This window comes from Metopolophium dirhodum, chromosome 1, assembly GCF_019925205.1.
Source record: "Metopolophium dirhodum isolate CAU chromosome 1, ASM1992520v1, whole genome shotgun sequence".
In the NCBI taxonomy this organism is placed as follows: Eukaryota; Metazoa; Arthropoda; class Insecta; order Hemiptera; family Aphididae; genus Metopolophium; species Metopolophium dirhodum.
Window position 1 is genome coordinate 144129132 of NC_083560.1, and position 72089 is coordinate 144201220.

A 72089-nucleotide genomic window follows, 5' to 3' on the forward strand; every position below is an offset into this window, starting at 1 on the left:
CTAATGCTTTTGTTTGCTTGATCCATTTTTTGCTATGAAATTGAGTACCGTTGTCAGTCAACAATTGTTCTATATGTCCAACGTTTGGAATATAGTCATTAGTAATTTTTTGTAGGATTGTTTCCGCTGTCGCTTTTTTGATAGGGTACAATCGTATATACTTAGAAAAGACATCTAGTATCGCCAGTATGTATCGAGCGCCTCTCTGTCCCCTAGGCAGAGGTCCCATGAGGTCGAGGGATACCACTTGCAGAGGTTTCTCGGGTAAGATGCTGCGCATCGGTCCCCTGGCTGTCTGGTTGTCACATTTGGCTTTTTGACAAATGTCACAGGCTTTGACTATTTTTTTGATGGTGCGGTACATGTTGATCAGCTTGTAATGTGTTTTTTAACATCTGGTAAACTTTAGATGTACACATGTGACCACATCTCTCGTGAGTTTCTTTCACGATAGCTTGGTGCATGACACTTGGGATCATGACCATGTATCGTCCATGTTCATTTTTTGTGAATAATAAATCTTTAAATATGAAAAAATTTAGATTTTTTCCACTAGCTATTTGTTGAAAAATCTTTTGTAATCTGCTGTCCCCTCGTTGGAGTTCTTGGAGATGGTCGAATTGACTCATTAGTTCATCACTGTAGTCCATTATAGTTAATTTGTTGATGGTGATCTGAACTTGGTCTTTGCCCAGCTGTTCACTTGGTGATTGGGGATACCTGGTGAGTGTGTCAGCTCCCACGTTCTCCCTTCCCGGAATGTGTTGAATGTTCAAGTGGTATTCTTGTAATTTAAGTGTCCACCTGGTCAACCTTTAATTGAGCAATTGACAACTGTTGAGAAAGGTGAGGGCTTGGTGGTCCGTAAGTAAATTTGTCTTATGCCCTAATATATAATTTCTAAACTTTTTGCAGGCGAAAATATGGCCAGTAGTTCCAATTCTGTGGTCCCATAATTTCTTTCTGCTGTATTGAGGGTGCGGCTGATGAAACTTTAAGTTTGGTGTTGCGCATCTTCTGTTATTTGAAATAGTTCGGCTCCCAGGTGTGTGCTGGATGCATCCGTACTGATGTAGAACTCTCTTGAAAAATCAGGATATTGTATGATGATGTCTTCAAGAAATTGTAGTTTTATTTCATCAAATGCTTGTTGCTGTGGGACGTCCCATTTCCACGAGACACCCTTTTTGGTCAAAGCACTGAGGACTGTTGTGTTCTTGGACAGGTCTCTGATGTATTTCCTATAGAAATTAATGAATCCGAGAAACGATTGAACTTGTTTTTTGTTCTGCGGAGGCTGAAAGTTTTGTATGGTCCGTACTTTTTCTGGATCCATAGTGACTCCCTTTTCTGATATCACATGACCTAGAAAAATTAATTTTTTTCTCAGGAAATGTGACTTTTTTATGTTGACTTTCACATTATATGTTGCAAATTTTTGAAATATAGCTTCTAAGTGTTTCAAATGTTCATTAAAACTGGTAGAAGTTATATGTAGGTCGTCCACGTATATTGCCACGAACTGTAATATTTCGGGGCCCAAAACGCGATCGAGCATTTTTTGGAATTTTTGAAATTTTTTAAATAGACATTTTTTTAAAAAAATTATTGAAAATAAAAAAAATTAATATTTTCTAATATAAATAAGAAATGGAAATGGAAAACTTTGAAGATGCTTTAAATAAAATGAACAATGGATATACATTTATAAAATTTAATGATTTGGAACAAGGAAAACCATACAAAGTAAATAAGTTCATAATGATTAATACAAAGTTTGGAAAAAAAATTAAATGTTGTATTAAACGATGAATATATGTTAAATTTACCAGATAGATATAAAAATGAATTTACAGAAAACAAAATAACATGGTATAATACAAGTTCGGAAACAAGATTGAATCTTATTTATAATTGTGAAAAAATTTTAAAGAATGGGAAAACAAGACATGATTTTGATTTTAAATAAAAAAATAAATTTACTTTTATAAATGGTATTTATAAAAGTTAAAAAGGGTTGTATTCATTTAAACAAACCTATTCACAATGATATGGTGATTATTTTTTAGGTCTCTATTCAATAGTTTTGAAAGGCAACAATTTTATTAATATTGAATCAAACTGTTGTATAACAATTAAACAGAATATAATACAAATAAAAACAGGTAGATATAGTATTGAACAATTGAACAAAGAAATAGAACCACTTATTATATCATTTTCTGATGAAACTAATAGAATTACAATTAAATCTCCTTGTTATTATAAATTAGATGAAAAATTAAAAAAATATTTAGGTTTTAATGGTAATATAGATTTTTCAATGACAAGTGAGAAAAAAATGTACTATCCTATTGATGGTGAAGATTATATAAATATTGAAAAAGAATGTGAATTTAGATTAGGTCGAAATGGTCAAATCCCACTAGGTACAATATTTATAGGTATTTATTCAATAGGCGAAATTGAAAATTTATTTAATTCAATCGGAACTAAATTTGTGGAAAATTTTCCTGAAATAAATATTGAAATAAATAAAAATTTATTAAAAATAACTGCTTCAATTGGTCTGTGCTTTGATGAATATTTATCAAATTGTTTAGGCTTTAATTTTATAAAACGTCTGATCCCTATTAATAAAACATGGCCTAAAGGGAAAGAAATAGAATTAGGTGTTGAGTATACACCACCAGATATTGTTTATAAGGTAATAGGAGTAAAAACTCCAACATTTTACACTCAAGGTTTCTTAAAAGAAATAAATGGCATTATTTCTAATGAAAATAGTAAAACAGAATTAAAAGGAAATTGAACATTTAAATAGTTTATTCAATTCGATTATGAAGTTTGAAAATAATGCTGATTACATTAAAATAACAACAAAAGATTATTTTTCATTTGATAAAGATTTAAATTTAAGTTTAGGAGTGATTGATACAATACATACACATTATGGAGAAAATTAATCATTAAATAATAACAACAAAATACTAGAAGTACATTGTAATATAATTGAAGAATCTATTACACATGATATTGATGAGCTATCACATTATGATGAAGTTTTATTTTTATTTCAATATAATTCTAATAGTGCTTTGATTAAACCTCATAAAATGATAATATATAGACCAGTGAGTAAAAATCGGTTTAAAATTATAAAAATTTATATTTTAGATTTGAAAGGTAATATTGTTAATTTTGATGAAGAATTTATTGGTGTTCTTGATCTAATCAAAAAATAAATATAAAAAGTTTTTTTCAAGATAAAATATCTTGAAAAAATTAAAGTAAGGAACAATTTTTTATAAAATTTCATCAACTATTCCTCTTTCAATATCAAACGTATACACTGAACTAGAAATTAAACAAATATAACAAATTGTGTTATCAGGTAAATTTTTACTGAAATCTACGTTTAAAATTACTGTACAGTTGGAGATCGCAATTTGACTTTGGTGTCTACTCATGTTAACAACAAAAAATGGTCTCTTTCTAAACATTTGTTTATCTAAATACATTAATGGATTTTCTTCATGTGATTTATAATAGGTTTTTTTATTACTCATATGATCTTCATATGATTGACAACATTTTTTATCATTAAAATCAAGATTTTGCAATTCATTAGGATATTTTTTTCCATTTACTTCAAAAGAATAATTTACAACATCACAATCATCAAAAAAACAAGCATTACTTTCTTGATTGTCTAATCTTTTTGTTTGAAAAAAAACAACACCAAACAATGGATGTTTATTATTTCGATAGTTATTTGTTAAATCGAATCTTATCTTTTTTCCAGTAAGATTTCTTACTTCAATACATTGCCATTTTTTAAAAGCTAAAATACATGGATTCTTAATTATTTCATTGTAACGTTCCCCAGTCAATAGGATTGAAAGATGATGGAATAAATGTAAATCTCGAGTGTTTAATATAATATGTTTGATTTTATTTAACTTTTTCAACTGTGATAGATTATGTAAAAATTACTCTAAGTCCAAATATACGGATGAAACTAGCGAGATGTGACAATAGTTCTGATGACTGCTCCTAAGCTCGTTGGTTGTTCGTCTGATGAACGCTTGTCCCTGAGCTCTCCTCGATGGGTCTGTCCCTGTCCCTACTTATTTCTGGATAACCGTATATGGTCATCTGTGTCCTCGGCACGCGCTCGCGCCCGGTAGGAAGTTGAACATATATATATGCTATTATTGTACACGCGCGGTGCTTTATTCCATAATACTCACGATTTTATATGGACATTTTATGCGAGTTATTTATATAAGTAGTCATATATAGATTGACGCATGCCGTTCATGGTCGCGCGCTCGTTATTCGTTTGTACTACTACACACGCAGCGCATACGCTATTACTATTACTATTAATGTTACGCGGCGCGTACTATAATATACGATATAATATGCCGTTCGATGCACACGCGTGTATATTTCTCGTACACTTTATTATTTATTTCTACTCATAACAACAACCAAACGTGGCGTTTCCGATATCTACGAATGCGGAAAACAAAACTGAACACACTCAAACCTCCAAAAAGGAACTCAAAACAACACAAAATCGGATTTTTTTAAAAAAACTGGTAAATATAATTGGCTAAAATACGTACGAGAGTCCACGGTATCCGCTGCTAGCGGCCGCGGCCGGCCTATCGCGTTTTTCCCTTATCGCGTTCCGATAACGTACTAATGTACAATGCACAACTCACAAAAACCAATTAAGAACGGTGTCAATTCAACAGTCAATTCAACAACTAATTCAAAAATAAATAATGGTACCAATTTAAACGCTTCACAAAGAAATCGTATACAGAGCGATTCAAATAATGTTTTTTACTCAAACTCATCAAATGTTGACACCGATTTTACAACAGTCCAGCACAAATCTAAACGAAATCTCTCTACTAACTCAAATGATAAAACGGAAACAATCAAAAAAAAATAAACCTATTTTCGCATCTTCAAATAAATACGCCGTACTTGCCAATGAAAATGATGAAATCGAAAATTCCGATGAAATTCTCATTGATATCGACTCGGACACCGAAGCCGAACAAAAAGTCAAACCTCCTCCACCCATCTTTATAAGTGGACTTTTGGATTTTCCTGCACTTCGTTCACGATTAACAGAATTAATCGGTGCTGACAGTTTCTTTGTTAAATCAAATGTGAACAACTTAAAAATTCAAACCAACAACGCCGACTCATACAGAGCAACCATCCACTTTCTAAAAGAAAGTAAGGCCGAATATCACACATATCAAGCTCAAGATGAAAAACCTTTCCGAGTAGTGATTCGAAACATCCACCCATCAACTCCATCAGCGGAAATAGGCATAGCAATAAATGAAATTGGTCTTTTCACAGTCCGTAACGTATCCAACGTCTTAAATAAAACCACTAAAAATAAAAAATTCAATAAAAATTCAATATAACTCGACCCCAATTGTCGTAAAATTCAATATAACTCGACCTCAATTGTCGTAAAAATTCACATAAACGAAAGGACTTACTACACGGCCTATAAAATTCAATAAAACACGACTTCAATAATTGTCGTAATAATTCACAAAAACATAAGGACTTACTTCACGGCCTTCAAATAAATTCCCCCAATATGGACAACTATGTTCCAAAATAATTCACAAAACGTAAGGACTTACTACACGGCCTTAATAAATTCCCCCAATATGGACAACAATGTTCCAAAATAATTCACAAAACGTAAGAACTTACTACACGGCCTTAATAAAATTCTCAAATAAATTCACAAAACGTAAGGACTTACTACACAGCCTTAATAAATTCCCCCAATATGGACAACAATGTTCCAAAATAATTCACAAAACGTAAGGACTTACTACACGGCCTTAATAAAATTCTCAAATAAATTCACAAAACGTAAGGACTTACTACACAGCCTTAATAAATTCCCCCAATATGGACAACAATGTCCTAAAATAATTCACAAAACGTAAGGACTTACTTCCCGGCCTTCATAAAATATTGTTTCAAAATAAATTCCTAATTTTTTTTATATATTTTTTTTTATAATAGATTGTGGCTATATTCAACAATAAGGACTTAACTGCCTTTCAATAATTAAAATATCAAATAATAATTCTCAAAATTATTATAAATAATAAGCACGGTTTAATTCAATTAATTGTTACGTAAAATCTGGATTTTTGTTCAACCTAAATAATTTTAATTTATTTATTAATCAATCGTAAAAGTTTTATTTAAATTTCTAAAATAATTAATTCAATTTTATATTTATTTCAATAACTTATTTTTATTTAAAATAACTATTAATTTATTTAATTACGCGATGTATTTTTTTTTAAAAATTATTATTTATTTACGTAATATTAGTTCAAGTTCTGAATATTTATTTATTTATTTTATTTAAAACTATTATTAATTTATTTATTTAAAATGATTGAATTTAAAAATAATTTATTATTTTATTTTAGTTAATTGACTGAAAATGTATTTTAGTTTATTTTAAAAAATTATTTAACTATAGCAATGATGTTTCAATAATAATATTTTATTTTATTTAAATGTTTTAAAAATTTATTTTAGTTTAATTCCGAATTATTTAATTATATTAATAATAATATAATATTAATACTTTATTTAAAGGATTGCAAAATGTATTAAAAAATAAAAAAAATAAAAGTATTATTTTATTTAAATAATATTTATTTTAGCTTATTTTAAAAATTTATTTAACTATATTAATTATATTATTGTTGTATATGCATGCACGTGTATGTATGTATGTATGCATGTATGTATGTATGTATGTATGTACTATGTATAAATATGTATGTATGTAATATGTATATATATGTATGTATGTAATACATATATAGGGATAAATGTGTTGACTCGGGGTAAGACGAGTGTGTGACCGATTCGGTTCTCACGATGGTCTACGTGACCGAAAGGGCTGGGTCAGCACATTCTTATAGGCCTGGACGGACCGTTGCGGTGGGCTTCGCCCGGCGGACGGCAGTCGTGTAAGGTCGAAACAGGGAGTAACACCCGTGTTACTGGTCAGAGCATCTTTTATAGTTTATTACAGAGCCTCATATAGTTTTAATCAGAACCTCTCTCAGTGTCAGTATTTATATAGATTCATTACCTAAATTATATATACATTAATTATTTTGTGTTCAATTGAAATATTTAGTATTAATATCAATTTATAAAAGCATTATATACATTATTACAACAAGTGTCTAATTTAATAAATTGGTAATCTTAGTATACGTAATCTACGTGTTACTTATTTAACACCAATACCTACAGTTTAACGTCATTCGACGGTGGATCACACTTCATTATAATAATATTTTATTTGGTTTAAATAACTGTAAAATTTATTTAAAAAAAAATAAAAAATAAAAGTATTATCTTATTTAAATGTAATTTATTTTAGCTTATTTTAAAAAAAATGTATAATTATATTAATTATATTATAATATTATTTAATTTAATTTAAATGACTGTAAAATGTTTTTAATTAAAAGTAAAATTAAAAATTTAAAGTATTATTTTAATTTTTATTAAATTGCTCTAAGTTTTATTCTAATATTATATTTATTTAATTTATTCAAATGTTTGTAAATTTTATTTTATTTAATTATTTATCGAATTATTAAATTATTAAACTATTATTTGTTTTAAAATATTCGAACTACTATTTAATTTAATTCAGTTTGATTCTAAATTATTATTTAATTTAAGTTACAAGGTTGAACAATTTATAATATGTTTTTTTTTTTTTTAATTAAATCGAAAATTCATGTTCCACAATCTTAATTAACACAACTATATTTTTTTTATAATATACTATGGTCATACGCTATACCATAGGAGACGAACAATAACGGAACTTAACTAGATACTTACAACAACGCAGCTGGTATGATTGTTGACTGTCTCGCTGGCAATTCCATTTCTTCGATGTACTGACTGGTAGTAGTTACTTGTACAGGGTCCTTTCTCGGAGTTGTTGGCAGGTGTACAGTCTCCCAACGGTGATTCAATGAAGAATTTGCCTCCTTGAATGGACTTAGATTGCAGAAAAAATTTCAAAAATTTTCGAAAATTCGAAAAAAAATTTCAAAATTATTTTTTCCTGTTCTCTAAGTATCTATTGAGATACCCTGTCCACAGCGCCAATTGTAACGTTCCCCAGTCAATAGGATTGAAAGATGATGGAATAAATGTAAATCTCGAGTGTTTAATATAATATGTTTGATTTTATTTAACTTTTTCAACTGTGATAGATTATGTAAAAATTACTCTAAGTCCAAATATACGGATGAAACTAGCGAGATGTGACAATAGTTCTGATGACTGCTCCTAAGCTCGTTGGTTGTTCGTCTGATGAACGCTTGTCCCTGAGCTCTCCTCGATGGGTCTGTCCCTGTCCCTACTTATTTCTGGATAACCGTATATGGTCATCTGTGTCCTCGGCACGCGCTCGCGCCCGGTAGGAAGTTGAACATATATATATGCTATTATTGTACACGCGCGGTGCTTTATTCCATAATACTCACGATTTTATATGGACATTTTATGCGAGTTATTTATATAAGTAGTCATATATAGATTGACGCATGCCGTTCATGGTCGCGCGCTCGTTATTCGTTTGTACTACTACACACGCAGCGCATACGCTATTACTATTACTATTAATGTTACGCGGCGCGTACTATAATATACGATATAATATGCCGTTCGATGCACACGCGTGTATATTTCTCGTACACTTTATTATTTATTTCTACTCATAACAACAACCAAACGTGGCGTTTCCGATATCTACGAATGCAGAAAACAAAACTGAACACACTCAAACCTCCAAAAAGGAACTCAAAACAACACAAAATCGGATTTTTTTAAAAAAACTGGTAAATATAATTGGCTAAAATACGTACGAGAGTCCACGGTATCCGCTGCTAGCGGCCGCGGCCGGCCTATCGCGTTTTTCCCTTATCGCGTTCCGATAACGTACTAATGTACAATGCACAACTCACAAAAACCAATTAAGAACGGTGTCAATTCAACAGTCAATTCAACAACTAATTCAAAAATAAATAATGGTACCAATTTAAACGCTTCACAAAGAAATCGTATACAGAGCGATTCAAATAATGTTTTTTACTCAAACTCATCAAATGTTGACACCGATTTTACAACAGTCCAGCACAAATCTAAACGAAATCTCTCTACTAACTCAAATGATAAAACGGAAACAATCAAAAAAAATAAACCTATTTTCGCATCTTCAAATAAATACGCCGTACTTGCCAATGAAAATGATGAAATCGAAAATTCCGATGAAATTCTCATTGATATCGACTCGGACACCGAAGCCGAACAAAAAGTCAAACCTCCTCCACCCATCTTTATAAGTGGACTTTTGGATTTTCCTGCACTTCGTTCACGATTAACAGAATTAATCGGTGCTGACAGTTTCTTTGTTAAATCAAATGTGAACAACTTAAAAATTCAAACCAACAACGCCGACTCATACAGAGCAACCATCCACTTTCTAAAAGAAAGTAAGGCCGAATATCACACATATCAAGCTCAAGATGAAAAACCTTTCCGAGTAGTGATTCGAAACATCCACCCATCAACTCCATCAGCGGAAATAGGCATAGCAATAAATGAAATTGGTCTTTTCACAGTCCGTAACGTATCCAACGTCTTAAATAAAACCACTAAAAATAAATTGCCAATTTTCTTTATTGACTTGGAACCTGCGGAAATAAACAAAGAAATTTTCAATATCACCTCTTTATTAAACACAAAAATAAAAATTGAAGAGCCATACAAAAGACGTATCATTATACAATGTACAAACTGCCAGGCGTACGGTCACTCCAAATCATACTGTGCCCATCATCCAAGATGCGTCAAATGTGCTGCTAATCACTCTACTTCCACCTGCACAAAACCCAAAGACGAACCACCAGCCTGCGCCCTCTGTGGAGGTAATCACACAGCCAACTACCGAGGCTGCCAAGTCCACAAAAACCTCCAAAATTTCCAACACGGTAAAAATACTCCAAATAAAAAATATAATTTAAGAAATGATGTTAAATATAATTCTATTGTAAAAAGGGGGAGGACTCCGGTGTTAAAACCAACCTTAACCCTCCCAACATAAATGACACCTCATCTTTTCCAAAGCTGTCCTCACAGTCTCACCATCCTAACACACCTAAACATACTTTCCCAAATGATACGGAAAATCAATCCGAATCTAACTTAGCTACACAACTTTCATCTTTCATTTCCGAATTTAAATTAATAATAAATCCGCTCATATCGCTACTTACAACTGTAATAAATAAACTTATAATCAATGTCAACTAAAAAACCAAATTTAAACATACTGAAATCATTGCTATGGAATGCAAATGGCTTAAAACAACATGAAACTGAATTACTGCATTTACTATTGGAAAAACAAATAGACATAGCACTCATAACAGAAACCCACTGCAAACCAAATACCAAACTCTTCTTCCCAGGTTTTAAAATTTTCAGAACCGATCACCCTGATAAAACAGCCCACGCTGGGACTGCTATTATAATATCTTCTAAAATTCAACATCAACTACTTCCAAGCGTTCAGCTTCCCACCATCCAATCGACAACTATTCAGATAACATTAAACCACGTTCCTACCAAAATCTCTTCAGTTTACCTTCCTCCTCACCCGGCGATATCCTCAAGACAACTAAATCAATTTTTAAAATCCCTTGGTCAACAATTCTTAGCGGGTGGCGATTTTAACATATACAGGAACTCTAGATTTGTGGAGATTATTAACTCATGTAGATACTACCAATCCGAAATTTTATACAGATGATGATGTTAATATTTATAAAAATATATTAATTGAAACTAATTCTATATATCAAAACAATGATCAAAACAATGATCCTTCAACGAAAAGAGCTAAATCAAGTCGTGGTGAAAAATATAATGATATGATTAAAAACATTTGGAGAGAAATGAATGGAATTAAAACGAATAAAAATAATGAAGAAACTACGGATAGTAAAAAGAAAGAAACTACTGATAATAAAAAAAATAATAAAAAATTAATAAAAAGAAAGAAAATAATGAAGATAATGAAATATTAGCTGATGATAATCAAATAGGGGAGGGTTTAAAGAAATACACAGAAAATCGTATTGAATATCGTTATATTAGTAATGTAAACCAAGTTATAGATAATTTACAGTTTATTTCTGCACAGGAAAGAGCTGGAAATAATAATTTTAAAAACGAAAAAATTGGTATTCTTCATTTGTTTAAAATAATTATGGAAAACCATATTGATACTCCTGAAGGTATTGAATATTTACTAAAATATGTAACTTGTTTACCAAAGGAAGTGAAAAATATATCAAAAGAAAAAATAATTAAAAATATACAATATATATCAATTGAAGAAAGTAAAGGGAATAATATTTATCATAATGTAAAACTTGATATTCTTAATATTTGTATTAGAGAAATGGAAAAATTAATTGATATACCTATTCATGGTGCAGATTATTTATCATCATATGTTTCATGTTTACCAAAGAAAATTATTACAGGTTCAGGAATTGTTAATTTTCTTTTGAATTGTTCAAGTTTACCTCAAATACATTGGCCTGGTTATAATTATTTAGGACCGGGAACAAAGTTAGAAAAAAATAAAAAACCTAAAAACAAATTAGATGAAGCTGCGAGAGAACATGATTATTTTTATAAAGATAATAAAGATACTAAGACAAGACATATTGCTGATAAAATTTTAGAACAAAAAGCAATGGAAAGATTTTATGATCCTCATAGTTCTATAGGTGAAAAAACTGCAGCCATTTTTACAGCAAATGTAATGAATGTTAAAAGACGATTTGGAATGAATTTAATTTAATTTTTTTTTTTTGTATTATAAAATGAATCTAAATTTAAATAAAAATCAATTAAAGAAAATATTGGAAGCTCATAATAGTAAGAAAGATGTATCAATTCTAATTGAAAATAATCAAATTGATAGTGGAAAACATAAATATATTCTTGAGCCAGAACAAATAAGAAAATTAAAAAACGCTAAAAAAAATAATACCAGATCAAGATTAGAACTTAAACATGTTCAAATTAAAAAAGGTGGATTTTTACCAATAGCTATTGCTGTGATTGAAGGTGTAAGTGCTTTGGCTGCAGGTGCAAATGCAGTTTATACTGCAATAACTGATGCTAAACATAAAAAAAAATTGGAACAAGAAACAATTCGACATAATAAAGAGATGGAAAAAATTAGATCACAAGGTTCTGGTTTAAAAAAAAAAAAAAAAAATATTGAAAAAAAAAATTAAAAAAATGAATAAATTTGAAATAAAAACATTTAGAAATAATATTGAAAAATTTGAAGGTATTTATACACGGTTTTGGATTAAAGAAAATAATATAAAAATTGATCCATTGAGTAATATAGATATAAATTATTTTGGAAATAAAATAAAAAATTATAGAGGGTGTTTTATGTTAAATGAATTACCTACAACACCATGGAAAATGAATGTGGAGTATTTAATTTAAATGATTCTACTCAAAATGGTTCTCATTGGGTTGCATGGAAAAAAATAAACAATACATTTAAAATATATTTTGATCCATTTGGTCATATAGTTGGTGAGCCACCAAATGAACTTTTAAAATATTTGGGTAAAGATAATCTTTTTTGTACTGTTTCCCAATTTCAATATTATAATGATCCACCTATATGTGGTAATTTATGTTTAGAATTTATTGAAAATTATAAAAAATTTATTTAAATATCATATTTTTTTAATAGAAATATTTCTATTAAAAAATAACAACTCGTTTAATATGTTTTAAATTATATTTATTTCTAAATAGCATAACAATATATATTTAACAACGAGTCAACGAGAAGTTTTTTTTTACGTTAACGAGTCGTTGTTATGTTAACGAGTCGTTGTTTTTTACGTTGACGTTAACGAGTCGTTGTTTTTTTTAAGTTAACGTTGACATTGTTTTTTTACGTTAACGTAAACGTTGATGTTAACGAGTTGTTGATGTACTCATATGTATGTTTTAATAATTCGATGTTAAAAAAATATATTTCTATTATAATAAATAATGGAAATTAGACATAATCAAAATCTAACATATTTAAATATCGTTAATGAAATTGAAAATGAACTACAACAACCTATGAATGATCCTGTGGAAGACCGTGATGATGATAAATATTTTTATTATGGAAATGAATGTTGTTATGAAAATGCTATAAGATATGTTCAATATAAAAAAAAAAATCAATTATTAAGACTACAAAACCATGTAATAAATAAAGGTTGTTTCGTAAATATTATAAAATTTATGCATTGCAAAACACTTAATGAACAATTAAAAAAATTTAAACGACTAGAAAGAATTAAAAAACATAAATAATAATTATTTTTTAAACATCGAAAATGTAAATCGAATATAATACTTACGAATTATTATATATTTATATATTATAGTACCTATACAGTGTTGTATAATAATAATAATAATAATATATATATCAACGTTAGACTGATTATTTTTAACATCCTGTTGTAGAATGTTATCTGCTGACTACTATACAGTGTGAAGTATACAGCGTGGTATAATTATACTAGTTTAATTTTATTTAAATAGTGTTACATACTAGTATACATTACATATCTAAGCATTGTGGCGCGGTGGTTAAAGCGTGTGGTTTGAGAGCAACCGCATTGGGTTCAAATCTGCCTGACAATTTTTGTAGCGCTGCATTAATTGTTATGTGATTTGTTCCTACTGTGTTTGTTCTCGTAGTGGGATTTGAAATTAGGTGGGGGGCATTATAAAGCCGGCAATTGTAGCGCTTCGGGCGATTGGTGATTTACATGCGAATGTAAGTTGTCACGTGGTGCGGCCTACGTTGTCACCTTGATTTGTATCTACCTCAGGGCTGATTTCACCAAATATGCTTTAATCGTGGTTACAGTAATCATGATTAAAAGTTAATCGTGATTTATTCTCAATTGGATTTCACCACGTTAATCACGGTTCCACTAAACACGATTACGGTAACCTCGATTAACCGTATTAATCGTGATTAACGTTACTAGTATCTATAGTCATGGTCGTCAGCTGTGTCGTCTGATAAGATAACAACAGTTTGTTGATCGTTTTTCGTGTTTCAATTTCAAAATTTTTATCTGTACACTGTAGTACTGTATAGACGTATAGTGTACTGTATTTATCATCAAATTTAAACTATGGACAGTCAAAATTTAAAGAGGAAACGAGAGCGTACTTTTGAGTACGCGGAGAAGTCAATTCTCTTGGACTTAGTAACTGAGCACTTCAATATTATTGAATGCAAGAAGACGGATGGGGTGAGTGTGAAATTAAAAAACGCTGAATGGCAAAAAATTGCTGAGAAATTCACCGCGACATCATCAACTTACCCAAGAGACTCCCATAGAAAATGCTTTGGGAAAATCTTAAGCGGAAGGCGAAGGCGGCATCAGCTATGCAAGCAGATAATAATTACGGCACAGGTAATACATACACATTTCATAAATCATGTGATTTGACATTTTTACTAATTGATATTCTATTCTTTTTTTAGGAGGAGGAAAAGCGAGGAAAGTAGTAGCTGATCCAATAGTAGACATGGTTGTGGGGCTTATTCGGCCACATGTCGAACCCTTTCATAATATATATGACGACAATTATGAAGAGGGTATGAGCAACATCACCACTGGTATGTCTATTTATTATATAGTTATAATTATAACATTATTTGATTCATAAAAATATTAAGAAATTAATATTAAATAATAAAAAAAAAATGATCCTTTTTAAAATAAAATACATAGTAACAGAAATAGAACCAAAATATTTTTAAAACTATATCTAACTAAATAAACAATAGGGTTGTTTATCTGTTAAATAAAAAATATTTGTGTATAACATAAATGTATTTTTTTAAATATAAAGCTTTTTTGTACTATAGCTTAAAACACTAGATTATGATATTATATGATATGTTTATTTTTAATAATATCTTAATGACAAATTTACTTAACTTTTTATATATTACAGATAAAACAGATACTAATGAGTTTGAAGAAATTATTGTAAAAGATGTGTTATGCCCTGAGGTCAGTAACATTAATTAATTAATAATCCCATCATATCAAAAGCTTATACTTAAGTATACCTCATAACTTCTTGTGTTATTATAGGATATCAACAATGATTTAGAAGATGAGGACATTTCATTGCAAAATAATTGGTCTCAATACAATCCTGCCATGATGAAGACTCAGATATCCGCTGCTCTTCGCCAGCCTCCAAAAGCATCCCTACCAATACCCTCCACTTCAAAAATGTCAACTAATATAACTAATGCTAATATGTCAAAGGACATTCAGCCCATAACTGTATTAACTCCCCCAAAAAATGTAGATGGCAAAAAAGGAGTGTCACGAAGAAGACCAACTCTGAACACCACATTAGCTTCAGAAACATTTTTGGAAGCCAAAAAATTATCTCTTGATGCAATGAGTAGGGATGCTGGAGAAGAGCACAAAGTGCAGATGAAAATCTTAAAATTAAAGTTACTACAAGAGGGAGAAAAATTAAAACAAGAAAAAATGAAGACTGAAATACTGAAACTCCAGATCCAGCGTGAGACTGGAACAGAATGGGTATTTGACAGAAATAATGAGACTGATAACATAGACTGATAATTTATTGTTATATTTATTATTATTATTATTATTATTATTATTATTATTATGTTTTAATTCAAGTTTTTATTATTTTATTATTATTATGATTTAATTCAAGTTTTTATAATATTATGTTTTTATATACCACAGAAAATTTATTTTTATGTTATACATTTCAATTTTTTGTTTTTATATTATGTTTAATAAAATATATTATACCTCAAAACAAGGATACCAGAGATCATATTTTATATTATTATAATTTTTTTTTTTTGTTTGGAACACAGAAAAATAAAATAGAATATGGTTTAACAATATAACATTTATTTTTAAAACATGTTGTAGGTGAGTAAACATATTGCTTAACACTAATCATTTTGTTGATGTGTGATTAATCTGAAACAAAAAACAAGAAAAAGGTTAGATAATAAATTGGTACTCTAAAATAAACCTAGATTATATTCAACAAACATCTAATAATATCAACAAAAATAAATATAAAAGTTGTGACTGGAAAAATCTCAATAAAAAATTATGATATTAATGATTCTATTTTTTTTTTTTTTTTTATACTAATTGAAACATTTTAATTAACTATATAAAAAAACATTAAGGATAATTCTTCATATTATGAAGGTTCCTTGTCGAATACAATATATTAAAATTTTTGAAATTAAAAAATAATAAATAAATAAATCATTTATTTTACATTTTGTAAATGTATTGACAAAAAATGTAAAAATGTTTGCCCATCTATTTTTAAGACATATATGTACATATAGTTAAATATTTAGCTCTGTATATTGACAATAGTCTAAAATGAAATGTACATATTAATAATTTAATTCAAATAATTGAAGATATAGATACAAGTACCTACATACTTGTAATTGTAAAACAAATGTAGGTATACTTTTGAAAATAGAAATTATAGGTGTACACATTTCTATGATTTTCTGGTAGTGTAATAATATAACCTTGCACTACCACATTTCAAATACAGTAATGCAATTGTTACAATTGTACCACTGTGATCATGAGACATGAATCATATGATCTACTTGTGAATTATGATTAAAGATTTTTTAAAACCAATAATTTGATAGAACAGTTTATATTAGTATAAAGTGCAACTGTATGTACTATGTAACTATACCATAGGCTTATACTACAAGACTCTACTATAATAACTATTATTTTTATGCTGTTCACTAATACATGATAAATGTAGGTAATGCATTTTTTTAAATCCTATTATTTTTTATTAATACAAATATTTTTTGTTAATTTATTATGTATTATGCAATCATACAATAATTAAGTAAAATTTTTTTATCACACACAATAGTATTATTATAATTTTGAATTATTAACTGCAATATTGAATACCCTCATAGGTACTTGTTAATTGGAAATAAATAATAATAAACAAATACCTATCTAACATTTCACTAAAAAGCATTCCTATTCTACTTGTTTTAAGCTCAATAGTCAATACTTATTTAACTAAACACAGCCAATGGCTGGGGAGTGTCCAACTATTGCAATGTAATTTTTTTCTCTTATACATTTTTAAACTATAGTTGGAAAATAAATAAAATATCGAAAAAAAAAAAGAAAAAATTGAATAAAGGCTAACAAAAAAATTAAAAATAAATTTGATGGTACTAAAATGAATTTACTTACAAATTCAAAGCTCTATATATTATGTACTTATATTTATTATGAATATTATTCTGATTGTGCAATCAACTTATTAATATTATTGTATTTAATCATAATTTACCTCTCAAAGTGACCATCTATTAACGCCTGTCGCCCACTGTTTTGCTGTGTTACTCTTCGATTAATGGGGTTTGGCGCATATTCAATGTCTATGTTATCCTGGGCAAGTATTTCTTCCCAAGGAGCAGGGAGTATCATATTAAAGCCTCTGAGGACTTCTTCTCCAGCTATTCGGGCAATATTATGCAAACTAATGTTGCAGTGATGATAGGGAAAACACGCATCAGTTTTACTCGTAAATCTAAAGCCATTACTGGAAAACGTCTTTTCCAAACACCGAAAAATCTTTCAACAACATTTCTCGTCCTTATCTGTGACTCATTATACAAGTTTTCCGCTGGTGTATGGCATTCTTGTAGTGGTATCATCATGTAATTTGCAGAGGCATAGCCACTATCTCCTACCAGTACTGCGTCCCCATAAACTCCTTGCTCAAATAAAGCTCTTCTTTTTGACTCTCGAAATATTCTGGAGTCGTGAGTGCTTCCATCATATCTTGCAACAACATCAATTATTTCCAAATTAGCATTGCATATCGCTTGAACGTTTAACGAAAAATATCCTTTGCGGTTCCGGAAACGCTCAGCGGATTCTCCACCTGCAATTCAGAAAGAAAGACCACTAATGTAAAATGTAACTATAATTGTAAAAATAAAAATAAATTAATTACATTTATATTGTTAGAAAATTGTGTCTACGGGTGTAATAACTTGTACCTAGTAATAAGAAAAACAGGTTTAAGTATTAATTATTTTTGTAAATACCTGGTGATTGCCACAACTTCACATGGGTACAGTCAATAGCACCGATGACTCTTGGGAACTTGGCTCTTCTGTAAAAATTTAACTGGTTCCGTCTTATTTCCTCTGGTGTTCCACGAAATTTAATATATTGACTACGCAAGGACGCAATAGTACAACTAACTTTATGCACTATCCGATTTACTGTTGAAGAACTAAAGCCACACAGATCCCCTGCAGTGGTTTGAAAGCATCCAGTGGCATAAAATCGTAGAGTGCATAATAACTGGTTAATCGGGCATATACAGTTATTTCTGTCGGAAAAAAAACTGTTATAGGTACTTTGAAAAGTTTTTGTTATAATAAGCTCCAACTACACCGACTGACCTGTCTGTTTCATACTCGAGATGATGTTCTATTTTTGCCAGAATTGACAAAACTGTAGGTTTTGTCAGTCTGTACCTTGTAATGAAATCCCGATCATCCAGACTATCGAAGTCTTCGGCTCTTTCCCGTATCCATCTTGGACGGCGAACAGCGAAAATTATAAAATCGTCTTCGTCGTCTTCATCGTTTTCAAAACAAATTTGAAACACACGTTTACGAGCTCGGTGCATTTTGTAAAAATATAAATATATTTGAAACCAAAAAACAATTGAAGTTTAAACAAAATATAAAATCCTCATACAAAACAGAAAATATTTTAATAATTGATAACATTATCAATATTTTCGAAAACTAACCGCGATTAAGGACGATAATCGGCCGAAATTGGGCGGTTAGTTCTTAATCGTGATTAAGCAGCGGTTACGCTTAACCGGGTTTGGTGAAATCCGTAATCTCTGGTTATCAATGTTAATCGTGATTAAGGTGAGTTAACCGCGATTAACTGCGTTGGTGAAATCGGCCCTCAGTCTTGTTCCAAGGCTGACGTATATAATGAGGTGGCTCTGACCTTTAAATTCTACAAATAAATACATGTCTAATCCACCGCGCCACAATGCTTAGGTAAAAATAAAAGTATCTCTGTTGTACAGACAACCAGTTAAAAAAAAAATAAAATAAAAAAATAAGAAAAGTGAGAGGTGGCCACCGTTCTGGATGTCTGTACAACGCAGATATTTTGCAAATTTTTTGCATTTTTTTAAGAGTTAAATATTACAAGTCCTATATTTCATTTATTATTTGGTATTTTCAAGTCGGATCAACACAGATATGTTTTATATGCTTATCTACACTACATATTAAAAGTTTACCCCCCCCCCCCCCCCCCCCCCGGCTTCATATTGTTCATTTAAGTATAACTCCGGGAATATTCATGTTAGAATGTTTATTTTTACGTCAAACATTTTTAATTTTAATTCTTTATAAGTCCCCCTCAAAGTAACATAGTGTAAAATCGTTTTCAAAGATTTTTGGATTTTAATAACACGTCCCCTATTTGGGTGAGCGTTAAATATTGAACATTTTTTTTAATAGAACAATTCTATTAAAAATTTAATTAATAATATTATTATATTCTAAGCATTTTGTGATCGGAATCTGTACCTCCCATGCTAAGACAACATATTTTAATATTTCCTAAATCTTGAACAACACAAATATCATAGAGATATTTGAAAAAATAAGTACCAGTTGTATTTATTAAATCATTAGCTATTTTACAAATTTCAAGCCATGTTGGCGAATCTAGTATTTTAGAAGCATATGGATTTCCATTTCCAGAAATATTGTGTCCATGATCGACAATTAAAATATTTCCTTTAATTGGAATTGTATTTAGATTATATTTCATTATTTTAATATTATTATTATTAGTATTATAGTATTCATATTTACAAAACTTAACAAAGATTTCATTATATAATATTGATTTTTCTATTTCATTTAGCATTTCGATTTCTTGTGCCTTATTAAAATCTTTGATAGTTGTATCCATTCTTTTATTATAAATTTCATTTCCTTTAACTAAGGTACCTATTCAATTTCTTTTTAATACATTTTTTTTCATTTAGATTTTTATTTTAAATAGAACAATTCTATTAAAAAATATTTTTAAGAAATATTGCATTTGGAATTGAATTAATTAATTTAATAAGTTTTGCGGAAAATATTTTTAATATTTTTGCATTTCATAAGTTTTGTGAAAAAATATTTTTATTATTATTGCATTTCAATTTTCTGATCTTTTTGCACATTGCTTTCTTTGTGATCTTTTATTGATATAATATGAAAATTGAAAACTGTCCCAGGACATACATTTATATACTACTACAAGATTTTGAAGTATATAACCTAAACAGCTCAAGATATCGAGAGAGGTTTTAGATTAATAAAAATGTTTGCGATTAACCACGGTGTACCGATGGATGATTTATTCAACTATTATGAAAGGTAATGTTATTAAACAAATATATTTGGTTAAGGTCTACAATTAGTCAACAGTTTATTTTTTATTTATCTTAATCATGTAAGAATTTATTAGTTATTATTTTATCTATCTAGGTATTGGTTGCACCGTGTAGGTGCTCAGATTATGTCAGTGTATGGCCTTCCAAAGAGAACAAACAACAATCTTGAGAGCTTCCATAACCAATTAAGGTTGAAATTCTCTGTGACACATCCTAATTTATGGATATTCTTAGGTAAATATATCAATATTTATTAATTATAGTCAGTAGAAGTTATAATTGACGTATAAGGGGACGAGGGGGAGTGAAAATGGTGTGCAAAAAGTTTAAAAAAATTGAGTTTACAAATAGAGAACCTACCTTTAAGATTTGCCCAATTTTGAAATAGTATTAACAAATAGGTATTATCTACATCTATATTAATTATAGGTATGTCTATGACAAATAATCATATTTTATAGCTCATTCATATATTATTCACCCATTTTTATCGTTAACCATGTCTTTTAATCTATGTACAATGCACAAGCATAATAACTGTCTCATTTGTAATTGTTAAAGCACTTTCAAAATAACAAGTTATAAAGTTGACAACAGTTAATAAACAGATCGCTAACACAAACAATAAATATTAAACATAGACATTGTGATTTGTACTAATTTAGTATTTACAATCACTATGACTGTGTAATGACAACCTAAACTTAAAACCGCAATTAATAATAGGTTATATTTAGCAACCGACTCCAATTTAAGACAAGAATTTGAATGTAGTTAGTGTTTAGTTCATTTTTTGGTTTATACTGTTAAAGATCAAATTTGCTTGAATGTTTTGTGTATTAATATAACACATTGTTTTATGAATTTAAAATAGTTAGTTTAAAAATATATTAATTATTTTTGACACAGTTTGATATAAACTAAATTTAATTTTAAAGTAAAAATTGTATTAAACTTTTTTTTTACTATACAACTACTAATATTGTTTTTTTTTTATTTTTATGGTTTAAACTTAATTTTGTATTTACCATATTATGTTATTTTGAAAAGCAATAGAATTTTTTTTACTTTTAGCAAACCAAAGTACTAACTAGATCAAATTTCTTACCAGAAACCACTTTCAAAGTTGTAAAACATAGCATTTTTCACGCCTCAACAGGTGATAACAGACATTAAATACATATTATTGTAAGATTCGTATATTTATCACCACGCAAAAGTAAATTTAAACCATTAAAATAGAACTGTTTGGTAAATATTAACATTAAAAACTACACACGTATCCTAAGTCCTAAGTTATTACAATGTTCTACAATTTATTTATTAATTAATAATTTCTTTCACTTAAAATAAATATATATTTTTTTTTTATTAATAGGTAATTTGAGTAATTTGTTTAAAAATTACCATATAATTTTTAACCAGCTCAGTAATAACCTTCAACCAACCAGAAGTTTAAAGATGAAGTATCTATTGCAATCAAAAAGGATCAAAAATGCCACAAACCAGTATAATGCTGGTGTTATAAGTATTTGGCAATTTATGCAAATGGTATCTTATTCTACTTCAAGATACCTGAATCAACAAGTAAATTGGGTGAATGAAGTAGATTTAGATCCAGAACCGGAAGCAGGAACGGCCCAAGAAGAACAAAATATAACAGAAGAACCACCACAACCTGTAACAGCAGAGTCGCAAGAGTCTGTTTGTATGGTTTGCATGTTTAACACGGCAGCAAATAGTCAACAGTATGTTATTGTACCTTGTGGTCATGCATGGATATGTAACACATACATTGACAATCTCCAAACACCAACCACGATGTAGGATGGAAGATGTGTCGTTCCAGAGATTATTTATAGAAAAATAAAATATTAGATTCAACCCATGTACCCAGATAGCAAAATTATAATATTATGACTTTGTAATATTAATTTCTCCATAATAAAATAATATTACATTTATAATGAAATGAGGATATATTTTTATTATTATTATTAGATAATTTAAATAATATTTTAAATATAAGGTAATAATAATATATTTTTTATATTTGAATAATATTATTATATTAATAAGAATATAATAACGTTATTTTTTAAATATTATTTTTATAATATTATTTTATTATTTTTATTAGGTATACACATATAATATCTTAATTACGTATTATTAAAAAACAATATTATAATATTATTTTAGGTGGTAAATGTGCCGACTTAAGGTTTATGTAAATACTAGACTGGAGTAAATTCCCCAGTTGCCACCCCCCAAATAACGCCACTGAGTACACACTACAGTCTACAGTCAGTGCGCATACACGGTGCATAGTGTAGTGGATCTGGACAAAGTTTAATTTTGTTTATTTTATTAAAACGCCTAAAAAAAATCACCGAACAATAAACATAACTTTATCGTGTGATTTTGAATTTTTTCTGTTTACACTTTTACTATACTATATTTCAAATAAGAATAAACCGCTTTTGCGCAATGCGACTGAGGGCTGGCGGCAGTCCCGAACCCAATTTCTCCCACTCTTGCGCTCGATTGTGCACGACAGTCACCGATCATAACAGTCCGACAAGTATACACCAATTTCAAATAAATTGACAATTGTACGTTAATGGTTAGCGCACGATAATATCTTAAATTGTTGGTTAGCGTGAGAGTAAACACGTATAATATTAAGTTGTGCTAATTGGAATTGGCTGTATATTGTTCACTACTCTATGCGGCGGTAGGTAGCGCGCACGTCGCAAACCGCTGGTTCTTGGTGGTGTACTGGTGTATGCGCGACGCCGAACGTAAACCTGTCGCGACGGCGGTATATTCTACCGCTATAGTGTAATTTACAGGTTATGTCACAAACTCACAAATCTCGATTCACAGTACTTGCGTTTGTACTTATTCATTGTTCTCAAGACGACTTAACAGTTGGAATTTGGTTTTAACAGTGTTCATACTTCACATACCTAAATACCTACGTACCACGCGTAGCCAATACCTATTCGAACACCACATATTTGTACTGTCGTCGTTATCGTTTGAAGTGTAGGTAAGTTTATTTCATGTTAAATAAGTGTTGTATTTACTATTTTATGGACTGCTGCAGTTACTACAGTTCTAAAGGTTTACTGTCACCATGTAAACACACCTTTATGCTTTTATGCTTCCATTATGCTTTGTCATTTTTATTGTTACAAAGACCTAATCTTAGAATACCATATAAGCAGTGGCGCCAGAATTTATATTTACCTATGACAATTGTCATAGGTAATTTTAGTAGGTAGGGGGTCACTTTTGTCATTCTATAGCTATTTTATGAAAATTTGTTCAATAGACAACATACAAACTATACTTGGTGTATGGTAAAGTAATTATAAGAAATAGGTAAGTGTCAAAATTTTATGTGGAGATGTCTTATGTCATAGGTGAAATTTTGGACTTCGGCGCCACTGCATATAAGGTATTGTTACTTAAGTACTTTACATAGGTACCTATTTAGTTTATTAATTATTTGTATTATAAAATTAATCGTCAAGACGGCAATATACAATAGGATTTATTTACTGTTTAAATTAGTTTTAGTTATTTCATATTTACATAGAAACCTATAGGTATTTGGTGCAAATAGACAATTATTAAACTTTTAATATACCTACCTATTTAAATTATAATTATAAATTTTAAACCCTAAATTTAACATTTTATTGATTGGATAGTAACTATCAGGCAGTCTTCTAAAAAATATTTTTCTAATAGTTTTTAAATAAAGATATAAATACTATTAACCGAGTATTTTAAATACAAGAAAACAAGTACTTTATGAGTACTGGCAACAATTTTTAACTACTAGATATTATATTATGCTCATGTAGGTACCTATCATAGTTTTGGTAGTTTTGTTACTATATTTCACTCCTATGCTGCACTGTAACTGGGAAAGACAGTTAGAACTAAACTACAAAAATATCAAAAATAATGTTTTGGTTTTATATTGTTAATAATATCATATTTTATAAGGAACTGTGTCTATAAATACTCTAAGTCATAAGGAATTTATGGCATTTAGTTGGGTAAATCATCAAGACTAATTGTTTTATATGGTTATATTATCAGTCTTAAATTGTATTTAGAAAAAAAACAATATTATAATGATAGAGGTAGGTACTCGAATGATTTACAAGACCGCCTGTAGTTTATTTTTTAGGTACTCTAGAATTTTATTCCTATACTTGTGTAGATTAATTTATCAATTCATTAAATTTTTTTTAAGATACCCACCTCAGCTTATAAAAAAAATAATCTTCTATAATAGGTTACCAACGTGAAAGTTAATATTTTAATATTAAGTATTTTCTATATAATAGTTTTAGTAGGTAATTAAATATATCTAGTAATTATCTTTCATGGCATACATTTAGGTAAAGAAGAAAATGGGGAAAAATAAAAATATACCTCTTAGCCGTAGAACCAAAAAAAGACGTATTGCAGATCAAATATCAATAATGACTAGAAGTCTTCAAGCTAACCATCCTATTATTTCTTCAACTTCTCATGAAAGTCCTGAATTGATACACCACAGCTCAGATATTTCTGAGAATGAATTTATTCAATGTAATGAACTGCCCAATATTTTACCAGATGATCTTATTTCGGATAATCAAAGACCTGCTTTATCTTCAGAAGACGAATTAGTCAAAACGAGTAATTCATTAGAACAATTTATTGAAAATGTGAGAATATGGGCTTCAAACTTTAAAATCTCAAACAATTCGCTTGATGCACTTTTAATTATATTGAAGGAACATAAATGTTTTCAACAACTTCCTAGAACTGCTAGGACTGTAATGCAGACAAAACCAATAGATATTAATAATATGCATACAGTAGAGCCTGGTCACTATTATCATTTTGGTATTAAAAAAGCTATTAAACGGTATTTACCTAATGAATTTGAAGGATTTGATATTAAAATTGTTATTGGAGTAGATGGACTTCCCATTTCAAAATCTAATTCAAACCAATTTTGGCCTATACTAGCCTATATTAGACCAAGTAGTGCAGTTTTTCCCATTGGAATATATTTTGGTAAATTAAAACCAAAAGATAGCAATCAATTTTTGGATGAAATGTGTAAAGAGGCAAGTGAACTTATCACAAATGGATTAGAAATAAATAATATAGTTTTTAATTTTTCAATTGATGCTCTATGCTGTGACGCACCTGCGAAATCATTTTTATTAAAAACCAAAGGACACTCTGGTTTTTATTCCTGTACTAGATGCCAAATAGAAGGAGAATATTTACAAAACAGAATGTGTTTCCCATATGAGTCACTTTCAAATGCTTCACCTAAACGCAGCCATAATGATTACTTAGGAAAAAATAAAGAAGAATTTCATATTTCAAATGATGTATCAATTATAGCCTCTTTACCTGGAATTAATGTTGTTACTTCCTTTTCATTGGACTACATGCATTTGATTTGCTTGGGCGTGGTTCCCCAGATAGCAAAATCATAATATAATAATGTTATTATGACATTTCATTTGTAACGAGTAATATTATTTAATCAATATTAATTCATTATAAATTGAGTACAAAAGTGTAATAATAATATTATAGTAATATTTTTTGGCCACAATACCATCATTATTATAATATTTGTAGAAGAATATTATAAAAACAATTTAAGATTTATATAATTATAATATTCCAAAATAATAATTTTTCAATCGTTTTATGTTCTCATTTGAACATTATAATAATAATGTGAGAAGGTTTTTATAATATTATTTTTACGTTTTTTAAACACAATATCAGCAGCTAAAAAGTTTGAATATATTATAATTCTTATTTTTTGCTTACAAAATGATACCTATGTACTTTGACTTACACATTTAATGAATTTTGTAAACAGTTTTTCCATAAGCCAACATACCTTAGGCTGTTGAAATAACAGTTAGAAAAAAAGCATCTATTCTTAGTTTGCTGTACATTTCAGTTTAACATAAAGCTATTATATATACCATTCAAGACTGTATGGATATTTAAATTAAAATGCAGTCAGTAAACAAAAAAATAAAATATTTCTAATTTTTATTTAAAATAAGGAAAATATAATGAATAGCTTGTAAAATAATATTTATAGGCATATATAATATTATTATAGTATCATAAAATAAAAATAACAAACTTTTGTAATATTACAATACAAATATGAACTTAATAAACAGGTATTTTATATCTTTAAAATGTTTGTTTTAATAGAATAATTGAAATTTAAAATTTTTGGTTAATCTATATTTTTAGAAGATTTTCTAAAACCAGCACCAGCTATGTATTTTTTAATTGGGTCTTCAATAGTTGCGTTAGTTGAACTTTGGAAGTTTTTCATTTTTCTAATCGTTTCTGTAACAAAATATGTGGACTATTAACTATATAGTAGTTGAATTAGAAAAATATAACGTAATATATTATAAGAAAACACTCACCAAAAACTATTGCACATGATCTTAATGAACAGAAAATTTTCTTTTTTTTTTGCCCAACATAACTATATTCTTTTAAGACATCATCGTTGAAAAGTGCTTTTAGTAAGCCTCTTACCGTAGAATTAAGTTCTTTTTTTTGAAGACGTTTGAGCTCATTTACCTATACAAATGTGTTAGATAATTTTCATTAAATATATCCTAAGTGTTATAAGTTATAACTGGTTAATTAAAGAATAATTCATGTAAATTAAAGGTACAATAAATTATATTGTTAAATAAAATGTAATATTTTCACTTACAACACATAATTTATAAGACTTTTCCAAAAGTTTTTCTTCAAATATAAATAATTGTTCTTCGTCCATTATGGGAATCATTAAATAAAAATCTTCTGCTTCTGTTGATATATTTTGGTGAGTGGAGCCTTTGGTTTCATTTACTTGATTTATTGCAACTGTTAGAGCCTGTTCCATTTCCATCTGCTTCTGTTGAATGGACTGTACATCATACCTAATCTTTAATACCACATTTAAGATCCTGTTCAAAATATCTGTAATGGGAAAATAATATGTTTAAACAAATCAAAAGATTTATTAATTCCTATAAGTATCAATACAACTAATAAAATCTTACCAGAATGTTGGTCAGATGAATTGGTGCCTCTTGGTGTGGTGGCTAAATTACTCTGCGGTGAAACTTCATTCATCCTTTTGTGATCTTTAATAATATAATTATTGAATTTTGTAGATGAATATGGCTTAGGCATCATGTTTTTGATTTTTAAATCATCATTACAATTGTGTTTAGTTGATGTGGATGGTCTATGGCTAAGATTTGATAACTGTTTGGTATTATAATCTAGGGAAAACAATGAATATTTTGTAATAATATATACTCAGTCATAAGTCATGACCATTAAATAGTTAAACAAGTAACGTATTTACCTGATAACACTATTTCTTCATGAACATCAGGAATTAATGATTGATAGTTGTCTTGTGATATGACCTTAAATGGAGAAGATGATGTATATACGATGGATGATATTTCATGATTACTTTCTGGAGTTGTTGATGAAGACTTATTCTCTGATAATATATATATATTTAACATGGTAATATAATATAATAAAATATAATTTTTAACTAAATTCAAGTATGAAATATAAATAATAAAATACCTTGAATTGATGTACTTATTGGTTTAAAAAGAGTTCTTTTTACTTTTGAAGGAGAGCAATCTGACATCTGATGATTAGTATGACCTTAAAAAGACATAATTAGAGATGAATAAATAAAATCTTTAAATGTGGGCGTCAATAATTATAATATAATATACCTTCATTTGAAAATCTAGAACCAATCATATTTAGTTTGGATTTTAATGATTGTGTCTTACAATTCTCTATTGTACTGATCTCTTTATAGTTATGTTCTAAATTTTGGTTAAAATCTGCAAATTAATTAAAAAATTAAAACTTAATAGTTATAAACAATTTATTAAAACAAAAAAGGTAAACATACCATAACTTGTAACTGTTTTCTGCTTTTTGGGTGAAGTCTCAAATGTTATTGACCTATCAAAATCCTCCCTAGAAACTAAATCATCTAAAAAAAGACAATTAACCAGTTATTAAAATAAATATAATAATACTTACTTAAGTACTTGTATAAATTCAATAGGTATTTACCATTTTGTTTATTTTTATGTAATTGTAATTTTTCAATATACTGAGGAGGTTCTACATTTTTGATTGTAGTTTTTTTTTTCCTTTTTGTGTTTTCTATATTAGATAGGTCACTTGTCTCCTCTGCCAATTTAACCATTTCTCGAGCTTCATGTAATGTTCCTATTAAGTAAATAAGTAGTAATAAAATAAAATAATCTACTTATTTATAAAATATTTACCAATGCCTTTTTTCAAAATTCTTGATTTAAAATAATTAAAATCAAATTTATTTGGAATAGTCCTACGTTGTATATGTTTTTTTGTATCTTTTTTTGGCCAGGCACACATGTTATTTTTAATCCAGTGAGCAGGAACAGCTTCTACAGCATCTTCATCGTCAAAACTAACTATGATCCACATTTTATACTGGTTTATTGAACTAAAAGAAAATTTTAATTAATAAACAATTTTAATATGTTTGGTATACATATGTACATGTGTTACATAAATAACTGAAAATTAATATAATAAAGTTTGTTCTAATCAGTATTTTTTTTTTTAAATTGATAAGAATGAAAGTTATTACATTGTTATAGTCAATAAAATAATCATCTTTCAGTTCTTTCTTTTACATGGTATACAAATGTTAATAGTACATACATATTATGTTTGTATATAATATAGCTTATTACCATTATTATTTCTAATTGGAGTAATTTAATTTTGGATGACCATTTTCCGCATAATACACATTAATTAATTGCAGATGACTTCTAATGTTTATAATATATTGATAGTTAATATTTTTAAAACTTAATTACTATTGTTTGAACTTTTAAGTTCAAGTGATTAAACAAAAAAAATTAATTTAATAAAAATACATTTTTAAAGGTAAATTAATGATTTGAGAATCTATTTTATTGTATAAGGTTTATATTGTCCAATTTATTAAATTAAGTTTTACTTTAACGATTGGTATAAAGTTATACCAATGTCATTTGCAAAATATCATACATAATTATACAAGTTAACATATAATATAAATAAACTATTATAATACTGTGTGTAGTAAAGGAATAGCTATAAGGTTGCTGTTTCTCGGAAATATCATAACCTTGTTTTTAATATCACTTATGTGCCAGTAATCAAAATCATCCGATAATTGTTGTACTTCATATATATTTAGGAGCGATGACCGAATTGGTTGATTGTAAAAATCTTTTTTTTGAATAAATTTCTTTCCTATTAAAACAACTTCTCCAGTTTCTTTTAAATGAGCAATATTGACTAACTTGATAATATCATTATTATTGGTACAAAAATATGACTCTGCATCAATTTTACTTTTAATTTTGAAATTGTCTTTTACTAAAGTACTATATTGTGGATTAATTGTTATATTATCTACCAAAGGCCCTCTATTATGAAACCCTAAAATAATATAAGTTTTTGGTTTTGTTTTAGTAGGTTGGATAACTAAATTACTTCCTTCATGATATCTGTTTACAATTTGTTGTAATGGCTTGTCTGGCTTCCTCAGCATTGTCTTTAGAACCTTCATGTAGTTTTCAAATGGAAATGCACTGCATAAATCTAATGGTCCATATCTTCGATAATCGTCAACTAAATGGATTAAGCCATGAATATTACTGGATACCAAATGTCGTCCATAAATTTGTTCAAACGATTTTACAAAATATTCCAAAAGATCTCGTGCATATTGGACAAATTCACTAAGACCTGGTGTTAAAAGTATGGTCATAGCTACACTTAAAGCTTTAAAGTTTTTAAAACAGTGATCACTCAACACTTTATCCAAAACTATTGGTCCAATATATAATAAAAAAGATCTAAACTCAGTTGCTTTCCAACGAGCTACTTCAATTAATGTTCTAGGTTTTCTTGAAAACTCGCATACAAAAGCTGGTTTTAAATTTACTATTAAATCTGATAATTGATTAATTTTCCATGATGGCAAACGAACACTTAAGGGGCCTTTCATCCATAACATTAGAAGTTTTTTGACTACACCCAAACAGACCAAGTGCATATAATCTAACGAAAAACCTTTAACAATATCAAATCTGGGTATTTCTACCAAACATGAATTATTAGAAAACACATGATGACTAATTTGAGCTCGTTGAACATAATCATGGTGTGTCCTTTCAGATGGTCGGTTACATGGTTCAGAATAAGGATAGCACAACCGGTTTTCAATATATTCCCCTTCAATTTTGCAACGTGTACACGAATAAAATCCATTATGTCCTTTAATTTTTAAAACAAATGATTTTGCTGGAACATCACAACAAACAACATCCAGCACAACTTTGTAAAACTTTCCATTGATGAAAATACCGTTTAAAATTAATTGTTCAGCTTCAATGACAAAGTCTTTTAAATAATCATTACTGTCATTAGGTTTTTGTGTTCCACAATAAACTCCAATAGGAAAAACATGATTGGAAGTTGAACGTATGTATGCCAATATAGGCCAAAATTGAGTGGAACTGCTCTTAGAAATAGGTAATCCATCAATACCTACTACTAATTTAATTTCTTCATTTGAAATACTATCAAGAAAATGGCGTATAATACCGTTTTCAATCCCAAAATGATAGTATGTACCCGGATTGACTTTTTTAATACTATTGCATTCGACAGACTTTGTTTTTAACAATGTTCTAGCGTCTTTGGGTAAACAAGAAAAACATTCATGTTTTTTTAAAATGGTTAAAATTCCATTGAGTGCAGTATGCGTTATCTTGTAATGTAAAGCCCACTGTGCTAATTCTGACTCAAATAAATAACTATTTATCTCTATGTCATCATTTGATACATTTGAATACTGTCGTTGTTCATCAAGTATCTCAGGCCTAATAGTATTTTGTTCAATATCTGAACTAAAAGTGTGTTGTCTTTTTTTTCCACATTCGACTTCATGATTATAACTGTTTGTTATTGGCATGTCTCTAACCAAACTACTACCTACTGGCTGAGATTCTAAATCTGATGATGATATATCTAAGTAAAAATAGTGAAAAATAAACAAAAATGAATCCAAAAATACCTACATATTATTATAATTATAATAAGATAACCTAAATTTTATACTTAAACAACTGTAGGGTTCTGGAGCAGTATCTGGAATAAAAGCTTCTACCTCCTCTTTAATTTTTCTCCTTTTGGAACGAGCACTTAGATATTTATACATTTTTTTTATAAACCTATTTTATAACAATGTTTTTAATAATAGTTAATAATAAAATTCTAAGGTTTTATATTGCAAATTTTTTTCAACCTATTATTACTATACTATCATTTAACATCAAAGAAATACAATAATAATATAGTTATTAGTTATTACAAATAGGTAGGTACCTAATAGTTTAATTAAAAAACTACTACAAATATTGAGTCCAGGAATTTAGATACAAAAGAGGCCTCGCACAAAATTGTGAACTAAATATTTCTAACAAAAAAAGCTAATCATAACACAAAATGCTATGATGTACCTACCTATTATAGTAATTAGTCCTATTATTAATATTATAATCACTTAAGGTATAGGTATACAAAATATTTAAATAATGCCTACGTTTTGGGGGGTATTTGGTAGTGAAGGTGCTACAAAGTGAATGGTTAATACATTTTAATTAACTGTTGTCAATAAGTAATAAATATGTGTACCTAAAGGTATATAAACAGCTATTGCTGTGGAAGGTGTGCCATATCGACATAACGATGGTAACGATGGTTTTATGTCGGGCAAGTCACACCAGTAAGATACTAAGCTGGATCAGTATCAGTGTAATTTGCCTCATAAATCATGAGCACAGTTACCTAATAGGTACATATATAGGTATATTATTATATTATACTTATATTAATTCCTATTATAGTTAATACATAATAATATACACAATATTGTTTATACATGTTATATAAACATTTTAATTTTTAAAATTACAATAATTCTTTGCACACTATGTATTATCTTTGCATGGTTAGGTATAGCATGCAAAACGAATATTTTATATTATAGCTTACCTTATAGATCTCGATCAAGTTGAAACACAACACAATTTAACAATATAACAATAACAATATAGGTACAGCACTATAGCTGAAAACAATTTGTACGGTTAAAACTTAAAGTTATTACAGTACGCGTGGACTAATATAAGTAACAATATACGCGAGATATGCGACTACGAGAGTCGGATAGTGCGATGGCAAACACTATCAAGTGCGACAAGTCACAACACAGCGGCACAAAAAATATAAGCACACAATATTTATTGTAAGAATTATGAGCCCGTTGGCCGTTACTGGGAATCCATTTATTTATAGAATAATAACAATAGGTACGTATTGCGAGTTGGAGAAACGAGCGAAGAACTCGCACGTACGCCAAGTGCCAACATCATAATATTATAAATTATAAATGCTGATTAGTGGTTACTGATTACAGACTTAAGTAATAAGTAATAAGTATACACTATAAGTTATAACTGCGTTTACGGTTAGAATCATAGACATATAAATAAATGGACTGCGCTCAGAGAGAAGTCAGGGGTACGATATAGAGTAAAAGAGAAAAGAGAACGTGGGGGAAATATAGTATTAGTTTCATATTATGTTAATGATTACCCTCTTTATGTTCTTTCTCTCTTTAATCTCTTCGTTCTTTATTCTTTCTTTCTCTATATGATTCCCGTGCATTGATGGCAGGGTGGAGTGGAATGCGCTGTCCATTAAACTATTATAGGTCTATGCCCCCAACAGTTTCTATCTCACTCACACAATTTACATTTCAGATTCGGATAGATGGGGGGGTGAGGAAAGCGCAGTCCATTTATTAATACGCGTCTATGGTTAGAATATATACCGCTTTCGTGCCCAAAGACTGAGCTGCCGATAATCGCTTTGCGTTCTGTGATTGGCTGATAGACATCGGAAACCGTCGTTGATCAGAGAATCATACAAACATCGCAGCTTTGGCGATTGTTAAACAATAACAAAATGTACAAACAAAAAAGGTAATAATTAGCAAAGGAATATTATTGTATGTAAATAAAATACATGTGTGATAATCGCAAGAGTAAACGTATACGCCGCGAGTGGAATCAAACGATTAATAGTGTGATAACTGATAATACAACTCACTACCTACGTATACAGATGCAGTTCCGTGGCGGCCGACATTAACGCTCGCTGTAGTGTCCGTTTTATGGGCACGAACAAGATGAGTTTTGGTCGACCAAGTGGTATATTCTTAAAGTGAACGGAGTATAGTAAACCTGTGGCGGCGGGATATATGATTATTTTAAGTAATTGCTTCATGTCTGAACTGGGTGGGTGTAAAAATATATATATATAATCGTAAGACCTCAACACAAATATCATGGCAAATATACTACATAATAATATGAACTACAAAAATACAAAAATATTTTTAAAAAAGAAGAGGTACTCCACCCCTTTGTATTCAAACACAGTTCCACAGTATAATATTATAATGTATACATTTTAATATACTACCTACTATTTACTAATTACTATAATACCTACCTAGGAGTTAGGACTAGCATAATAATAATATACTTAACTCATTATCAATATTGTTGTTAGTTTGTAAATAATTTATTTAGATGATGATCATGGTAATATATTTTGAGTGTGCAAACTCCCTGTAATTTTAAAATACGGTAAATATTTTGTTTAAGTGGAGAATTCGTGGACAAAAAATGCGAAATCTCCCTGTAAAATGCTATACGGTAAATATTTTTGTGTGGGTGGCAAATAGGTGGACAACGAGTGTGAAATCTCCCCGTGATTTGTATTACGATAAAATCTGCAGTGTGTTCGAGCGGGATATCTTCCCTTGAACGTAGTGAAATTACCGCGGTGAAAATAAAACATACTGTGAACATACAAAATATGTATACTAAACTGGGCAAGAGGTGCGAGGAAAATTAATGTACATATAGGTACCTATTATACTCTTTCACCTTTGTGTATAGCATTATTATATGGCTATCTATATATATATATATATAATATTATAGAACCAGTGAATTACACATAATCATAATAATATTATAATTTCAATATTATAATATTTTAAAATAATATTAATAATACTGTATGTTGAAAACATTAAAATATTATTATTAACTAATTTTACTAAAAATATTATAATAATTATATTATAATAATTTTATTATAATTTCTATAAAATAATATTTTTATTACCGTATAAAAAAAATATTAAAATAATATTATTATTAAATGACTGAAAAAATATTATGTTAATTGGATAATTATGTTATTATAATAATATTATTTTTATAACAATATTTGTGTACTGTAAAAATAATAATATTATATTATTATCATTACACAATTGCTATCTGGGTCGTAAACTTATTATGATGTGGATTAAAGGACCTGTAAGTGTTCGTTATCCATCGTGGAAAATAAAAGAAGTTTCCTCAGCTATGGAAAAATTAAAAGTACAGATTCCATGTGAGTTTGCTCGAAAACCCCGTAGCTTCGACGAAATAAGTCGATGGAAAGCAACTGAGTATCGAACATTTTTATTGTACACCGGTCCAATTGTTATGAAGTCAATTCTCAAAAAACATCACTGGAAACATTTTCTAGCTCTTAGTATTTCCATGACAATTCTTTTAAGTCCAGATCATTCAAAATTTTTATTCATCGCTCGAAATCTATTAGATTATTTTCTTAAACGCTATGAACAAATTTATGGATCCTATTTAATGTCTCACAATGTCCATGGTTTAAATCATATTTCTGATGATTATGATATGTATGGTCCTTTGGATAATGTTTCAGCATTTCCCTTCGAGAACTACATGGGACAGTTAAAAAAAATGTTGAGAAAACCTCATAAACCTTTAGAGCAAATAGTTAAACGTTATAATGAAACTTTTTTACTACCATTAAATGAAAATAAATTGAAGCAAAAACAAATATGCTCTGGATTACATCAAAATGACCAAATAATACAAAATAATATAAATGAATTGCAATTTAAAACTTTAAATTTGAAAAATGTGACACTTAAGACACATGTTGAAGCAGATTCTTATTTCTTAACCACAAATAATGAAGTAGTTAAACTTATGAACATTATTCGTTCAACAGAAACACATGTTATAAGATTAGTTGGCAAAATATTTTTACAAAAATATGATTTGTATCAAAAACCTTTTGAATCTTCTAAGTTGAATGTTAATGTTGTAAATTTATTAAGTAATGAATTGTTTGACTTTAGTGTTCAAAGTATAAAAAAAAAAATGATTTTAATACCGTATTCAAATAATGGTTTCATTTCTATGCCTATTGTACATAATGTTAATGCTTGATTTTAAGTTCTCAAGTTTCATGTGTATAAATTTATATTTAAGTTATTATATTCTATAAGTAAAATTTAAAATTTTTAATATTGTATTATAATTTATTGTAGTTTAAAACATGTCGTGGTCTGTAGTTGAGTTTACTACCGACAATTCAATGTATGTTGTACCATCTTTTTGGTTAAAACAAGATGAGTGTGCTTGGCCAACACAAAATGTATCCAAATTTATTACTCGACGCAAGCAGCCGAATGAAATAGAATTCATTTATCTAGACGCAAAACAAATTGGTAAAGCATTAGGTATGTTTCAGATGGTTTTAAATATAATTGTTGCAATGGTTTGTTTATATTATTATTACATAACATGTTATACAGACTCATATGAAGATGCAAAAGGTCAATTGTCCATAGCAGAATTTACATCAGATATGTCATCAAGTGAAAATAAGAAGAGTAGAAAAGTCCGAAGAAAGAGGCCTTGTGATTCGGATGTTGATAGTATAATAGTGAAACACAAAAAAAAAGTATTGCCGAAATCTGTAAAAGAGAAGAGTTCTAATAACTTATGGAATGTATTATCCACTGATGGATCATCAAGTAAGATTTACATGAATTATAAAATCATGTTTTTAGTAAATTGATTAATATTGTATTATAAATTAATTAGGCGAAGATGATGAAATTGCAATTGAGAAAGGAGACCACGCTTTAAAGACATTGTTACCAAACTGTGCCCACACATCAATTAGTTCATCAATTACAGAGGTCACCATTCCTGCAGTCGATAAACATTTAGTTCATGAAAAGAGCTTTAATTCATTAAATATATTATCTGGTAAGTTAAAAATATATCTATAAATAAGGGGTGGGCAGTAACAAAGGTAACCTTGACTGATTGGACTTAAGAGGCTACTGAAAACATAATGTTAAAACTAGGTATTATTACTAAATTATTTATAATTTATTAAATTATGTATAAACTACACTATTATTATACTGCTACTTTTTCAAACAGTGTAAAACTGTAAACTAATATTGGCAATACTAATACAATATGTGTGTGGGGGTAATGGGCATCAATTTTAATCAGAAATAAGTATTAATATTGTTGCTAATTCAATTTATTTCCATTGTTATAGACCCCCTATACCCTATACCCTATACCCTTGTGAAAAAATCTGTGTCCGCATCTGGGTGTAACTAAAACAATCATTGATTAATAAGGTCACTTTAAATAGTAATCGATTGTTTTGATTTAAATTTAACTGATTGCTCAATTATTATATTTGTTTGTTTTCAGCTAGTTTCGACGAATCTATAATAGTTGACCCTACTAATGTCAATGAAAATGAAAAAGTCAAATCACAAAATGTGTTAAGTCAAGGTAACATTAAAATCTTTTTTTTATTCTATAACTATTAAATATTAAAATTAATGAATACTTTTTATTTTTAATAGATTTTGATATATTTTTAGCGGATGATTTTCAAAGTACTGTTTTCAGCTACCTTGCCAAAATAAGTGTTGATATAGGAGAAATCAACAAAACATTAAACAGGCATGAAGATATTCTAAATACTTCATCTTTTGGAAATAGAACCAACGAAAGTTCCTCTTCTGATATTAACCAGCATTCAAATTTACGATTTCCAATACAAAATATGACTGAACTTGAACAATGTGAAGAATATTTAACTGATAATACATTTAAATCAAAAATGGTAGGTTAAATAAAAATTGAAACATTTTTACAGTAATTTGTAACTAATGATTATTTTTTTTTTGTCATAACATTATTTCAGGTAACACAATTAAGTTATCTAGCAAAAAAATCGTTATCCAGTACTGTCAGACAAATAACATCTAGATTGATAAGTGATACAGTTTTACAAGAATTTAGCTATATTGGACAAAAGAAGAAGAAAATATTTAATAAATTATTGATTTGCAATCTCATTATAGGTGAGTTATTATTAAAAATATAAACTCAGTATTATTTTGATTAAAATGTTTTAATTTCTTACATGTTTTTATACCTAATTATATTTTTGTATTGATTTTAATTATTTTAGATGCTGTCAGAAATATATCAAAGTTTTCCAATGCTGTAAATTTAGAAATTGAAGAACCACTGAAAGTTTTTATAGCAGGTGCAAAGTCTAGAATAAAAATATAAGTGGATATTTTATATTATATTATACAAGTTACAATCATTATACATACTTATAATATGTATAGTTATTCAGATTTATATGTTAGTACTATGATATTGCAGTTAATTATTCATTATTTTAAACTTTTTTTTCAAATTTTAAATTTTTATTTCTTTAACTTATATACTTAATAATAGATTCAGATTCAGAATTTTCTTTTTGTTACAATTTTAGTTTTCTAACTAATTTATTATATTACTTTTTCACAGTTTTGTTTTATGAATAAGTTTTTTTATTTAATTGTTTATATTAATGTATTATAATGCATACTATAATCTATATAGTTTTTCAAATTGTATAAATAAAATATTATTTTTTTTGTTTATTTATGTTAGTTAATTAGTTATATACGCGTATAACTGATTCTGACTTTATATATATATAATACGCAGAGATGTTTAATTTATTTTGTTAAAATGTATCGTTATATTTTGAATAAAGTAAATTCAAAATAAAGTGTTTTAATTTAACTATTTTAGGTTTTATTTTTTAACCCAATACTTGGTTAAAGAAAGTATATCAGTCAAATAAAATTTTGAAAATCATTGTTTTACTTACATAAACTTATGAAGTACAAAATAGCAAGCAATCCGATTAGTAAATATACAATTTATTCATCTGATTTTTTTATTTTTTATTATTATTCAATAAATATAATATTATTATTTTAAAAATGTCTAATAATATTATAACATTTTAAAAATAACATTGTTAATATAATATCGTTATTAATACATAATTTTATCAAAGTTTGCTCAACACAATTGCATTATTATAACATTTGTATAATATTATTATAATGATTATATAATCATTATAATAACATTATGGAACTATTAAAATATTTAAGATATGATTATTTATTCATAATAATAACATAACAAAAATGTTATTATAATATTTATATAATTATTATTTAATCATTATAATAATACTATAAAAATGTTATTTTTTTATAATGTTATAAGAACGTGTTTGTGTTGGGCAAAATTTGATAATATGATGTATGAATAACGTTATTGTATTAACAAGCTTATTTTTATAATGTTATAATATTATTTGAAATTATTAAAATAATATTATTTTAATATTATTATAATGTAGTTTTGCTATCTGGGTATTACCTAAAATCCAACTATAACTCAGAATACCTTAGTTTAAACATATTCTATATTCATAATATATACTAATGTATATATTATGAATATAGACTATAATGTAATTATTGGTATCTGTGAGTGTGTACGATTATATCATGTATTTTTTCACACATAGGTAATTACATTATTACACAGGGTTGAATGTGTGTATCATAATTTTAGATGTTTTTTTTTATTTACACACTGTAAATACTAATATTAGTGATACAAGAAGTCAATGTATTAACTAATAAATACAGAGTAAATAAATACTCTTCATCAATAAATTATGTATCTTATAAAACAGTTTAGTTTTTTTTATGTTTTATTCTTAAGTATTTTGTATTTTTATTTTTTTTAATTGTATGCAGTTTTACAACTTGAAACACAGACACCCTACTATTTTTTACTAAGAACTCATGTTACTTATCTATATTACAATGTGGGACATAATATTATTATGTATACTTTAAAAACAATAATTTAGATGTTAAATGAAAAAAAAACAAAAAATCCGTTAAAATACATTAAACGATAGCTTAAATAATACATTTAAATTGGTACTTTATTTTTTTATAATTATTTAACCTAATTTAAAAATATATTAATTGTTGGCAACATGTATTAATTAAATAAATTAACATAATTTGTAACTTACATCTTTAATAAAATTATGCATTATGTTACATGAATACATTTTTGTAAGCTATTTAGCTATGATGTTTAAAATTTGATACAAATTAATATAGTTTCTTCTTACATTAAACCACACATATTTACCTAAAAATACAAAGAATAACGTTATGCATAACTAATAAATGATGAAGTTTTTAAGGACTATTATTATTCATTAGTATAGGAATATTAAATAACTAATAAGTTGAAAACGGTTTTCTGTTGTTATCATGGTTTTGGTTGTTATCATTGTTATGGTGGGACCATAGAGTACAGATTTCCCGATTTTAATAACAATTGATAACAGTGAAATTGATAAGAACAAAAAAAGAATGCTCATGCCAAACTACAAAAGTTAGAAAAAATCCCAATTCTTGCGTCGTTCACCAGCGAATAAATCAACGATAGTACTTACATTGAATGATTTAGGTTTACAATATAATACATTAATACCTATTTGAAAAACCTATGTAACGGACCACACTCCGATACGTCATGACGTTGTATTACATATTTATATAACTTAAGACTCTAATAAATGATTTTCGAACTTAAACTATACATATTATTTACATACTTTTGTTCGCATTTGGTAAGTACGCCAGCAGCATACAACATTCTATGCCAATAGTTTTCCAAGAAGTAGTTACCTATTCATATCATCACATCGATCATAAATATATTTAAGAGTGTTAAACATGAACATTTGTTTACAGTGGCGTATGTAGGATTTTTTAATGGGAGGGGGCTTGAAAATGTATTACAATTTTATTATTATTTTGTCCAGTCTTATAATTTCAGACGTTTATTTGAGGTATTTCAAAATGTTTGTAACTTCTAAACTTTTCTGGAAGAAAAAATGCTCAGATCATAAACTTCGATACCCGACGTATGTTTTTGGATACAAATTGGATCTAGTTGGTACTTTTAGGAGGATGAAATTGAAAATGCTCAGTGCTTTTTAAAATAATTGGAGAAATAAAATGAAAATTTATTAAAACTGTTTGGTAACCAACTTGGTTATTCCGTCCTCAGACCTCAGACTTTTATTGTATTTGGTTAATTAAAATTTTTTTTCTATAAATGTCAATAAAAAATTATTTATCCGGTCAAAAAGCTTAAAAATGTAATGCGTAAGTTTTTATTATAGCTAAAATATTAACGATACATAGACATCATGGTTATTTTTTATAAGCATTTAAAGTCCAAATGTCGTCAAAACCACAGCTAATTTGTACAAAACTTATAAAATATTAAATGTGTAGAGCTAATGCTATATAGACAATTTAATACAAAGTCTTTCATACAAGTCGTTCATACTTGTACCGAAAAATAACAGATAATTTTAGGAAAATTGGTATGCAAATACAATATTTTTTCGAAAATGAATTCATTCTGAAAAGAGATATATGAAATCTACGTATTTCTTACTATAGTTGACAGTTGAAACTTGATAAATATTTTTTGAAAAAGTAATAATAATATGGTCAATGGGGGAGGGGGGCTTCAGCTCGTTAGCCCCCGCCTGTGGACGCCACTGTTTGTTTATATAACTGATGGTTTTTAAATTTCAACCATCAAAGTTAATGATATTATATACGTCTCAAAAAATGATTATAATTAAATGTATTTTGTTATAATACTATAATATGACATGTCTTGAAATATACTAACGCTGGACAATAGGTATACACGTACAGTAAATTAGTAAATGACAGATGTATATTATAATATTAGGTATGTACTCTATTCAGAACAATGTTGTGGTCGTTTGTTAGTAGATGAGATTAATCTCACATAGGAGAACGGCAAATGGTGAAATATAAAGTCCATGGATAAAGAACTTTATGGAGATTCTATTTAAATGGTCGGTGTAACGAATTTAAAAAAATTCAAAAATAAACGAAAAAAATCATACAAAATTCGTTTAATCAAATAATCAAAAATTTTAAATTATAATAACGAATTATTAATTAGTGGAACCATGGTTCAGGTTTTAGACGGTTACCACTTAAAATATCAGCAAACAATAAGGTGAGGTTATTTTCAATAATTCATATGTAAATAATTGTGTTCTTATCTTCACTGGTCTCATCATAGAAGACATAGATAATAAGGATCTTTATACCCGTAGTCTTATACAGTTATACAGTTATACACTTTATCACATTGAGTCCATACCAAGGAATCTGCCCACATATTTTTCCTCTAAATTCAATTAAGAGGTTTTCACCATCGTTTTTAAGGGGTTTAAGATAGGCAGTTTACAAAACTTCCGAATTTATACGGTCCGGAATAATATGTTCCGTCAAAATATGGATTTCGAAATTTGATTCCCGGGCATATACGTTCCGGGGATATATGGTTTCCAAATTTTTATATTCCGGAAATATCTGTTCCGGACAAATATAGTTTTCAACTTTCGGATTCCGGCAATTTACGTCCCTGATAAATACATTCCGGTCACTTACGGTCCGTGTAAATACGTTCCGGAATTATACGTTCCGGGCAAATACGGTTTTCGAATTTTAGATTCCGGGTATATAAGGTCCAGATGAATACGGATTTGATTCCGGAAAAATACGTTCCGGGCAAATACGGTTTAATGATTTTGGATTCCGGCGATATACGGTCCGTGTAAATATGTTCCGGGATTTATACGTTCCGCCAATTTATTTTCCGGAATTTTACGGCCTTCCATTAAATCAATACTGTATACTTCATCATGGAAGGCGTAATAGTCAAATCAATATTCAGCGTACATCAACAGAATAAAAAAAAAATATTTATATTGTATACCTTGTTGATCAACCTTTATCTGTAATTATTTTATTCATGTGTAACGTAACTAAACGTTATCTAATACGAGTTAAATGTATTTCAATGGAATAAGTTTATATCTGATGATAGTTTTAATATAATTGTTCGTTCTTTATCCACTGTTCAACATTCAAAATGATTACATTTGGATAATAATTTTTATTATAAAATATGTGCAAAATCTGAATCAGTTAATTTATATCATAATAATGACAGAATTACATTATCCAGTGATAATTTAAATCGATTGAAATTATTGGAACCATGTATAAATCCAAATATCATAGAGTTAACAAATAAATTAGTGATGTATCAAACTGTTTTCAATAATGCATGTATAATTATCAAGTATGATATTTTATATTTATCACCTGATTGTATTAGAAGGGATTTTATCAGTACATATATTAAAGATTATAATTTCAAAATGGATGATCTGAAGAATGAAGAGATATCATTTTTACTTGATCTACAACAAATACATAATGGACAGTTTGCAGACATTATATTAAAGCCTGACATAATCAATCAATAAAAACCAAATAATCATGATTTGATTTATTACATTTTAGTTACTCATTTTTATTTTACTAAAATTGTATGATGTTGTGATTATATTGTGTTTGATTCTGTTGTATATTATAATATTATATCTTTAATCATTAATATTGTTTTATATTTGTTGTAATCTGTTAATAAAATAACATATATTTTATAATGATTCGTCTTTTTATTTCAAAAATATAATAATAAATGTATCATAGTTCTTTGTTTATTAATTTGATTATACATAATAATATCATCATTTTTTTATATAACACAATATAAATATATATATATATATATTGTCAATTACACATAACTTTATTTAAGTGTGATACAACTTGTAAATTAAAATATAATAAATGTGTAGTCTTATTATTGATAAGATTCAATTTGTTTATCATAATTACACATAAATTTATCCATCATCAAATCTTGTAAATTATTGAATGCTAATATTATTGCATTGTCCGCTTTAGCTTTTTCGTTGAGTACAATTTTTGCGTTAAATGTACTGGTTTTCCATCTATTTAAAAATCAAAATAATGGATACATATTATAATTAATTATATTTGTATATTATAATAGATATATTATTAAATGTACTACACATCACAATTGTTGTTACCTCTCTTTTGACTCTACTTTTTCCATATCAGATGTCTTATACAGTTATACTTTTGAATAACCAAATAATCATCTCCTCCTTGGTTCACCGGTATTTTAATTGAAAAATTACCACCACCTGTTTTTTTTACATGTATACAGTTTTGATTGTTTAATATCGATCCCTCATATTCTTGTTCTAATTTTAATAAATGTGACTGAAACTAAAATCAATATTATTTAATAAATATAATATTTTAATATTTTACTTTTTGTTTTTTTGCTTTAGACTTTATAATGGATTTGACATTTTTTAAATTCTGTATTTGATTTTTTCGATTACCGTAATGTTCCTAAATTTATATTATCATGTTTTCAACTTAATGATGTTTAATACAATTATAAAATATTAATAATATAACAATAATAATAAATGTATACATACATCGATTTCTTCATCATCCGAATTTTGGTTCCTTGTACTCATTGTTATTTTTTGTTTTTATTTTGTTTACCATTTATATTATTTTTGATTTTTTTTTAAATTCTTCATTTTAGCATACATTTTCTAAATTGTAATTAATATGCTTAATATGATTACAATACTTCGTGATGATTAATGAAAGTAAGCTAAAAATAATAATAATGTTGTACATACGTTGATTTCTCCATCATCTGAATTTTGTTCACTTGTGTTGGTCATTATTTCATTCTGTTTTTTTTTGTTTAATGTTTGTACTGCGTTAAATTTTTTTAAAATTCTGCATTTTACCCAGGGACGGATTGGAATTTCGGATCAGCCCGGGAAAATACTTTTTTACCGGCCCACTATTTGTTGGGAGATTGGGGGCGACTGGCAAGTGTACCTTACTGAAGATCCTCTTCCTTTACTACCACTTTCGTGGGCTTTACTGCTCTTCTTTATTGCGGTTTCCAAGTGATCTTTCATTTGAAAATCATATTTTGTTAAAAACAATGATTTCTAAAAAATTTCCGTGGTCAAAAAATGGATTAGCTAATGTGTGTGCTGCTTCAAATTAATTTTCCCTATAACTCAATCCACGTTTTCCTTTTTTATATAAGTTTAACAGCTTCAATCACTCTTGTAACAATTTCGCAGTTTTTTTTTATCTCTTTCTTAGTTTCTCAGAAAAGAAGTGAACCAATATCATGTTTATTTGAATGGAGAGAAAAAAGCTGATACACAATTTTTATTTACCTACTGTGCTTTTATCATGTTCATCAGTTCGAATATAAGTATGACTCCATACATTTAAACCTTTAGTAAAATTATTACTTTCTGAAGAAAATGCAAGACACAGATAGCAGAATAATTGTTTTGGATTTTTATTGTAGGTTAACCATTTTCGTTCAGAGCCATTACTTCTAAAGAAAGCTTTTTGAAAATTAAATGGAGTTTCTTCATTTAATTTTAGTTTTTGAGGATGATATTTAAAAAATTGATTAAGCTGTGTAATTTTAGGTTTCTTGAATATATCTAGAGGGCCAAAATTAAAAAAATTACACATTTATCAGTTTGATAATTTACAAACTGCAATAGACACAAAGACACGTAGGTTATAGGTATCTAATAATGACCCAAATGCTCAAATTATTAAATTGTAATATAATATTTCAACAAATATTTTTAGTTTAATATTATAAGTTATAATAATATTATTTACTTTTATAAGAATAATATGAATAGTTAAATATAATAATTTAATAGTACTTTTATAAGTAAAACAATAAATTACAAGACTTACTTCATCTAAAGTAGATGTTCCAACTTCAACATCTGTAGTAGTTTCATCCTAATTAATAATATCATTACTCTAAAAATAAATCTATAATTATTATACTAGGATGGGTATTAATGAGTTAAAAAGTTTAAGTTAAGTTAAAAACTCAGTTAAAAAAAAAACATTAATTTGCCCAGCCTTGTTATTAAATCAATAAATCATAATTTATACTTATAGATAAATATTATCTATAGTTTTTAGAAGTAGGTATTAGTTGAATATCACACTAAAATAATTTAATGTATATTGTCATATTAAAAAAATAAAATAGGTACCTATTGAATTAAGTATTTTGCAAAATATGTTGTTTCTCTCATTCTCCATCAATAAAATAAATTGTAGATTATTGTACTTTGTACAGTAACAGTTTAATATTTTTAATTATTAATATATTATTATTATAATGACAACGTTCAGCTAAAACTCACTTCGCTATTCTGAGAATTGAAAAATTATTTAATGCTTTTAGAAGCAAAGACTTCTAAAAGTAGTATTTTTTTATTTTTGTCTCGAATTTTTTCAGCTCCTCCTTTTCGTTTTTAACTACAGTCTGATCCATCCATTTCCATTTTATTTTATAATTCATAACTATTGTAATATATTATTATGTGGCAAGGGCGGGAAGTGAGCCACACATACTATTTTTTGTCACGCCCCTGCGTTCATGGAAAAGGTTATGCAGGGATCTGTGCAACAATTATAGACTATTCTACAAAAACCCACATACCCGACAATCCTAGGAAAATACTAAAAAGGCGGTGGTGTCGGGACCTATTAATTTAGTTATTTAGTTAACTACCTAATCTTTATTTCTATTCATAACTTTATTGTTAACTTATTGAAATGTACATAAACAGCTGACAAAGTGTCTTCACTGGAAGGCTTCTTAAATCCGTCCTTTCCTCAAGCCACTTATTCTATTATTTATTTTACTTATTGTTCATTTTATTGTAACAGATTGTAAATAAAAATTATAAAAATAAAAAAAAAAAAATTCTACAAAAACAATTTCACGGAAGACATTTTATTTTATTTCAAAATTACAATTTTCACTTTGTATATTTTATTATTGTAACTGATAAGATTATTATACAAATTGCGTGAAATAAACTTACTAACGCATCGTTCGACGCACTTATTTAGGAATAGTGCAAATTAAATATGTTTAAATGTTTATGCGTCATGCAAGGAGGTTATACTATACATTTAAGATGTAACCAAAAGTGTATGTTTTGTAAGAACCGTGGTAGGTATACATTTTAGTTTCTGGTTGTGCAGGGGATACGCGCCCGGCGGCCGGCACTTTTGGGGATTTCTTCTTTTCCGTCCGGCACTTTTGGGGATTTCCTCTTTTCCGCCCGGCACTTTGGGGATTTCCACTTTACCACCCGCTGGACGGAAAAAGGACGCTTTCGAACGCTTCAACCGTGGTCGAAAACCAAACTTTCGGTGCAGGCGTGACAAAAAAATATTTTATGAATTATTCCTAGTTAAGTACTTAGTAATTGAATTGTAAAATTAACCAAATTGTGCTGAACTGCTGACTGCCGAGTGCTGATATCGAGGTTTTTAATGATATTTAAATATAAATAATATAAATTTCAAATAAAAATATTCTTATTAGGTATTCATATTAACGACCCACATCGACTTGTATCGTCAAAATTCGTCGTCATTACCCGCAACCCGGCGGTCCATCTGATCGACGACAACCCGAATAACCAATTATTTATAGATTTTACTGTCCACGGAAGTTGATTTTTTGATTACAGTTATTGTTATTACTTATTGATAATTAATATCATTATTCAGTTTCTGTTGTAGACTTTGTATACTTGTATCATTACAATTTACAACGTTTCGCGTTATAATATTATAGACTGTTATTACGTAATATCATTGAATGAATAATTTATAATCAATGGTAATATTTATTAATTATTAGATGATAGATTTTTTTTTTTTTTTAATTGATCTTTAAGCCCGGCGACTATGGCCATTAGCTGATTGTGGGGTTTTTATGATTGTAGGTAGTGGGATTTGTAACGGTAGGATTTTTACACGTGTGTGTTGTGTTTGGCAGAATTTCTTAGATTATATTCACGTCTACTTACTATTTACTATTTAGTACGCGGCCCATCGGGAATTTCCCGATTTCCCTATGGCCCAATCCGTCCCTGATTTTACCATATTGTTCCTAAATTATAATTAATATGTTTATAACATTTAGTGATGATAATTGTACATTAATTTATAAATATTAATGATATATTAATTATTATTATAATGTTGTATACTTACATTGATTTCTTCAACATCTGAATTTTGTGCACTCGTGTTTAACGATATTAGTGAACACTCTGACTGTTGCTGACTATCTTCTAACAAATAGTAGGTGGTTAACCAATATTTATATGAAGTCTAACAATGAAAACTGTGATTGACTATAATCTATTCCTCGTTATAACTATACTGCTGACTTGTATATTATGTGAATAGGCGTGAACAACTTATTGTTTCCACCTTTTGATCTTAGTTTCCTGTAACGTGCCCCAATCAAACGAATAGAAGGATGAAGGTAAAAATGTAGATCTTGAGTTTATAGTATAATACATTTGATTTATTTAATTTATTTAACTGTGATTGATATATAAAAATTACTCTAAGTCCAATTATACGACTAAAGCTAGCGAGATGTGACTACCCAGATAGCAAAATTATAATATTATGACTTTGTAATATTAATTTCTCCATAATAAAATAATATTACATTTATAATGAAATGAGGATATATTTTTATTATTATTATTAGATAATTTAAATAATATTTTAAATCTAAGGTAATAATAATATATTTTTTATATTTGAATAATATTATTATATTAATAAGAATATAATAACGTTATTTTTTAAATATTATTTTATTATTTTTATTAGGTATACATATATAATATCTTAATTACGTATTATTAAAAAACAATATTATAATATTATTTTAGGTGGTAAATGTGCCGACTTAAGGTTTATGTAAATACTAGACTGGAGTAAATTCCCCAGTTGCCACCCCCCAAATAACGCCACTGAGTACGCACTACAGTCTACAGTCAGTGCGCATACACGGTGCATAGTGTAGTGGATCTGGACAAAGTTTAATTTTGTTTATTTTATTAAAACGCCTAAAAAAAAAATCACCGAACAATAAACATAACTTTATCGTGTGATTTTGAATTTTTTCTGTTTACACTTTTACTATACTATATTTCAAATAAGAATAAACCGCTTTTGCGCAATGCGACTGAGGGCTGGCGGCAGTCCCGAACCCAATTTCTCCCACTCTTGCGCTCGATCGTGCACGACAGTCACCGATCATAACAGTCCGACAAGTATACACCAATTTCAAATAAATTGACAATTGTACGTAAATGGTTAGCGCACGATAATATCTTAAATTGTTGGTTAGCGTGTGAGTAAACACGTATAATATTAAGTTGTGCTAATTGGAATTTGCTGTATATTGTTCACTACTCTATGCGGCGGTAGGTAGCGCGCACGTCGCAAACCGCTGGTTCATGGTGGTGTACTGGTGTATGCGCGACGCCGAACGTAAACCTGACGCGACGGCGGTATATTCTACCGCTATAGTGTAATTTACAGGTTATGTCGCAAACTCACAAATCTCGATTCACAGTACTTGCGTTTGTACTTTTTCATTGTTCTCAAGACGACTTAACAATTGGAATTTGGTTTTAACAGTGTTCATATACCTCAATACCTACGTACCACGCGTAGCCAATACCTATTCGAACACCACATATTTGTACTGTCGTCGTTATCGTTTGAAGTGTAGGTAAGTTTATTTCATGTTAAATAAGTGTTGTATTTACTATTTTATGGACTGCTGCAGTTACTACAGTTCTAAAGGTTAGTAGTATATATTTGTATGTTCACAGCCAGCTTTTCCACGGTAAAAATTTTTTTTCAAGGGGGAATGTCCCACTTGGAGCACTCAGATTTACCGTGTAACACATTTCACACCGATTGTTAGTAAATTTTACCTCGAAAAAATGTACTGTAAGTAGTATATATGTACCAGTCCTGGCACAGTCCATATTATATCAATAAAAGATCACAAAGAAAACAATGTATAAAAAGATCAGAAAATCGAAATGCAATAATAATTAAAATATTTTCCGCAAAACTTAATTATTAAAAATAAAAATCGAAATGCAATAATAATTAAAATATTTTTCGCAAAACTTATGTTATTAATAATTAAAAATTGAAATGCCATGATCCCCCAAAATATTTTTAAGAAAATCTAAATGCAATAATAATTAAAATATTTTTTAATATAATTGTTATATTAAAAATAAAAATCTAAATGCAAAAATGTATTAAAAAGAAATTGAAAAAATTAATTTAAAAATTAAAAATATAATAAATAATAAAATAATGGAAACAACTATCAAAGATTTTAATAAATTACAAGAAAAAGAAATGCAAAACGAAATAGAGAACTCAATATTAAATAATTAAATCTTTGTTAAGTTTTGTAAATACGAATACTATAATACTAATAATAATAAAAATATTAAAATTATGAAATATAATCTAAATAAAATTCCAATTAAAGGAAATATTTTAATTGTCGATCATGGACACAATATTTCTGGAAATGGAAAACCTTATGCTTCTAAAATACTAGAATCGCCAACAAGGCTTGAAATTTGTAAAATAGCTAATGATTTAATAAATACAACTGGTACTTATTTTTCAAATATCTCTATGATATTTGTGTTGTTCAAAATTTCGGAAATATTAAAATATGTTGTCTTAGCATGGGAGGTACAGATTCCGATCACAAAATGCTTAGAATATAATAATATAATTAATTAAATTTTTTAATAGAATTGTTCTATTAAAAAAATATTTGATATTTAAAATCCAAAAATCTTTGAAAACGATTTTACACTATGATACTATGAGGGGGACTTATAAAGAATTAAAAACAAAAATGTTTGATGTAAAAATAAACATTCCAACATAAATAGCTACGGAGTTATACTTAAATGAAAAATATGAAGCGGGGGGTAAACTTTTAATATGTAGTGTAGATAAGCATATAAAACATATCTGTGTTGATCCGCCTTGATTTTATAAAATATTAAATGAAATATAGGACTTGTAATATTTAACTCTGTATAATTATACGAACTCATTATTAATAAAAAAAATGCATACAATTTGCAAAATATCTGTGTTGTACAGACATCCAGAATGGTGGCCACCTCTCACTTTTTTTTTATTTTTTTATTTTTTATTTTTTTAACTGGTTGTCTGTACAACAGAGATATTTTTTTTACCTAAGCACTGTGACGTGGTGGGTTAGACAGGTATTTATTTGTAGAATTTAAAGTCAGAGGTGGACATTATATACGTCAGCCTTGGAACAAGACTGAGGTAGATACAAATCAAGGTGACAACGTAGGCCGCACCACGTGACAACCTACATTCGCATGTAAATCACCAATCGCCCGAAGCGCTACAATTGCCGGCTTTATAATGCCCCCCACCTAATTTCAAATCCTATTACGAGAACAAACACAGTAGGAACAAATCTGCTGCAGTCAGATTCGAACCTAATATGTTCAGTCTCAAAACACACGCCTTAACCCACCGCGCCACAATGCTTAGGCATGTAATGTATACTATGTAACTTTATTTAAATAAAATTAAACTAGTATAATTATACCACGCTGTATACTTCACACTGTATACTTCACATTGTATAGTAGTCAGCTGATAACATTCCACAACAGGATGTTAAAAAATAATCAGTCGAGTTACATATTATTATTAAAACTAGGTCATTACACTTTAATTATTATTATTCGAATCATGTAATTCCTCTTGTATTAATTTACGTAGTTTGTTTAGTGAAAGTTTAATTTCATTATAATATAAATATATTTTTTTTAACATCGAATTATTAAAACATACATATGAGTACATCAACGACTCGTTAACGTAAAAAAACGACTCGTTAACGTAAAAAACGACTCGTAAACGTAAAAAAAAACGACTCGTAAACGTCAAAAAACGACTCGTTAACGTAAAAAAAACGACTCGTTAACATAAAAAAACGACTCGTTAACGTAAAAAAACGACTCGTTAACTCGTTATTTTTTAATAGAAATATTTCTATTAAAAAAAATTATGATATTTAAATGAATTTTTTATAATTTTCAATAAATTCTAAACATAAATGACCACATATAGGTGGATCATTATAGTATTGAAATTGGGAAACAGTACAAAAAAGATTATCTTTACCTAAATATTTTAAAAGTTCTTTTGGTGGCTCGCCAACTATATGACCAAATGGATCAAAATATATTTTAAATGTATTGTTTATTTTTTTCCATGCAACCCAATGAGAACCATTTTGAGTAGAATCATTTAAATTAAATACTCCACATTCATTTTCCCATGATGTTTTAGGTAATTCATTTAACATAAAACACCCTCTATAATTTTTTATTTTATTTCCAAAGTAATTTATATCTATATTACTCAATGGGTCAATTTTTATATTATTTTGTTTAATCCAAAACCGTGTATAAATACCTTCAAATTTTTCAATATTATTTCTAAATGTTGTTATTTCAAATTTATTCATTTTTTCAATTTTTTTTTCAATATTTTTTTTTTTTTTCAAGCCAGAACCTTGTGATCTAATTTTTTCCATCTCTTTATTATGTCGAATTGTTTCTTCTTCCAATTTTTTTTTATGTTTAGCATCAGTTATTGCTGTATAAACTGCACTTGCACCTGCAGCCAAAGCACTTACACCTTCAATCACAGCAATAGCTATTGGTAAAAATCCACCTTTTTTAATTTGAACATGTTTAAGTTCTAATCTTGATCTGGTATTATTTTTTTTAGCGTTTTTTAATTTTCTTATTTGTTCTGGCTCAAGAATATATTTATGTTTTCCACTATCAATTTGATTATTTTCAATTAGAATTGATACATCTTTCTTACTATTATGAGCTTCCAATATTTTCTTTAATTGATTTTTATTTAAATTTAGATTCATTTTATAATACAAAAAAAATAAATTAAATTAAATTCATTCCAAATTGTCTTTTAACATTCATTCCAAATTGTCTTTTAACATTCATTACATTTGCTGTAAAATATTTTTATAAAACTTCCTCAACTATTCCTCTTTCAATATCAAACGTATACACTGCACTAGAAATTAAACAAACATAACAAATTGTGTTCTCAGGTAAATTTTTACTGAAATCTACGTTTAAAATTAGTGTACAGTTGGTGACCGCAATTTGACTTTGATGTCTACTCATGTTAACAACAAAAAATGGTCTCTTTTTAAACATTTGTTTATCTAAATACATTAATGGATTTTCTTCATGTGCTTTATAATAGGTTTTTTTATAACTCATATGATCTTCATATGCTTGACAAAATTTCATATCATTAAAATCAAGATTTTGCAATTCATTAGGATATTTTTTTCCATTAACTTTAAAAGAATAATTTACAACATTACAATCATCAAAAAAAGCAGCATTACTATCTTGATTGTCTAGTTTATTTTTTTGAAAATAAACAACACCAAAAAATGGATGTTCATTATTTCGATAATTAGGTGATAAATCGCATCTTATATTTTTTCCAGTAAGATTTCTGATTTCAATACATTGCCATTTTTTAAAATCTAAAATAAACGGTTTCTTAATTAATTCATCAACTATTTGAATTTTTGTTATTTCATCATATTCTATATTTTGCATTTGAACTTTTAATTCTAAAATATTAATTTTACCTTTTTTTGCTTTAACATTTTTTGACTCTGCTGTAGCTTCAGTGTTTGTTTCTAGAATCAATGCATCATCATCGGTACTTCTTGTAAAAATTATTTCAAATCTAGCATTGTAAATTTGTTTTATATCTTTCATTGACCCTAAACCTAAGTGTGATAAAGGAATGATGAGCTCAACACTTCCTCCTCCTTCAGATGTAGATTGAAATCCTGAATTTTGTGTAGGACCATTTCCATCAACAGCATAACTCATATAACCTTTTACTGTACTTAGTCTTCCAGTATTCTCACTTTCATCTATAATTTTATTATTTAATTTAATTGTAATTTTTTGAAACGAAAATGCTCCACCATTGTAACGTTCCCCAGTCAATAGGATTGAAGGATGATGGAATAAATGTAAATCTCGAGTGTTTAGTATAATGTGTTTGATTTATTTTAACTTATTCAACTGTAACTGATTATGACAAAATTACTATAAGTCCAAAATTAATAAATGAAGCGAGCGAGATGTGACATTAGTTTACTGATGACTGTTCCAAAGCTCGTCGTTTGTTCGTCTGATGAACGCTTGTCCATCAGCTCTCCTCGATGGGTCTGTCCCTGTCCCTACTTATTCTGGATGACCATACATAGTCATCTTGCGGTTAGGCCTACCGTGGGATTGTCACACGCTTGCACACGGCCGGATGAACATATATATGTTGTTGTTGCGCATTTGTGGTGTTTGTGTTATTCCACAAAACCATACAGATCTATACGGTCATTTTATACGAGTTATTTATATACGTAAGCATATATATATTGACGCACGCCGTCCAGGGTCACGCGCTCGATATTCGCTGTACTACTACACACGCAGCGCGGACGCTATTACTATTACTATTAATGTTACGCGGCGCGTACTATTATAATATATGATTATATATACACTTTTACACTGCCTAAATAAGTGTTATATATTGGGTAATATGATATTAAGTCACAGCTCGCTACACCTCACCGCCCTTTCAAAGGTTTTTGTAGGGCTACAATTTGTAGAACTACAAAAAGCTTTAAAATTTAAACTTTACATAGATTATACAATTTACATAGATAATGTGTACAATGTTTTTACATAATTCAGTACATTCAATACATTTAGTATATAGATAAAATAGTTAATCATTGTCTTATTATGACAATTTACATGATGATAATTATTAGTTACACATTTCATTATTATTATTTTTTTTTTTTTTTATTACTCGATTAGAGTATTACAATTGATTAGATTGACACAATTATATTTTTGTTAGTTAACATGATATATAATTTTAATACAATAAAAATTATTGTTAGTAATATGATTAAAATAGTATGATTAAATTGATAAAATGATAAAATGATGATTAAAAATAATACAATAGTTATACAAGTTCAATATAATATTTTAATTTACGTTATTATACATAAAATATCTTTGATTACAATAAATAATTATTTAATATTTTAAATCTCCAATGGTATCATAGACCAGTATATATTTATTCCTTTATAATAAATTATGTTATATTAACTATCTTTCGTAAAACAATAAATCCTTTGCACTAGGTACAATATTAATATATCTGGCTAAATCCAAACAAATTGGATTTGCCAAATCTCTTTCTACAACCATATCTGTCATGAATCTTTTTACACACTTAATTATCTCTAAAATTTCCCCATTTTCGTAAGGTACTAATATTGTATTATTAGCTGAAATTATATGATGATCAAAGCATTCCGTAAAGTTATACCATTCTCCGAGTTCCGTATTAGTGTGCTTTTGAATTGCTATATTTATATTTATTTCCTGCAATAGTTGTTCGTTCCTATCCATTTTAGATTAATGGTTCCTATAATTATAAATTGTATTATTTGTAAATTTAAGTGAAATGTTTAATCAAATTTTCGTATCTGTAGTTCCTTACTGCATAGTCAAATATACATTTCGTGTATATGACGTCTGTGCGTGGATCATGTGCATAAGTTACTTTGTGTTTCTTTTTACATATTAAATTGTGTGACTCGGTAAGATTTAATATCCTTCCCGATTTGTCATAATATCCTACTTCTATTTCAAAAATTATTGTTTTGTTTGATACGTCCTCTAATTGTAAATAAAATTGTCGGTTTAAATATTTATCGTAACAACGCATATCTAATAATGGAAACCTGATTCCTAATCTCTTTAAAATCTCTCTGTCGGAACTACCTCCAAACACTACTATCACATTAATCTTATTGTCACGCAGTATATAGTTTTTTATATAGGTCGCATTCAAACTATTAACTGGTGCCTTAAGACTCTGATTCAGTTGGTCTAGACAGATGTCCCTGAGTTCTGTCTTCGTCTTGAAAATCCGTGCTAACGCCTTTTGCGCCACTAGTACCTCTCGATCCTTCATCGGTCTTACTTCTCCGTTTTCCGGTAGATACAATGGTCGTCCCTCGAGCTTCCTTATCTTAAAACGGTCCAAACTGTTCGATATCGCTCCTGATATAAGGACCTTACTCGTCTTATGGATGTTAGTAAACTCGAAGTCCATTATAACGAACTTATGGGTATTTCCTCTATATACAAATATAACAATTAGTTACTTACTTATACTATAATATTTACATTACATTTATTTTATATTAATTCAATTTTCTTCTTAATTACTTATTATTGCTGGTAAATTACTAGTATTAGTATTATTGCTACCTATATTCCTGTCATTAGTATCCAAAAATGAGGTTTCTTGTAATTCCTCTTTACTCTCATACAACTTACGGTTTACTATAGGTCCATGCTCGTTGTATGATAATTTTTTTCTCATTGGTTCATAAATTGTTTGTTTGTAGAACTTACCCTCACTAAGTGGTTCTTTAATTGTTCTTACCCTCATAGTATTATTATTCCTTTTAAGAGTTCTAGCGTATAGGTACATTACGTATATCAACAGAATTAATATTAAGGAAAATGATAGTAATCCTATTAGAACATATATCAAATAATGTTTATTTTGGTCGGCTTCTCCGCCTTGCCTATCTTCTTCTTTTTCTACCATCGTTTGTATATCATTCAGGGAATGAGCTAATTCGTGAACGTTATCTAACCTTAGTAAATCATGACCTTGGGTATATTTAGGAATTGCTAATGTGTTTAGTTTTGGAATTTTAATATTCAAACTACCTATCCCTAGTTTAGGTATAAAGTTTACATAATATTTGGATTTTACTTCCCGCGTGGGGTTTAAAACTATATCACTAGCATAAGCCCTACACTCTTGACTTAAGTTGATTAAACCCTGATTCCTTAATTTCACTATATGTGGTTCTCGTTCCCCTTGACATGTTATGGTCAATGTATCATTGTTAGTGGTGTAAATCCATGTATTTGCATATTTTAACTTATGATAAATATTCTTTGCTATCACTATGATTCCTGCCTCGCAGTTGCTTGGTAACACATCAGGATTCTTAAATAATGAAATTTCACATGGTTGTCTAACAGATTCATGTTGAATAGGTTGGAATTCTGGACATATATTGAAAATTTCGGTAGCTATACAGCTTAACAATTGTGTTTCTGTGAAGGTTGTAAACTGTCTTCTATTCTTAGTTATTCCTACATACTGAAATTCTGGCTTTAATATTACACTATGTTTATAGTCAAATCTATGTGGAATTGGTATAATTTTGAATAATGTTAGTTCTAGTTCTGTTATCAATGGTATTTTAATTAAGAACACTATCTGATTTCCACTGTAATACACGGCCATCTTAGTTATTTTACTTAACTCATATATTTCGTTTGCTTTAGTCCCCATGGGTAAATTCAAATTGACTGGTAAGTTTAATTTAATCTGGGTTAATTGTCTACCTAATTCTCTTGGAGTTACTAGACTTGGATGCAGAATCCCTGTTCTAGCTGCTGTTATTATTGCACTTATAGTGGTGGTTTCATAAGAAAATTGTGTAATTAATGCAGTGAATATGCTGTGTATTCTATTGCTAAGTATCAAAGTTTCTAACGTATGAGTATGATTTGCCGCTTCATTTAATTTTTTGTATATTTCCCCCTGTTTTTCTCCTAACTCGACATATAACTTATTCATTTCTGTGGTCGTGTTCCCTATTCCTTGTACAACTGATTTTACTACTGTAGTTTGACTTTTTAAAATATGCAACATGTTTACATTACTAGTTTCCATTTTTTCGATATTTTTATTTGTTTCTTTGGTGCAATCATCATCACACACCCCGAATAAAGTTTTCATCGCAGTTCCTACAATATTTATTAACCCTCTTCTTTTTCTAATTACCGTTTCCTTATCATCGGTATTTATATATCTACCTATAGATTCATACATTTGTTCCCTTTGTGAAGCTATTTCCATAAACATTGTTTTTAATACATGTGCGAACCTTGAACATATCTCATATTCAGATAATATATCTTTACAATGGTTTGTCATATTATTAATTTCATTTAATAAAGCGTCATATCTGTTATCATAATTCTCTAACGGTATGTATGTTACTAGTTCCCATTGAGCTCCTACAATTCTTAATTCACCTTGATTTTCGAAAAATATAGCTGTTTCATTTTTAAATTCTTCATTATAATACGGTAGTTGTCCTTGGATGATGGGAATGCAGAACAACCTATACAAGAATAAAATTGATCATAATCATCATAATTACTTTATTACTACGTTTATTAGTTTTCCAATGTTAATTTACAATCTAAGTTTGTCACACTGTTACAGTTTACTAAATGTCAAGTAAATATGTTTCAAACTTAAATTCTAACACATCAACAATTGAACCAGCAATTTCCAATCAATCTCATTTTTTGTTCATTATCCTCGTCATACATCTAACCATGAAGGCTTCCCAAAGGCTCTTTGTTATCTTTGAATGATCTTCAGTATTCAACACTCTTAATGCTAAATTTCTCATGGCAATTAATTCCTTCTTATTCTCCCTTCCCGTGATTTGTGGTGGGTCTGTATATTTTGTTACCATAGTTGCCATTCCAACAGGTCTGTTTCCGATTCTGTTCACAGACAAGTGTTTAATATCATAATAATGGTTCAATAATACTAACTAAATTCTTTTAAATAAATGACTATTGGAACTTCGTATCTCTCATTATACGTTACATTAAAATTAATTTATTAATTACTTATTTTAATTCCTTTTATATTATATTATTTAATATACTTATCTTATTACCTTATTAATTATACAATATTACGTTATTGATTATCTACTTTACTTTTTGATTACATTTTAGTTTCTGTTAACTCTATATCATCACATGTATAAGATTTAAGATTCACTGAGTTTAAATAATTGAATCGGCCTCTTTCCACTAACTTATAATGTTGACTTATATTAATCACTAGTATAATTATGGCTATTATAACTATTCCCATTATGACACATATTACATATATATATTTTAATTCTAATTCCCTGCCTTTTTGATTATTTGTTTTAGTATTGGTTCCTATTGATTCACTGGTTTCGGTGATTACCCTTAGATTACTGGCCTTGGTGGTTTCCTCAAGTAAACTTGTATTAACTGAATTATTAGTGATTACATCTGCATCTAGGTGGGTTGTTGATAATGTTATTGGATATTCTGTGGTTCTTAACTTGGTGGTTGTATCTAACATATCAGGTAAGGATCTTATCTCAGCTTTTCTTTCTACCTCTGTTGCACTAGTTGTGTTATCTTTATTTTGAAAATCTTGAAGAGGTATGGGTTCTCTAAGCAATCTTTGTTCAAATAATATTTGATCTCCTGTTAAACCGAATTGTGTGGAAACTATCCCTTCGGATTCATTTCCTTCTGGTCCTAACAAATTTATTGAACAATGTTTTCCCACATACACAGATAAAGAAACCTGTCCTTGTCGGTATACCTTATCACTGTCAATCACTCCATTACATTTTATACGTATAAATCGTAAATTACATCTGTGTGCATAGATTTCGGGTAACCCTTTCACATTATCCTGGATACTTGTTATACTTTGTACCATGAGCCCTCCTAGTGGTGTAGTTTCATTAAACAATATTTTAGTTTCCCTCTTTGCTTCTTCCGGAATCCCTGATTGACCATGAATCTCCAGTAAACCAATTAATCTATAAAGCAATCATTTCGTTAGCTTCTAATCTTACATATTCCAGCATATCGCCTGGTTCAGGTATAAATTCTATGAAATCTATCAATGTGTCACAACAACATTCATCTAACCATCCCCTATTTTCTGTCATATCATATAAAAATTTTGCTATATTCTTAGTATATTCCTTTAATTTGGATCTCGAGAATGGCTCAGTTAAGTTATGATTTGCTGTGCTTATATGTTTTATTAAACATTTGGGTAATTCATCTGGGCGTAATTTGCTATAATGGTGGGTTTCACTTCCGATAGCCCGTTCTAATTCCAACAGGAAATTCCTCTGCTTTTCCCTAAAATTTAAAATAATTTCTTATCACCTACGTTATTCACTCAATAATTTACAACTATATCTATCTTAGTTATCTTATTTAATTCTCTAACTGGAACTTTCATGATATTTTTTTACATCATTTCTATGTACCGTGACCTTCCTTCTTCCCCTTTGAATAACAATATTCTCAGTATCTAACACCTCTAATATTTCATATGGTCCCTTCCATAATGGTGTTAACTTATTCTTTTGGGTATTATCTCGTAACAGTATTGAATCTTTCACATGCAACTCTTCGCTATGAGCGTTTTTATCATAATTCGCCTTTGATTTAATCTTTTTCTTTATTAACCTTTCCCTTGCTATTTTATGAGATTCCTGCATTTTCTGTTTTAAATCATACAGATAATCATCGTAGTTGTATCTAGGTTCGGGGTTACTTTTCAAATTTACCGGAATATTTAGTTCTTTCCCATACAGTAATGTATATGGCTGATAGTTTGTGGCTGAATGTTCAGTCGAATTATAAACGAATAAAGCATAAGGTAACAGTTGATCCCAAGTACTTAAATCCTTGTCTACATAATGCCTAAGATACTCAGCTAATGTTCTATGTGATCTTTCCAACCCCCCATTAGTTTGTGGGTGATAAGGGCTGGTATTTATCTTGTTAATCTTTAAAAGTTTACATACTTCTGCGAATGTTTTACTTAGAAAATCTGTCCCTTGGTCAGTTAATATGGTCTCTGGTATTCCATGAATACAAACGAAATGCACTACAAAAGCTTCAGCTACAGTATTGGCTGTGTGGTTTGGTAATGGTACTCCCAATGAATATTTAGTTAAATCATCTTGCATTGTTAAAATATAAGTATTTCCAGATGCGGTAGTGACTAATGGTCCTACTATATCCAAAAATATCTTTTCAAATGGCTTTGAACTTGTGGTGGTTATTACCATGGGTTGCTTAATTTTCCTATTTGTAACCTTATTCTTTTGGCAGGACTCACAATTCATAATATAGTTTTTTACATCTAACTTTAATCCTGGCCAATTAAACTGACGTTTAATCTTCCTAATGGTTTTGTTTATTCCTGCATGTCCTCCAAGTACGGAGTCGTGAAATTGTTTAAATATAATCAATTTCTCTTGCTCTGTATATTCCATTTTTGAACAAACTAAAATTTCTATTCTCGTGTTTCGAAATACATATCTAATCATAGCTCTAACCTTGTCCCATTCTAATCCATCCTTTCGACCTAATTGATTCATTATGAGTTTCGTTAAAGAATGTTTTTCACTAAAATGCTTTAAATTCAATAAAGCTGTATATAGATTTTCATACGTAGTGTTCTGCCTAGACTTACTCTTGGTTATTAAGAATATTATATACCTATCTTCATGTTTAACCTTTGTTACTTCTCCTACTTGTTTGTTGGATTTCAAGATAACGGTATCCCCAAATTTCTGTTTAATTTCATAGTTGGTTCCTGACCTGAAGTTATAATACTTTTCTATTTCAGTAACTATATGATACTCAGGAGGTGACTCCAACAATTCTCCATGTACCTCCTTAACGTTACCATTGGTTATCAATGTGCCTTCGAATTTTACGAGGAAATTGTTATAGCTTTCTTCCTTTATATCCTGTATAGTATACATTCGTGTCAAAGCATCTACATTAGCATTCTGAATTCCAGGTTTGTATTTAATGACGTAATCGTATTGTTCTAATTGTATTCGCCATCTAGCTAACTTTGATAAAGGGTCCTTTAAATTAAATAACCACGCTAATGGTCTGTGATCGCTCAAAATAGTAAATTTCCTTCCATAAAGATAAGGTCTAAATTGCTTAATCCCATAGACTATAGCTAAACATTCTAACTCTGTTGTGGAATAATTGAATTCGCTTGGACTTAAGGTCCTTGAAGCATATGCAATGGGCAAATCTTTTCCTATTTCTCCCTGTGATAATATGGCTCCTAATGCCTTCCCACTAGCATCTGTTGTTAAGATAAACTCCTTTGTAAAATCTGGGTATTGTAATACGGGTTCAGTGCATAATGCATGTTTTAACTTTCCGAAAGCTCTATCACATTCTTCACTCCAATTAAACTTTACATCCTTCTTTAACAAATTAGTAATAGGCCTGGCTATCGAACTATAATTTTCAATAAACTTCCTATAATATCCAGATAATCCTAGAAAAGATTTAATTTGCTTTACATTCTTAGGTTCTGGGAAATCCAGAACAGCTTGGATTTTCTTCGGGTCTGGTCTTATTCCTGTTTCAGATATAACATGCCCTAAGTATATACACTCTCGTTTTACAAACTCACATTTATCTGGCTGTATCTTTAAGTTGTGCTCACGCAAACGTTCAAACACATCTATTAACTTATTGTTGTGATCATCCAAATTTTTCTCATAGATTATTATGTCGTCAAGATATACTAAACATTTTATCCCAATAATTCCTGACATTACATTATCCATAAGTCTCTGGAATGTGGAGGGGCTAGTCTTCATCCCCATCACCATTCGTTTAAAGTGGTAGTGTGCATTGTTAGCTGAAAAAGCTGTAAGCTCTCGTGAAGATTCTGATAACGGAATTTGGTAAAAACCTGAAGCAAGGTCAATTACGCTAAACAATTGGCATTGTCCTAAATGATCGAGTATTTCCGTGATATTAGGTAAGGGATGAAATTCATTTAAAGTTACTTGATTTAAAGCTCTAAAGTCTATCACGATACGAAACTTTTCTTTCCCACTGGCATCTAATTTTTTCTTAACAAGTAACAGAGGGGCATTCCAAGGTGAACTAGATGGTTCTATAATTCCATCCTGTTGCATCTTATCTAATTGCTGTTTAATCTCGGCTTGTTGCGAATGTGGCAACCTATAGGGTCTTTGATATATGGGTTGTTGGTTAACGTTCAAATTTATAACATGCTCGGCTGCATTTGTAAAAGTTAATCTATCGCCTTCTAAATGAAATATTTCCGCATATTGTTCACATATTTCAAATATGGATTGTCTCTCATCAATACTCATATGGTCACTTCGTATTAAATTCAAAATTCTATTGACTCGATTGTCATCATTAATCTCAGTATGTACCGCATGTATACTATAGGTCGTAGCGGTATCATACAATATTTGATTCATAATATTTTCGTTAATTTCTTTAGTTACTTCTGAAACATTTAATATACTGACTAAAACCTTTCCTGACCTTACTGTCCCTACCACATTGGCACAGTATACGTCTTTAATTAATTCCTGTTTAAGAACTATAACATCTTTATTCTCCATAGCCGGATCGGCAATTGGCACGGTCACAACTGTTTCAGTTCTTGGTTCCAACTTAAAACATAACTTATCCTTAATTATCTTATTAACTATCTTATTATTTATTACTAAAGTGTTGTTGGCTACATCTATTACTGCCTTATTATCCATTAAAAATTGTTGTCCCAAAATACCATCCTTAGGTATAGGGAACGAATCACGTACTACTTGAAATTCTGTTTCTATATTAACATCATTAAATCTTAAGGTTATTTTTATTAATCCTACTGTTGGCACTATCCTATCGTTAATTCCCTTTAAATATATATTTTTATCTTCCTGCACTAGTGTGTCTCCAGTTAAAGTACTAAATTTAATTAAATTAACATCGCTCCCAGTGTCAATTAATAGTTCCATGAATTCTTTTTTTACATTGACAGACTGACAAGTAATATGGTTTTTGTTTATGACTGACTTGATGTGTAGACATCGTCCTGGCAACCCTCCTCTACTGTGGCTATTAAGTTTATCGGTCGAGCGCCACTCCTGTCGTCCGATCTTGGTAAGTTTCCCGAATTATTATTTCGCCTATCGTTATTCTGCTTTCTAAAACATTTGGTGACGTCGTGTCCAGGAATTTTACAATATGTACACATAAGATTTACCGGTGCGTTATAATTAGTAGGTTGTCGCGTAAAATTGTTGTTGGATGGACGCGAATTTTGATTACAATTCCGCGCAATGTGGTTACCCCCACACTGATAACACTGTATGACATTACTTCGATAATTACCACCTTGATTGTTATTAAACCCATTGTTACTATTTCGAGGCTGGTATTGATTGTTTCTATTACCGTTATTTATATCGGGTCTATTAAAATTCGGATTTCGATTGTATTGTGGCCTATTATAATTCGGATTTTGGTTGTATTGTGGCCTATTAAATGTACTTGTACTCGGTCTATTATTATTATTTGATGGATTATAATTATTATTGTGGTTACGATTATTATTGTTAAAATAATTATTCTGCCTATTGAAATTATTGTGATTAGTGTTATTAGCTTGTCTACGAGGGTTATCACCTCCGTAGTACTGGTATGCTTCCGATTCAGATTTAAGTTCAACTTCTTCGTCCTTAGCAACCTGTATCGCCAATTCTAAAGTGGGTGGCTTTTGAGGTTTCACTATGTTTTTTAAATTAGGTGTCAATCCCTTAATAAATACTACTAACGTCTGTTCCTTTAGCTGATCGCGAATGGTAGTTGCCTGCTCTGTACTCTTATTTTTTGTACTAGCTATGCATAAATTGTAAAATAGTTGTTCTACGCGTCGTGCATATGCACCTACATCTTCGTTATTCCTCATTCGGACGGAATTTAATGCTACTTGCAACGATGATGTCGACTGTTGTGGTTCGAATGCGTCTAATAGAATTAATTTTATTCCTTCCCAATCACTAGTGTCCCTATATCGACACGCAGTTAACGCCTGATCAAATAATTTAGTGTTAATGTATTTGGTTAATATAGGCAGATCTTCTTTTTCTACGGCGGAACATGCTAAGTCGCATGCCTTAATGAACTGGTATACATCCCTCTCACCAGTACAGGTGGGGATCATTAGGGTGGCTTTGTCTAATGGAATTTTACTAGTCATTTTGGTTTTTCTTATTCGTTTAACCTCTTCTAATTGGGTATGTACTATTCCTTTCTGAGTCCGGGTACCTATTTTTCGTAATTCCGTTTCACTAACTAATATCGGTCTTATACTAGTATTCAACAAATTCTTTTCCCTGATGGCTGTTAAATATTTTTCCCTATCGAAATCTACAGAATATTGATATCCTTCGTCTGTACTTAAGTCGATTAATAGATCCTTATTATCGCTATTTGTTGTATCTAAGTTTTCTTTGTCAGTTCCCTTATTTAATTCACTATCACTTGTTACTTCTGTGTTTACGGAAACTCTGACCTGATCTATTATTTGAACACTTCCGGTTTCGCTATCAGTTAGGCTAACATTAACTTCTTTGTGACTCATTAAATAATAGTCATAATAATTTAATTAGGTAAATATAGAATTTTAATTAAAATAGATTAATTTAAACTTAACTAAAACGTAAATGACACACTAGCGTAAAATAAATTAAATCGTTTATAATAATTAAATATACAATTAATAGCAGCGATGAATAAATACTAAACAAAATATTAAATTCGTATAACTAACGATAATTAATAACACCGTTATTATATTCCCTATTTAAAACCCCTTAAAATTTTTTTATTCAATTTTTTTTCTTAATTAATCAATCCTAGGACATCTATACTTAAATAGTGACTCCTACCAACTGTATTAATTAAATTAATTCAATTTTATATTTAACTCAACACTTAAGGACTTATTCCTGCCTTATATAAAATAAATCTCAAAATATAGACTCACTGTCTTCAAATAAATTCACAAAATATCAGGACTTACAACTTGGCCTATAAAATTCAATAAATCGACTTCTATTGTCGTAATAACTCAAAATTCAATAAAACTCGACTTCAACTTGTCGTAAAAATTCAATATAACTCGACCTCAATTGTCGTAAAAATTCAAAATTCAATATAACTCGACTTCAACTTGTCGTAAAATTCAATATAACTCGACCTCAATTGTCGTAAAAATTCAATATAAACGGAAGGACTTACTACACGGCCTATAAAATTCAACAAAACACGACTTCAATAATTGTCGTAAAAATTCACATAAACAAAAGGACTTACTACACGGCCTATAAAATAATCTCAACGAAGACTTCAATGTCTTAAATAAATTCAACAATATAAGGACTTACTTCTCGGCCTTTAAATAAAATTCTCAAATAAATTCACAAAATGTAAGGACTTACTACACCGCCTTAATAAATTCCCCCAATATGAACAACAATGTTCCAAAATAATTCACAAAACGTAAGGACTTACTACACCGCCTTAATAAAATATTGTTTCAAAATAAATTCCTAATTTTTTTTATTTATTTTTTTTTTTATATATAGATTGTGGCTATATTTAACAATAAGGACTTAACTGCCTTTCAATAATTAAAATATCAAATAATAATTCTCAAAATTATTATAAATAATAAGCACGGTTTAATTCAATTAATTGTTACGTAAAATCTGGATTTTTGTTCAACCTAAATAATTTAATTTATTTATTAATCAATCGTAAAAGTTTTATTTAAATATTTAAAATAATTAATTCAATTTTTGTTTTATTTCAATGATTTATTTTTATTTGAAAATAATTTTTAATTTATTTATTTACGCGATGTATTTTTTTCTTTAAAAATTATTATTTATTTACGTATTATTAGTTAAAATTCTGAATAATTATTTATTTATTTTATTTAAAATTATTATTAATTTATTTATTTAAAATGATTGAATTTAAAAATAATTATTATTTTATTTTGGTTAAATGACTGAAATTTATTTTATTTTATTTAAAAAAAATTTATTTAATTATAGCAATAATGTTTCAATAATATTTTTATTTTATTTAAATGTTTTAAAAATTTATTTTAGTTTAATTCAAAATTATTTAATTATATTAATAATAATATAATATTAATACTTTATTTTATTTAAAGGATTGCAAAATTTATTAAAAATAAACATAAAAGTATTATTTTATTTAAATAATAAATAATTATTAAATAATTATTTTAGTTTATTTTAAAAATTTATTTGATTATATTAATATATTATAATATTATTTTATTTAATTTAAATGACTGTAAAATGTTTTTAATTAAAAGTAAAATTAAAAAATATATTATTATAAATGTATTATTTTAATTTTATTAAATTGCTCTAAGTTTTATTCAAATATTAAATTTTATTTAATTTATTCAAATGTTTGTAAATTTTATTTTATTTAATTATTTATTAAATTAATAAATTAATAAACTATTATTTATTTGTTTTGAAATATTCGAACTACTATTTAATTTAATTCAGTTTGATTCTAAATTATTATTTAATTTAAGTAAAAAGGTTGAACAATTTTATAATATGTTTTTAATTAAATCGAAAATTCATGTTCCACAATCTTAATTAACACAACTCTTTTTTTTCTTGTAATAATATACTATGGTCATACGCTATACCATAGGAGACGAACAATTAACGGAACTTAACTAGATACTTACAACAACGCAGCTGGTATGATTGTTGACTTTCTCGCTGGCAATTCCATTGCTTCGACGTATTGACTAGTAATTGTTACTTGTACAGGGTCCTTTCTCGGAGTTGTTGGTAGGTGATCGGTCTCCCAACAGTGTTTCGATGAAGAAATTGCCTCCTTGAATGGACTTAGATTGAAGAAAAAATTTCAAAAATTTTCGAAAATTCGAAAAAAATTTTAAAAATTATTTTTTTCCTGTTCTCTAAGTATCTATTGAGATACCCTGTCCACAGCGCCAATTGTAACGTTCCCCAGTCAATAGGATTGAAGGATGATGGAATAAATGTAAATCTCGAGTGTTTAGTATAATGTGTTTGATTTATTTTAACTTATTCAACTGTAACTGATTATGACAAAATTACTATAAGTCCAAAATTAATAAATGAAGCGAGCGAGATGTGACATTAGTTTACTGATGACTGTTCCAAAGCTCGTCGTTTGTTCGTCTGATGAACGCTTGTCCATCAGCTCTCCTCGATGGGTCTGTCCCTGTCCCTACTTATTCTGGATGACCATACATAGTCATCTTGCGGTTAGGCCTACCGTGGGATTGTCACACGCTTGCACACGGCCGGATGAACATATATATGTTGTTGTTGCGCATTTGTGGTGTTTGTGTTATTCCACAAAACCATACAGATCTATACGGTCATTTTATACGAGTTATTTATATACGTAAGCATATATATATTGACGCACGCCGTCCAGGGTCACGCGCTCGATATTCGCTGTACTACTACACACGCAGCGCGGACGCTATTACTATTACTATTAATGTTACGCGGCGCGTACTATTATAATATATGATTATATATACACTTTTACACTGCCTAAATAAGTGTTATATATTGGGTAATATGATATTAAGTCACAGCTCGCTACACCATTATCAGATAACATAACATTAGATTTTGCTGGATATTTAGTACCATCTTCTTGTACATATTCAAGTAATAAATAAAGTTTTGAATTTTTAACATTCAGAAATTTATCTTTACCATCTACTATAACTATTGTATTTCGGTTAGGTTTATTTAATTCTGTTGTGATTTGAGGTATATAACTTTCATATTGGCTATTTATTATATAATTATCATATTTATTTAAAATATTATCCATTTCTTATTTATATTACCAAATATATATTTTTTTTTAAATAAATGGATAAAGTAAAAGTAAAATTTTTTATTGAAGATGAAAATAAAAAAAAATCTTTATTTGAATTACCTTCACGTGTTTTAATTATAGGACCATCTGGTTGTGGTAAAACAACCTTGTTGTATAATCTGATTATAAATTATTGGATTCCTTATTTAAATCTATATATTTTTACAAAAAATATTGAGCAACCAGTCTATAAAAAAATAAAAAAAATATTTGATGATATACCTTCTATAAACACACATTTTTCTAATGATGAAATAATATCTGTAGATGATTGTGAACCAAATAGTTTAGTGATTTTTGATGATTTTCTAAAAGAAAAACAAGACATGATAATTGAATATTTTATAAGATCAAGATCAAAGAATATTAGTGTTATTTATTTAACACAAAGTTATACTTCAGTAGATATAAAAACAATAAGAAATAATTTGAATGTTTTAATTGTTTTTAATCAATCAAATTATTATATTGAAAAAATATGGTCCGATTTGATTAGTGAAGATGTACCTTTAGAAAAATTTAAAGAAATTAATAGAACTTATTGTAAAAAATATCATAAAAAAAGTAAAATAAAAACATATGGTTTCATAACAATAGACTTGATAAAAAATTTAATCTATGACAATAAAGGTAATAAGATTTTATATATCGATGAATGATTATGTTTTAATTTAATTTTGTATAATAAATGGATATCAAACAAATTCAAAAAGAATTAAAAAAAAAAATTAAAAAAAATGTTACATTTGAAGATCAAACACAAAACAATTCCAAGGTAGGAAATAATTTAAAAAACACATCAGATGTAAAGATTCAGACAATAATTAATAAGAAAAAAAAATTACAAAATAGGTTTAAAGATGTATTATTAAAACCTAATGAAAAAGAGACTGTTATTATAAAAAAAGATGATGAAGGTGAAGATGAAGATAATATTAAAAAAGAAAAAAAACAATTAAAATCTACAGATGTAAATAAAATAATTAATCTTAAAAAAGATTTACAGGGTAGATTTAGAAATACAGTTGTAAAACAAAAACATGTAATTGAAGAACAACAAAAAAAGTTTGGACCAATAATAAACGCATTAACAAATGTTAATACAACAATGAATGCAGTTAAAGATGTTGCTATTAAAACTGAAGGAGACATTCAAAAATTAAATAAACCCTATTATTATCAACCTAGAAATCCAGAATTAAAAAGATTAACAAGTTCAGAAGAGACTTTTGGAACTCCAAAATATTCTAGTCAAAAATCAACAAGTAACTCTCCATTACCTAAAAATGTTATAAACTTAGGTGCTATTTCGACAAGATATTTACCAACTGTAAAAGATACTAATTCTTTTGGAATATATTATAATAAAGAAGATGATATTCATATGATTGGAAAAGATAAAATAAATTTTGAAAATGATAATATAATTTTAAATGGAAAAACATATACAGGAACTCTAGGTTTGTGGAGATTATTAACTCATGTAGATACTACCAATCCGAAATTTTATACAGATGATGATTTTAATATTTATAAAAATATATTAATTGAAACTAATTCTATATATCAAAACAATGATCCTTCAACGAAAAGAGCTAAATCAAGTCGTGGTGAAAAATATAATGATATGATTAAAAACATTTGGAGAGAAATGAATGGAATTAAAACGAATGAAAATGATGAAGAAACTACGGATAATAAAAAGAAAGAAACTACTGATAATAAAAAAAATAATAAAAAAATTAATAAAAAGAAAGAAAATAATGATGATAATGAAATTATGGAAAAGAAAGAAAATAATGAAATATTAGCTGAAGATAATCAAATAGGGGAGGGTTTAAAGAAATACACAGAAAATCATATTGAATATCGTTATATTAGTAATGTAAACCAAGTTATAGATAATTTACAGTTTATTTCTGCACAGGAAAGAGCTGGAAATAATAATTTTAAAAACGAAAAACTTGGTATTCTTCATTTGTTTAAAATAATTATGGAAAACCATATTGATACTCCTGAAGGTATTGAATATTTACTAAAATATGTAACTTGTTTACCAAATGATGTGAAAAATATATCAAAAGAAAAAATAATTAAACGTATACATTATATATCAATTGAAGAAAGTACAGGAAATAATATTTACCATGATGAAAAACTTGATATTCTTAATATTTGTATTAGAGAAATGGAGCGTACTATAATATATGATTATGTATACACTTTTACACCGCCTAAATAAGTGTTATATATTGGGTAATATGATGTTAAGTCACAGCTCGCTACAAGTTAGTATCATTTGTTTTAGTCTTACGTTCGTTGTGATTGTTTCTTGTTTCAACTTTATATATTTCGTACTCAGTATCGTAAAGTATTTTGTTTAAATCAGTTTTGGTTAGAGTCTTTATTTCTTCTGATATGTTCATCATGCTAACTATTGCCCTACCATTGCTAACGATAGATACTGTATTACTACAAAACACATCCTTTACTAATTGTTGTTTGTGTATTAGAATATTCTTGTTTTCAACTAATGGGTCGGCAATCAAAATTCCTATAATAGTTTCGGTTCGTGGTTTTAATTTGATAGAACTGGTTTCCTCTACGATTTCATTAATCACTGTTAGTGAATGGGAGGCCGTTTTGATAATCAAGTTATTTTTCGCTACATCTACTATTACATTATTAGCTGAGAGAAACTCGTTTCCTAGAATACCGTCCTTGGGAATTGGAAATCGTGTTCCTACTATATGAAATTCTGCACTGATATTTTTTCCGTTTAATTCTATCGGTATTATTAATTTCCCTATGGTTTGAATGAGGTCCTCGTTTATCCCACGTAAATTTATTCTTCGAGTTTCGTCTACGAGTTTAATACGTTTATCATAATAATAATATTTCAATAATTGCCCTTTAATATAATAATAATT

General features: G+C 28.3%; 4 protein-coding genes and 2 pseudogenes across 4 annotated transcripts; 3 read left to right on the plus strand and 3 right to left on the minus strand.

Moving 5' to 3' along the window:
• Positions 1-14584: 14584 nt before the first annotated feature.
• LOC132933063 (uncharacterized) lies at positions 14585-15851 on the plus strand. Its single transcript, XM_060999398.1, has 4 exons — positions 14585-14657; positions 14729-14863; positions 15214-15263; positions 15348-15851. Exons 1-4 carry the CDS (start codon positions 14585-14587, stop codon positions 15849-15851), a joined length of 762 nt encoding a protein of 253 aa, XP_060855381.1.
• Positions 15852-16204: 353 nt separating this feature from the next.
• LOC132933064 (putative nuclease HARBI1) lies at positions 16205-18220 on the minus strand (annotated as a pseudogene).
• Positions 18221-26633: 8413 nt separating this feature from the next.
• On the minus strand, positions 26634-33228 carry LOC132937194 (uncharacterized). Its single transcript, XM_061004017.1, has 11 exons — positions 32992-33228; positions 29178-29377; positions 28960-29118; positions 28793-28876; positions 28608-28721; positions 28450-28533; positions 28214-28357; positions 27903-28127; positions 27569-27819; positions 27270-27429; positions 26634-27186 (listed from the first exon to the last, which is right to left on the minus strand). Exons 2-11 carry the CDS (start codon positions 29356-29358, stop codon positions 27071-27073), a joined length of 1518 nt encoding a protein of 505 aa, XP_060860000.1. The 5' UTR covers positions 29359-29377; positions 32992-33228; the 3' UTR covers positions 26634-27070.
• Positions 33229-36445: 3217 nt separating this feature from the next.
• On the plus strand, positions 36446-37852 carry LOC132933065 (uncharacterized). Its single transcript, XM_060999399.1, has 5 exons — positions 36446-36631; positions 36707-36928; positions 36999-37166; positions 37632-37715; positions 37836-37852. Exons 1-5 carry the CDS (start codon positions 36448-36450, stop codon positions 37850-37852), a joined length of 675 nt encoding a protein of 224 aa, XP_060855382.1. The 5' UTR covers positions 36446-36447.
• Positions 37853-37935: 83 nt separating this feature from the next.
• On the plus strand, positions 37936-38600 carry LOC132934264 (uncharacterized). The gene is made up of 3 exons (XM_061000552.1): positions 37936-38052; positions 38134-38293; positions 38404-38600. Exons 1-3 carry the CDS (start codon positions 37993-37995, stop codon positions 38505-38507), a joined length of 324 nt encoding a protein of 107 aa, XP_060856535.1. The 5' UTR covers positions 37936-37992; the 3' UTR covers positions 38508-38600.
• Positions 38601-44046: 5446 nt separating this feature from the next.
• On the minus strand, positions 44047-55842 carry LOC132933066 (uncharacterized; annotated as a pseudogene).
• Between the last annotated feature and the right edge of the window lie 16247 nt (positions 55843-72089).

Coding starts and splice junctions, on each gene's coding strand:
- LOC132937194 (XM_061004017.1), bottom strand. CDS start 29,358: ATGTGGATCATAGTTAGTTTTGACGATGAAGATGCTGTAGAAGCTGTT. Junction 27,820..27,902: donor TTCATCTGACCAACATTCTG/GTAAGATTTTAT, acceptor TTCCCATTACAG/ATATTTTGAACAGGATCTTA. Junction 27,187..27,269: donor ATCATGTGCAATAGTTTTTG/GTGAGTGTTTTC, acceptor ATTTTGTTACAG/AAACGATTAGAAAAATGAAA.
- LOC132933065 (XM_060999399.1), top strand. CDS start 36,448: ATGTCGTGGTCTGTAGTTGAGTTTACTACCGACAATTCAATGTATGTT. Junction 36,632..36,706: donor ACAAATTGGTAAAGCATTAG/GTATGTTTCAGA, acceptor CATGTTATACAG/ACTCATATGAAGATGCAAAA. Junction 37,167..37,631: donor TTCATTAAATATATTATCTG/GTAAGTTAAAAA, acceptor GTTTGTTTTCAG/CTAGTTTCGACGAATCTATA.
- LOC132933063 (XM_060999398.1), top strand. CDS start 14,585: ATGCTTTGGGAAAATCTTAAGCGGAAGGCGAAGGCGGCATCAGCTATG. Junction 14,658..14,728: donor AGATAATAATTACGGCACAG/GTAATACATACA, acceptor TTCTTTTTTTAG/GAGGAGGAAAAGCGAGGAAA. Junction 15,264..15,347: donor AAGATGTGTTATGCCCTGAG/GTCAGTAACATT, acceptor GTGTTATTATAG/GATATCAACAATGATTTAGA.
- LOC132934264 (XM_061000552.1), top strand. CDS start 37,993: ATGACTGAACTTGAACAATGTGAAGAATATTTAACTGATAATACATTT. Junction 38,053..38,133: donor ATACATTTAAATCAAAAATG/GTAGGTTAAATA, acceptor ACATTATTTCAG/GTAACACAATTAAGTTATCT. Junction 38,294..38,403: donor GATTTGCAATCTCATTATAG/GTGAGTTATTAT, acceptor TAATTATTTTAG/ATGCTGTCAGAAATATATCA.